This window comes from Pistacia vera, unplaced genomic scaffold, assembly GCF_008641045.1.
Source record: "Pistacia vera cultivar Batoury unplaced genomic scaffold, PisVer_v2 Contig503, whole genome shotgun sequence".
NCBI lineage: Eukaryota > Viridiplantae > Streptophyta > Magnoliopsida > Sapindales > Anacardiaceae > Pistacia > Pistacia vera.
The window spans coordinates 1,790,872-1,861,864 of NW_022196339.1; the positions used below are offsets into that span (position 1 = coordinate 1,790,872).

General features: G+C 36.5%; 6 protein-coding genes and 3 pseudogenes across 11 annotated transcripts in view; 6 read left to right on the forward strand and 3 right to left on the reverse strand.

The window, feature by feature from the left end:
• Window positions 1-6,357: 6,357 nt before the first annotated feature.
• Window positions 6,358-9,071, forward strand: LOC116105669 (probable amidase At4g34880). Of its 2 annotated transcripts, XM_031392080.1 has the most exons (6): window positions 6,358-6,931; window positions 7,080-7,294; window positions 7,571-7,810; window positions 7,914-8,100; window positions 8,200-8,517; window positions 8,692-9,071. In XM_031392080.1, exons 1-6 carry the CDS (start codon window positions 6,395-6,397, stop codon window positions 8,737-8,739), a joined length of 1,545 nt encoding a protein of 514 aa, XP_031247940.1. In that variant the 5' UTR covers window positions 6,358-6,394; the 3' UTR covers window positions 8,740-9,071. The 2 variants fall into 2 exon arrangements, with proteins under 2 accessions (XP_031247940.1, XP_031247941.1); XM_031392081.1 differs by lacking the exon at window positions 8,692-9,071 and having other exon boundaries at window positions 8,200-8,660.
• A 730-nt stretch (window positions 9,072-9,801) lies between these two features.
• On the forward strand, window positions 9,802-12,465 carry LOC116105670 (probable amidase At4g34880). Of its 2 annotated transcripts, none has more exons than XM_031392082.1 (5): window positions 9,802-10,600; window positions 10,686-10,900; window positions 11,346-11,585; window positions 11,688-11,886; window positions 11,976-12,465. In XM_031392082.1, exons 1-5 carry the CDS (start codon window positions 10,148-10,150, stop codon window positions 12,330-12,332), a joined length of 1,464 nt encoding a protein of 487 aa, XP_031247942.1. In that variant the 5' UTR covers window positions 9,802-10,147; the 3' UTR covers window positions 12,333-12,465. The 2 variants fall into 2 exon arrangements, with proteins under 2 accessions (XP_031247942.1, XP_031247943.1); XM_031392083.1 differs by having other exon boundaries at window positions 12,021-12,465.
• A 617-nt stretch (window positions 12,466-13,082) lies between these two features.
• LOC116105668 (probable amidase At4g34880) lies at window positions 13,083-15,302 on the forward strand. The gene is given in 5 exon segments (XM_031392078.1): window positions 13,083-13,640; window positions 13,722-13,936; window positions 14,101-14,340; window positions 14,448-14,646; window positions 14,755-15,302. Coding segments are annotated over 5 exon segments (1,551 nt in total). The 5' UTR covers window positions 13,083-13,100; the 3' UTR covers window positions 15,112-15,302.
• A 10,881-nt stretch (window positions 15,303-26,183) lies between these two features.
• On the reverse strand, window positions 26,184-33,188 carry LOC116105671 (serine/threonine-protein kinase Nek6-like). Of its 3 annotated transcripts, none has more exons than XM_031392085.1 (14): window positions 33,133-33,188; window positions 32,711-32,835; window positions 32,288-32,354; window positions 29,816-29,881; window positions 29,623-29,669; window positions 29,007-29,052; window positions 28,831-28,911; window positions 28,704-28,746; window positions 28,564-28,613; window positions 28,180-28,261; window positions 28,045-28,094; window positions 27,854-27,927; window positions 27,639-27,690; window positions 26,184-27,554 (listed from the first exon to the last, which is right to left on the reverse strand). In XM_031392085.1, the coding sequence occupies exons 2-14, from the start codon at window positions 32,827-32,829 to the stop codon at window positions 26,379-26,381; spliced, it is 1,953 nt and encodes a 650-aa protein (XP_031247945.1). In that variant the 5' UTR covers window positions 32,830-32,835; window positions 33,133-33,188; the 3' UTR covers window positions 26,184-26,378. The 3 variants fall into 3 exon arrangements, with proteins under 3 accessions (XP_031247945.1, XP_031247944.1, XP_031247946.1); XM_031392084.1 differs by lacking the exon at window positions 33,133-33,188 and adding an exon at window positions 32,943-33,087; XM_031392086.1 differs by lacking the exons at window positions 32,288-32,354; window positions 32,711-32,835; window positions 33,133-33,188 and adding an exon at window positions 30,424-30,459.
• Window positions 33,189-37,069: 3,881 nt separating this feature from the next.
• LOC116105756 (chaperone protein dnaJ 6-like) lies at window positions 37,070-40,565 on the reverse strand. The gene is made up of 8 exons (XM_031392177.1): window positions 40,431-40,565; window positions 38,964-39,062; window positions 38,763-38,864; window positions 38,333-38,392; window positions 38,148-38,254; window positions 37,992-38,074; window positions 37,681-37,771; window positions 37,070-37,583 (listed from the first exon to the last, which is right to left on the reverse strand). Exons 1-8 carry the CDS (start codon window positions 40,548-40,550, stop codon window positions 37,376-37,378), a joined length of 870 nt encoding a protein of 289 aa, XP_031248037.1. The 5' UTR covers window positions 40,551-40,565; the 3' UTR covers window positions 37,070-37,375.
• Window positions 40,566-45,738: 5,173 nt separating this feature from the next.
• LOC116105760 lies at window positions 45,739-47,741 on the forward strand (annotated as a pseudogene).
• Window positions 47,742-51,753: 4,012 nt separating this feature from the next.
• On the forward strand, window positions 51,754-55,184 carry LOC116105706 (annotated as a pseudogene).
• Window positions 55,185-58,844: 3,660 nt separating this feature from the next.
• Window positions 58,845-60,567, forward strand: LOC116105707 (annotated as a pseudogene).
• A 10,385-nt stretch (window positions 60,568-70,952) lies between these two features.
• Window positions 70,953-70,993, reverse strand: part of LOC116105720 (uncharacterized protein At3g06530-like) — a 4,483-nt gene continuing 4,442 nt past the window's right edge. For both annotated transcript variants that reach the window (XM_031392129.1, XM_031392127.1), the window contains exon 7: window positions 70,953-70,993. This exon is cut by the window's right edge and continues 53 nt beyond it. In XM_031392129.1, coding sequence (XP_031247989.1) covers window positions 70,973-70,993 — 21 coding nt within the window. In that variant the 3' untranslated portion in view covers window positions 70,953-70,972.

Here is a 70,993-nt window from a genome sequence, read left to right on the forward strand (position 1 = left end):
CAAAAGGAGGTCAGGAAAGGAGCCGGTGGAGGGGACTCTACCTGCTACGAGCAGAGACACCCTTGTGTTGGAGTCAATGGGTCAGCTATTGGACCATCTACAGCCAGTAGTCTTCGTTTTGCTTGAATACAAGCTCGCGGACGCCTTTGAGCAGTTCGTGGCTTCCGGCACCATCGACCTGATGACCACATCCTTCCACCACCTGAGCTAGGTAAACGAGCTACCCTCGACAAGGACATTTGCTTTTGTAATATAAAGGACTAACTTTGTTCTCTTCGTTATGTAGGCTCTGCTTTCCATGCACTTGTCCCTATAGAAGGTCCAGCTAGGGGCTGCTGAGGGATTGGTCGAAATGAGGGAAGAGAATGTGTGGCTTAAGCGGGAGCTAGAGGACGCACGAACAGACAGAGACCTGTCCATCGCTTAGGCAGAGCAGCATTTGTCCAAAAGGGATACTACACTTCGAGTAATGGACTTTCAGAAGTCCGAGCTGGAGAAGCGCAGCGAGGAGGTGAAGGACCTCCAGAGGAGCATAGCTAGACTCACTAGGGAGGCTGGCGAGAAAGACCAGGCTCTGTAAATGACCTCTGAGCAGATCTTGCGAGCAGAGAGGGAAAGGGGTGAGCTATGGGAGAATACTAAGAAGCAGTGATCAACGCTTGAGGCCAAGCTCCACTTTACCCGAGGTCGCATCACTTCGCTAACTGCGGAGATGTAGCAACAAGAAGCGGAGGTCGAGAGTAGGGCTACAGAATGGACGATTCAGTACATCTTTGCCCTTCTATCGAAGAACCCTGAGATAGATCTATCCGACCTCCCTGACGAGTACCAGAACGAGCTTGCTTCCATGGCGCAGGCCGAAGCTAAGGAAGCGGCTAAGGGACCTGACTTGGAAGAGGAACATCCTGAGTTTGTTCCAGAGGAGCCCGCACCCGAACAGGAGACCAGCGACCTGCCTAAGGGTGAGGATCAGTGATCCGCTTCTCTTGTTTTCTCCCTTNGGGATCCGAGTAGGTCCTCTTTTCTTCTGAGTTCGATAGTTTTTTTTCATTCTTTGCTAATGAACTCTTTGTTTCTTCGCAGTTAACAAAACGAACAGGTTAAAGCTTCTCGGGGATCCGGACAGGATCGCTACCTTTCGCTTTCTGCCCAAAAAGAGTCGCGATGCAAGATTGCTCGTGACAATGGCAAATTTGCGGAAGTAAGGTTTCTTTAACTCAGAAGTGACCCTAGAGATCACACCAAGTAAGCCTCTTGACCTTAGCCTTTTTAACTTCGCATGCAGCAAATTGTTTTGCTAGCGACGTTCACGTGCAGCGACCATGCCTCCTAGGGTGCCCAAGTCACTACAACCACGATAATTTGCCTTCCCTCGAAAAGGTGACACCAGACCAACTGGAGTGGCTCCCAGCGGTCCCCTTGTCGGAAAGACATCGGCAGCTAGTCCAGCCCGACCTGCAAGCACTTCCCAGCCTTCAGCTACTCGCCCGAAGTAGAAAACCACTGCCTAGAGGCCTAAAAAGAGAAGGCAAATTCAGACCAAGGAGTCAGAGTCTAAATCAGAGGACTTGGGCGTCCAGCCCAAGAGGTCGCAGCCTTACCAAGCATTCCGCTCAAGAGCGCCAGCTAGGGGCGTGACCGGTATCTCTATCGCTCCTGGGGGTCAGCAGGCAAGACAACAGGTGACCGCAGTCCCCAAGAGGAGGTCGGGAAAGGAGCCGGTGGAGGGGACTCTACCTGCTGCGAGCAGAGACACCCCTGTGTTGGAGTCAATGGGTCAGCTATCGGACCATTTACAGCCAGTAGTCTTCGTTTTGCTTGAATACAAGCTCGCAGACGCCTTTGAGCAGTTCGTGGCTTCCGGCACCATCGACCTGATGACCACATCCTTCCACCACCTGAGCTAGGTAAACGAGCTACCCTCGGCGAGGACATTTGCTTTTGTAATATAAAGGACTAACTTTGTTCTCTTCGTTATGTAGGCTCTGCTCTCCATGCACATGTCCCTATAGAAGGTCCAGCTAGGGGCTGCTGAGGGATTGGTCGAAATGAGGGAAGAGAATGTGTGGCTTAAGCGGGAGCTAGAGGACGCACGAACAGACAGAGACCTGTCCATCGCTTAGGCAGAGCAGCATTTGTCCAAAAGGGATGCTGCACTTCGAGTAGTGGACTTTCAGAAGTCCGAGCTGGAGAAGCACAGTGAGGAGGTGAAGGACCTCCAGAGGAGCATAGCTAGACTCACTAGGGAGGCTGGCGAGAAAGACCAGGCTCTGTAAATGACCTCTGAGCAGATCTTGCGAGCAGAGAGGGAAAGGGGTGAGCTATGGGAGAATACTAAGAAGCAGTGATCAACACTTGAGGCCAAGCTCCACTTTACCCAAGGTCGCATCACTTCGCTAACTGCGGAGATGTAGCAACAAGAAGCGGGGGTCGAGAGTAGGGCTACAGAATGGACGATTCAGTACATCTTTGCCCCTCTATCGAAGAACCCTGAGATGGATCTATCCGACCTCCCTGACGAGTACCAGAACGAGTACCAGAACGAGCTTGCTTCCATGGCGCAGGCCGAAGCTGAGGAAGCGGCTAAGGGACCTGACTTGGAAGAGGAACATCCTGAGTTCGTTCCAGAGGAGCCCGCACCCGAACAGGAGACCAGCGACCTGCCTAAGGGTGAGGATCAGTGATCCGCTTCTCTTGTTTTCTCCCTTTATGCCTATGTACTTTCCCTTCTTATAAATAAAGACATTGCTTTTTTTTTTTTTACAATCTTTCATGAGTATTTACAATTTTCGCATTCTTACATATGAGATCGCATTATAACTGTTTACAGTAACATTAGTACAAGTTTATGCGAACAGAATTGTATACATGGGAAAATGATTACAAATGAACAGAATTGTACACTCGCTATTTGCAAAGATTGCAAAAATTAAGAAAAGTAAAATCTTTATAAGGAAACAATTGAGTTCAGAATTACTGATAATATGGTCGGAGATGTTCAGCNGATTACTTCCTGAAATTATTTTCAATTCATTTACCTCAAATTTTGCACTGAAAGGTTCTATGTCTAGAATCTTTCTGACTTCTAAAATTACATCTAATCTACAGTGAAATATGATATAAACGGGAAGAAAAAAAAAAGGGAAATTCGGAGAACTTTATTTCTGAAAATCAGAAAATTACAAAGCTAGATCGATGATGATTGTTACTTACTGACCTCTCTTAAATACACGAATAGAGCTACATCACTCCAGCCATTCAAATCTCTCAATTTATTCCCTAAATACATTAGTTTGATTCCCGAACATCTCCCCTGATTTTCTCTGCTTAATTGCAGGGAGGTGTGTGACAAAATAGATCTGGAATTAAGATTTGGCTATTGATCATGAACATGCCAGACATGAAAAGTAAATGAGTTATTGGCTATTGTGAACACTGCAATCAGTTCCAGAGGGAATGGGTAAACTAGGGATGGGCACGGGGCGGTGGCGGGGACCCCTCTCTTCGGCCCCGGCCCAAAAGCTCAAGGGGATTCTCTAGTCCCGGCTTGTAGCCCAAACGGGAAATTCGGGGAATCCGTTTACGGTTTTGCATTATAAGATTTTTTTAATTTTTAATGATTGAAAAAAATTATAATAAATCAAAATATCAAAATTATAATTATGATACATTATACATGTATGTAAATATATTATATATTAATGGTATAATATTATGTATTATTGTATTAAATAACAAGTATTAACATATGAATATATGATATTATTATGGATAATAGCATATTGTGTATAATGTATAATATATAATATATTACAATAAATTCTAAATAAATTATACCATATATATTATAATGTCTCATTAATATTCTATATAATACGTAACATTATACATTATGTATTACATATGATACATTATACATATGCATTATAATAAATTCTAAATAAATAACTTCCATAACATAACAAGGGCAATTAGGTAATGGAATTGAAATAATGATTCAATAAGGGACAAAAAAAAATTATATTGATTTATTATAATCAATCAAAATATCAAATAATACATTATACATAAATAACATATATATTATATATATCAAAATATACATTATACATAAATAACATAATTTTTAGCTAGTCGTTTCTCTTTAAAGGATCTTGGTTTGTTGACATATTTTCTTGGTGTGGAGGTTGTGCCAAACAACCATGGTATTTTACTCTCTCAACGTCATTATCTAATGGATATTCTTGCAAGAACTCACATGACTGATGCTAAACCGATGGCAACTCCTCTTCCAACGAGTTCCTCTTCTCTTACATTGCATTGTGGGTCTACTCTTTCTGATCCAACAAAGTTTCAGGCAGTACTGGGAAGTCTTCAATATCTTCTTCTTACTCGCCTTGATATTGCTTTTGCGGGTAACAAGCTTCCACAATTCATGCATAGACCTACAACTAAGCACTAGGCTCTTGTTAAACGATTACTTCGTTATCTTTGTGGCACTACAAATGATGGCCTTCAGCTGTTTAAGGACTCTTCTTTATCCTTACATGCTTTCTCTGATGCTGATTGGGTTGGCAATCTGGAAGACTTTTCCTCCACCAATGTCTATATTGTTTATCTAGCTGAAATGCTATCTCTTGGAGTTCAAAGAAGCAGAGGACGATAGCTCGTTCCTCCACCGAAGTTGAATACCAATCAATTGCTACCACAACAGCAAAACTTAATTAGGTTTCATTTTTGTTACATGATCTGCATGTTCATCTCTCTACAAGTCTTGTTGCGTATTGTGATAATGTTGGGGCTACTCAACTATGCTTTAATCATGTTTTCCACTCACGAATGAAACATGTAGCTATTGATTTTCATTTCATTGATGATCAAGTTCAAGGTGGTTCTCTTCGGATTGCACATGTTTTCTCTGCTGATCAACTTGTTGATGCTCTAACCAAACCACTTCCCGGAGCCAAATTTCTTCTTCTCAAAGACAAGATTGGACTTTACTCCCGAGCTCCACCTTGAGGGGGCATAAAAGAGCCAATCCCATATTTGCTGATTTAGTTGTAACTAGGTTTTGAATCTTTTTGAATATTTCTTTATCTAACTTTGTATAAGTTGTTTCTACTGTTACCTACAATCAAGGAGTTAGTTTTACTGATTTAGTTTACACCTTTAAACACTTTTGTATTCTATAAATACTCAATTACATTAACGGAACAGAGATATCATTATTCCTCCCAATCTCCTTCTCTGTTATAAAGCAAAGAAATCACATTGAAAGTTGTGAAATTGGTAATGGTAAATCTGAAAATATATATAGTGAAGAGGAGAACTTCACTAAATATATAAGATTATAAAATTACTACTTATAATAAATTTTAAGGTTCTTGCCTTTGCTTTTCTCTCGTGTAAAACATTGGTTAGAAAATGATAGAATATTGCAGCAAGATGTTGAGGCCCACTGAGATGTAGCGAGACCAGCGAGCGAGCTGCACGCGCTTACAAATTATGGAGACAGGGCCCCATGATGCATATTTTCCCCTTTCTCGAATTTCCTTTAAATCTAGAAGAGCAAACGACATGTTCCCACCCAAAGATAAGTGAAATAGCAAGTTTCCACCCCTTGTTCCATTTATTCAACATTTTCACCCTTAACAGTGACTCTGTTAGTGACTGTGGAGCTCCAACAAGTGCTATTATGAAACTACCCTTGTACCATCCCATTCCAAACCACCCCATTCCCATTCCCATTCCCGTTTGGGTTTTGTGTTTTTTGCCCAACTTCCCAACCTTTTTCCGGCCACCCTCTCCACCGGAAATCATCCCCCACCCAGCCATTCAACTCACCAAACCACCTTCTCCAAAACCCCCATATTTCTCGACCTTGTTCACCCTATTTTCACCGTTGATTGAAGGTCATTTCCTTGGGGTTTGGTTGAGTTAAATGATGATTGGGGTTATGGTGCTTGTGTTGGGGTTATGATGTGGGCGGCGAGGTTTGTCGACAGGTTGGCACCGAATGCTAGCCAGAAAGTCCTGCAGCCATGGAAGATGAAAAGTCTCTTAGATGGGTTTTGCGGTAGCTGGGAGATGTTTTGCGGAGGCTGGGAGATGGTGTTTGAGGCGGCAAAGGGATAGTGGTAGGTTGTTGGCGGTGGAGTTGAGGATGGATTGGGTTGTTAGAAAATTTTGGTAAAAAGACATAAATACCCTTTAACTGTTATATTAAATGATTTTTGGTTAATTTAAGGGTGAGAATGTGGAATTTATTAAACTAGGGGTGGGAACTTGTCTTTTCAATAAACCTTGGGTGGTAACAGTCGTTGACTGAAATCTACAAAGGCCACGACCATCTATCTATAGGAGGACAAACTCAGTCTGCTGAGGGAGCTAAATTATGGCTACCAATTCACCATATCTGAGCATTTCTCTGGTATTTCTAGCACTATTAACATCTGGATCACTCATAATTGTCAGTCATGCATTCTCAATAAAAGAAGCAACCATAAGAGACATCCACCTAGCTTTCAAGCTAAACAAACTCACATCAAGGCAATTAGTTGAGCTCTACCTTGGAGAAATCCACAAGCTCAACCCCAAACTTAGAGGGGTCATAGAGGTGAACCCAGATGCATTGAAGTTAGCTGAAAAGGCTGACCAAGAGCGTGAGGCTGGAGCTGCCAGGTCGAAGCTTGGTTTGCATGGCATTCCCATTTTGCTCAAGGACAACATAGCAACAAAAGATAAGATGAACACAACAGCTGGCTCATTTGCACTGGTTGGCTCCGTCGTGCCACGGGATGCATTTGTGGTCACCAAGTTGATTAAAGCTGGGGCTATTATTTTGGGAAAGGCTAGCATGAGCGAGTGGGCTGCTTTTAGATCATTTGGTGGACCTCCCAATGGCTGGTGTGCAAGAAGTGGGCAAGGAAAGGTGAGTGGATCAAATGTTATTAACTTAATGATTGTGCTTTTCCTGCTGGTATAAATCATTTATAGCAATAATCAAATTTTATTTAGAGTAAGGCACTTACAGGAGGATGCTCTAAAATTTTAACTTATCAATGTTAACTAATACGCAGAATCCTTATCTTCTTTCGGCAACACCTTGTGGGTCAAGTAGCGGATCAGCAATATCAGTGGCAGCAAATATGGTAGCAGTGTCGCTAGGAACTGAGACTGATGGATCCATTTTATACCCATCTAGTGCTAACTCACTTGTGGGAATCAAACCAACAGTTGGTCTCACCAGCAGAGATGGTGTCATCCCAATCTCTCCAAGACAGGACACTGTTGGGTAGGTGATATTGAAACCACTGCAATCTTGAAGTTGTCATATAAGAATTGAAAATTTACAATTCTACAATAATTTTGATATTCAATGTGTCAGAATCCATTTGACTAATAATCCCCCACTTCGGTGAAAAGGAGGATATTGTTCAACCACCTTATATAATTTTGTGGATAATTGAATTCCCTTGGTTTTTTGAGTTAATTGATTAATATTCCTCTGTTTAGTGGAATTGTTATGGATTATGATACAAAATACTCTTGCTCTGTTGAATTCACACAGGCCTATTTGCCGAACAGTGGCAGATGCAGTTTATGTCCTTGATGCCATTGTAGGCTTTGATCACAATGATAAAGCAACCAGAGAAGCATCAAAGTACATCCCTCATGGTGGGTACAAACAGTTTCTTAAGCCTTATGGACTGAAAGGCAAACGATTGGGGATAGTGAGGAATACATTAGGTAGCATTGCAAACGAAACCCAAGTTGCAAAAGCTTTTGAAAACCATATCCAGACACTAAGGTAGCAACACAACCAATTTTAATTAACTTTATTATTATTTTTCACAATCTGGGTAGTCTTAAACTAAGTATAACAAAATGTGATTATTTTTATGGAAGTTAAGACAACAAGGTGCAGTTTTATTGGACAACCTGAAAATAGACAGCATCGATGGTGATGCAAGTGGTGAAACATTAGCATTAGCAGCCGAGTTCAAGCAGGCCTTGAATGCATACCTCAAGGGATTAGTTGCTTCCCCAGTTCGGTCCCTGGCAGATGTTATAGAATTCAACAAGAAATTCTCAAAATTGGTAACTAAATGCATAGATTCCCTCCATCTATACACTGTTTTAGTTTACTTGATACGTATGAATTTTATATTTGATAGTGAGCTAATAATGGATATGCAGGAAAAGACAAAGGAATATGGGCAATCTCTTTTTGAATTTGCACAGACCAGAAACGGTATTGACCATAAAGTGAAAGCAGCATTGTTAAACTTGACAAAACTCTCCAGAGATGGTTTTGTGAAGTTGATTAAGGAGAATAAGCTAGATGCAGTGGTAACTCCTGGTCTATATATTACTAGCAATCTTGCAATTGGTGGATTCCCTGGAATCACTGTCCCAGCTGGATATGGTAGTAAGGGTTTTCCTTTTGGAATTTACTTTGCGGGATTAAAGGGCTCAGAGCCGAAGCTTATAGAGATTGCATATGGTTTTGAGCAGGCTACTAAGATTAGGAAGCCTCCTTCATTTAAGCCTTGAAGCTTTATAAGAATGATAGTGTCTGACATTGAACTCCTTGATCCATGTTAGCAAAAGATGATAAACATAGCCTATTACCAATAAAGAGACAGTTATTGTTTCTACTTCTGTTTCAAATCAATNGGTTTTGAGCAGGCTACTAAGATTAGGAAGCCTCCTTCATTTAAGCTTGAAGCTTTATAAGAATGATTAGTATCTGACATTGAACTCCTTGATCCATGTTAGCAAAAGATGATGAACATAGCCTATTGCCAATAAAAAGACAGTTATTGTTTCTACTTCTGTTTCAAATCAATTTTATCTAATAAATTCACAAGTCCACTCGGTTGAAATATAGTTCACCCCAAGAGGATCTTAGTTTACTTACATCAAATTGCAGATCTGAACCTATATTCAACCTCTGCATACTGCTCTAGAAAGTTTTTTTCTGTAATACTTACATATATAGTATAATCCTTTTTAATAAAACTCGAAGCTAGGAGGAAATTTTGTATATGGAAAAGTGATACAACTGTAATGGATAATCTATAACTAACAGATGTTGATTTCTATATCCTAGTAGATATGGGAACTGATGTGAGGTAGTGATGGCAATGGGCCTGGCCGGGACCGGGTACCCCTTGGGTCAGGCCCAAGCTCGACCTCATGACAAAGGCCCAAGTCTGGTATGGGCCCGTCACAAGTATGACAGGTAAAGTTCAAGCCCAGCCTGATGGGTTTTTTGTAACCTCAGACCCGACCTAAGCCTGACCATTTTTTATTTCAATTTTTTTTTTATATTTTTAATTCTAGAAACAATTTTCAAATATTAATTTATTTTTTAATACTCACCCGATATATAAATAACTTTTCACAAAGTGCATTCATCCATCCATGTAGGGTTTGGGAAAGATAAGTGTGTGTATATATATATATATAATCTTGTAATTAAATATATAATATAAGGGTAATTTAGTATAATTAATACTAAAATTGTCGGGCTAGGCTGGGTCGGGCCTAAAGACATACCCAAGCTCGGCCTGTACCCGAGGTCGGGCCTTAAAATCAAGTCCAAACTCAAGCCTGCGAACATCGGGTAAAGCCCAACCTTTTCGGAACGGGCCAAGCCGGGTATTCAAAAATATCGGGCCAGTGCCATCTCTAATGTGAGGTAGCTAGCCGTTGCTGACATTGTTTTCAATCAAAATAATGTTGTTCTGGTAAGCGTGTCATGTGATTCTCTAAGAATGTCATATGACATGTATTACTTATAACAAAATTAACTGGAGGCTGGAGCTAAATTGAAACAGTCACGAACTTGCACTGTATGTTCATAGAACAATGCTTAATTATGCAGCCTGCCTGCTTCTCCAATATGGCAAAGATGAATGTGATGATGGTTTTACGTAAGGTTCTACCTTGGACAAAACTAACGGGGAAGTAAGTTGAATGTTTGCAAATATTTGGAGGCAAAGTTAATTTTTAAAAAAAATGGGGTGTGTATGGTATTTGTCCAGTTCGGAATCTGAAAGGGCGTTGTCGACTGTTAACTGCAAGGGTCAACCTTCCTTGCATAATAGTAATGTGATCTGGGTCACTTACCAGTGTGAAGATGACTTTCTCAATCAAAGAAGCAACCATAGACGATCTCCAACTCGCTTTCAAGCAAAACCAACTCACATCGAGGCAATTAGTTGAATTCTACCTTGGAGAAATCCGCAGACTCAACCCGATCCTTAATGGGGTCATAGAGGAGAACCCAGATGCGTTACACTTTGCCGAAGTAGCTGACCAAGAGCGACAGGCTGGAGCACCAAACTCAAAGCTGCTTTTGCATGGAATTCCCATTTTGGTGAAGGACAATATAGCAACCAAGGATAAGATGAACACCACAGCCGGCTCATTGGCGCTCCTAGGCTCTGTCGTGCCTCGCCATGCATTTGTGGTCACCAAGTTGATTCAAGCTGGGGCTATTATTTTGGGAAAAGCTAGTATGACCGAGTGGGCTGCTTTCAGGTCAATTGATGTTCCCAATGGCTGGTGTGCTAGAACCGGCCAAGGAAAGGTAAGTGGAGGATCATTTCCAGACAATTATTATATTATCTTGACTCATCACCTCTAAATAAGAATTGACTAAATTTTGGGCGCAGAATCCTTATGTTCTGTCGGCAGAAACTAGTGGGTCAAGTAGTGGATCAGCAATATCAGTAACAGCAAATATGGCAGCAGTGTCACTCGGGACTGAGACTTACGGCTCCATTCTATGCCCATCCAGCGCTTGTTCGGTTGTAGGAATCAAACCAACGGTTGGCCTCACCAGTCGGGATGGCGTCATCCCAATCTCCCCTAGACAGGACACTGTTGGGTATGTATAACATCACTCAATCTTAAGTACTAAGAAGTTCCGTCGTGTAAAAATATTTGGTTGGTTTCAAAAAGAAGAAGAAACGATCTATGGGGAAAGCTTAATACACAAATTATGAAACTTTAAAGGAAGTTTCGAGTACATTTTAGAAGGGTTGATGACAATCTTAGAATTTCAGAGGACTTTGTAACCTGTATTGTAGCCGAACTTTAAGAAAGGTCACTAAAATTAACTTAGAGAAGGAAAGTTCTTGGTTACCAAGAATTAAGATTATTACATTCAAAATTTTTTTTTTTTTAGTTGTCTCTAATCTAAACAGTATATAAGCATAATCTATGCAAACAACTTTCTAGACATAGCTATTCCTCTGTTTAATTGAAATTTATGATGACTTGGACTATATACATTGATTAATAAAGGTCCATGCCTTGTTGAATTCACACAGGCCTATTTGCAGAACTGTGGCAGATGCAGTTTATGTCCTTGACGCCATTGTAGGCTTTGATCCTAATGATAAAGCAACTGTAGAAGCATCTAAGTACATCCCACATGGTGGCTACAAACAATTTCTTAAGCCTGATGGACTCAAAGAAAAGAGATTGGGGATATTGAGGAATTCGTTCTTCAATTTGGCAAACAAGTCTGAAGTCACTGAAGCTTTTGAGCACCATATCCAGATTCTAAGGTACAAAACAGCCACTTTTTAACTAACTGTAATTTGGGAAAAGATGAATAAACTTAATAATCATAGAGGAAAAAATTGTCCTGATTTTTTATGCAAGTTAAGACAGCAAGGTGCAATTCTGGTGGACAATCTGAAAATAACCGAGGTTGATGATATCTTGAATGTCATTGCAAAATTTCAAACATTGGCATTGGCAGCCGAGTTCAAACCTGCCTTGAATACATACCTCAAGGGACTTGTGGATTCTCCAGTACGATCGTTGGAAGATGTTATAACAATCAACAAAAATTTCTCAAAACAGGTAACTAGTTGATCAGTATAGATTACCTCCATTTTTAAATTACTCTAGATTTGTTGTAAAGTTCATTGATGCTACTAAAGGTTACACAGGAAATGGTTGATGAATACGGCCAATCTCTTTTTGAATTGGCGCAGGCCACAAATGAAACTGACCATGAAGTGGAAGTGGCATTGTTAAATTTGAAGAACCTTTCAAGAGATGGTCTCGAGAAGTTGATTGAGATGAACAAGCTAGATGCAGTGGTGACTACGGGTCGGGAAATTATTTACGATCTTGCAATTGGTCAATTCCCAGGAATCACTGTCCCAGCTGGATATGATAGTAACGGTAGGCCTTTTGGCATTTACTTTGGTGGATTAAAGGGCTCAGAGCCAAAGCTTATAGAGATTGCCTATGGCTTTGAACAGGCCACCAAGATTAGGAAACCTCCTTCATTCAAGCCTTAAAGCTTTATAAGAAGAATGAAAAACAAAACCTATTGCCTTAATAAGGCAGTTATTGTTTCTTGCTTCTGTTTCAAGTCAATTTAGTATAATAAAGTCAAATCATTTACATCCAATTCTGCACTTGAAGTGATTCTATGCACTAAAAACATGTGTGTGATGACAGCTAAATCAGAGTTAAAGCATATATATAAGGGACAGAAATTATGTTCATTTCTCCTGCTAATTTACCTGATGCGTTTACATTTGGCTGCATGCTGAGCCTTTGCATACCATATAATGAAGAGGAATGCATAATACATTGACCCAAAAGAATCTGCTGGAACTAGAAAAACCCATTTCAACAAAATTACTGGAAATGGACGGCAAAAGCCTTGAACTGATCATACAGCTTATGCATCCAAAGCATCTACTTTGTAAATATTCCTCCAATAAACAGTAAGTTGGAGAACTGATTATGACATTCCCAGGCTCTAGTTTTTGCTTTTTCAAGGGAGCCTTATTATTGGATCATGACAGAATACTTGTTTGTAGCGAACATCTACACAGGAAAATACAAGTTCTTTCAACAAGTTGCCACAACTTTAACCAGCCTACAAATAGACCATCCCAATAATATACAACACTTAAAAACTATATCTCAAATAACATAAACTATCATGACTATAAATATACATAGCCTGAACACTTCTCATCTCAGCCAAGCCAGTCAAAACCTGAAAACTTGGCTTGTGGACTCACTGAGTTCATTTGCTCCTTTACATATCGACTATGACTACCAATACCTCATTGAACTTTTCTATCTACTCGACACTGCTTATGATTCTTCTATCAATATCAACTAACACCATCTCCAGTTATGCATTCTCAATAAGAGAAGCAACCATAAGCGATCTCCAACTGGCTTTCAAGCAACACCAACTCACATCAAGGCAACTAGTTGAATTTTACCTTGGAGAAATCAGCAGACTCAACCCGGTCCTTAACGGGATCATAGAGGTGAACCCAGATACGTTACACCAAGCTGATAAGGCTGACTATGAACGTAAGGTTAAGACACCAGGTTCACTTTCTGGTTTGCATGGCATTCCTATTCTTCTGAAGGATAATATTGCAACCAAGGACAAGCTGAACACCACAGCTGGTTCTTTGGCACTGCTTGGCTCCATCGTGCCTCGCGATGCCGGTGTGGTAACGAAGTTGAGGAAAACTGGAGCCATTATCTTTGGAAAGGCTAGCTTGAGTGAATGGGCTGCTTTTAGATCCTTAAGTGCACCTAATGGTTTCAGTGCTAGAGGTGGCCAAGGAAAGGTGAGCTGAAAGTAGGCCCTTGCAATTAATTATTTCCTTTATCGCAGTTATAGCTTAAAAGATATGTGATATTGTGTGCAGAATCCTTATGTTCTTTCAGCTGATCCGTGTGGGTCAAGTAGTGGATCAGCAATCTCAGTAGCAGCAAACATGGTTGCAGTGTCACTAGGGACTGAGACTGACGGCTCAATCTTGTGCCCGTCTAGCTCTAACTCAGTTGTGGGAATCAAACCAACTGTTGATCTCACCAGCCGAGCTGGGGTCATTCCAATATCTCCTAGACAAGACACTGTTGGGTAGCCATCTTAACTTATGTCTATGAAATGATTTTAAGATCACTTTGCTTTTAGAAGCACAGAAATCATCAATGCAGTATCATGTTATCTCTGCAATAATTTGTTTCAGAATCTTGTGTATTGCAATTATTTGATGTAACGTTAACAAAGGACTGCTGTACCAGGCCTATTTGCAGGACAGTTGCCGATGCTGTTCATGTTCTTGATGCCATTGCAGGCTTTGATTACAATGATCCAGCAACCAAAGAAGCATCAAAATAAATTCCATATGGTGGCTACAAACAATTCCTTAAGCCTTATGGCCTAAAAGGGAAGAGATTGGGAATAGTGAGGAACCCTTTTTTTTACTTTGACAAGGGATCTCCTCTGACTCAAGCTTTTGAGTACCATTTGCAGACACTAAGGTACTACAGCATACTTTATTATACCAATTTGAATTAACTATAGATTGACTCAGGCTTAATTATCTTATATCTTAATCAATTATTCAACTCAATTTTCTCCAATCTAGACAAGGAGGTGCAGTTTTAGTGGATCATCTGGAAATAGCCAACATTGAAGTTATATTAAATTCGACTGTAAGTGGTGAAGCAGTAGCGTTGCTGGCTGAGTTCAAACTGGCCCTTAATACATACCTCAAGGAGCTAGTGGCTTCCCCAGTGAGATCTTTGGCAGAAGTTATAGCCTTCAATGAGAAACTCTCTGGTTTGGTACGTATATATATGTTTTGCCAACTCAACTCAATTAATCTTTCATTCCAAAATAGTTGGGGATTACTGTATTTCCAACACTCATTAATTTCTTGAATAATCATATAGGAAAAGCTCGAAGAATTCGGCCAAGATATCTTCCTGTTAGCCCAAGCCACAAATGGAATTGGCAATACAGAGAAGGCAGCGTTGTTGAACTTAGCAAAACTTTCAGGATATGGATTTGAAAAGTTGATGAGAGAAAACAAACTAGATGCTTTGGTGACTCCTGGTTCAGCTGTGGCTCCTGTTCTTGCAATTGGTGGATTCCCTGGCATTAGTGTCCCTGCTGGATTTGATGGTGATGGTGCTCCCTTAGGAATTTGTTTTGGTGGGCTAAAGGGTACAGAGCAGAAGCTTATTCAGATTGCATATGGCTTTGAACAAGCTACTAAGATTAGGAGGCCTCCTTCATTCCAGCCCTAAGCTTTAATTAAAGACCATGTCTATTGAAGTTCTTCTAAAAGAACAATATATGATTACCATATGTCCATTAGTACTTGTGATCAAGTCTTGTTTCTGTTGTGGGATTTAATCAAATGCTAGCAAATCTTAAATTCCTATAAAAGCGAAAAAAAAAAAAAAATCTAACAAATGACAAATAATCATTTACACACAAACACAAGATTTATGTTAATTCACTCTTTGTATGAGAACTACGTCTACTTTGCCGTTATGAAATTTTATTATAAAGAAGAAAAATCACAAGAGTCTCTCACAAACCTCAAAAAATGGCTCTCTTACTAAATCTTTCTTTGGTGGCTCTCACTCTCTTATTTTGGTATTGTCTTCTATCGTATTCAATTACCTAACTCCAAAATTGGACCATTTTTTATAGGTAATACATGGGATCATATTTGTAATAAGCCTCAAATCTCTTATCCTAATAGGACTTGTATTTTAATTTCTAATAGAATTATATTCTAATTCTTAATTGTATTCTTAAAAAAAACAATTGTAAATAGAAACATATTAGGAAAACTCATATCCTAATGCAATACTAATTTGAATTGAATCATTATATATTTTTTTTTATTATTATTATTAAATTTTAACCTCCGATATATGTTTATTAGATCAAAAAAGTGAATGAATTAACTTGAAAATTACATGCAATTTTGAGTGTTGTTAAACCAGCTTAAAAATGAAACTCAGTGACATATTGTACTCAATAATGGCATCACCACTAGAAGTATCCAAGTGAACAGGTTTAAGCTCTGCAAACCCAATAGCCATCCTGAACTTACCTCTCTCTCTCCAACCACGGCCACCTCGTCGCGGACAGGATACATCACAGGATTCCAAAAAAAAAAAAAAAAGGGCCAACGAGCTTTCATTATTGAACTCACCAGTTGTGAAAGCAAAATCAACATACATTATTAAGCATCACGACTTGATGATACGTGTAAAGGACTTTTGCGTTGCCAATGATCTCTGAGGTTGGTTCGCTACCCGCTCTGAGGGGATCATCGATGGAAAAAACGCTGTCGAATGGCCTTTGGTGATGATGGCTTGTCGTTATTAGTGAGATTAACAATTAGGAGCATGGCCATAAATGCATGCAGTAGGGTTTTTGCCACTGATAATATCATGGAGGAAGAAATGGAGATCGGTTACTTTCTACTCCGTGTTGGAAGCTGGCACGCTTTTAGAATAGTATTTGCAGTGTGCTGATGAGACAGCCATGCAAAGGAGCATAGTCAAGCCAAAAATTACTTTACGTTCCATGTTTTCTAAAGAAGAAATTGACTTTTGCATGTATAGAAATTGTAACAAAATCAGATTAAGAAGTAATCAATCTGTTGTCATCCAGATCGCTTATCATTCCATAAAAGTGTTGCTTCATTTATAAATTTATTAAGAATTATTTAACTGGTAAGTCTTAAGGTTATATTGTCAGTTAGATTGCGTGTCACTCTATAAGAGGATTATTTCATGTATAAGTTCACTAATGTAACAGTATATATACTGATCTCTCACCCTAATTGGGGGATCTTTTGACCCTTTTTTCCTACCATTGGAAACCGTCTCATTTGCGCTACAAGCTAAGCTTTCTTGTATGTAAAAAACACACAATAAAAACAATAATATAACAATGAACATATGATCTGTGCCTTACATCTGAACCATTTTAAAGATTATTTGTTCTTTATATTTGCCTGTTCTTTTCATATTACTTGTGTATTAAAATACCGATTTACTACGAACCATCACGTAGATTTCATTAGAAAATTTACGTACTTCTTGTTGGTGTAAAAACTGCATCAACACAAAGCATGGTAAGTAAGAAATGGAAATGATAGAAAGTGGCTCACATGAATAAAATATATAGTCAAGACTATAAGAATACATATAACTATATTACAACTTGACTCGATCGGCTATGAAGCCATGCATCTTCCCTCAATTCTCATGAGTATACACATTGTTTATATATTACTTAATCCCAAAAATCAGTAATGAACCACAGTTACCTTATACTCAACAACGACATCACCAGTGTTTTCATTTACAAAATAGGTTTTAAGCAGAGCAAACCCTCTAGCCATCCTGAGCTTCCCTCGAATGCCAACCGCCGCAAGTTCACGTTCCCTCTCCAACACTGGGTTTCTCGAGAACACACTAATGGAGCCCCAAGTAAAACCAAAATCTAGGTACGCCACCAGAGTCACTTTATCTTGACTTGCAGAAATATACACCCCAAAAAGGCATGCTTCCATTCTATTCAATCTTCTTGAAAATTATACTCCCTCCGTTTCTATATAATTGTCGTTTTAAGCCTTTGCACAGTTTTTAATGAATTAATTTTATCTCTCATCAAATTGACTTTTTCCTCTAATATTGCAGGTAAGAAAATTTTGTTTTTCTCGCTGCACACATATGTGAAATATTGAATAATTTTATATATATATTGTCATTTTCTCTCTCCTATTGACTTTCTTTCATTTCTTTTATTCTGTTCGTCACTTACTTTTCTTTTACTCTGTTAGTCACTCATTTCTATTTCTCTTATTCTATTCGTCCCTCACCATGACCATCTCTTTTTACTGACTTTCATCTCTCCGATTCTATTTGTCACTCACCATAGCCAAACAATGTAATAGTAGAGGTGTGCTTAAGGAAATTGATTTGAATGTTCTTCCAACATTAGGAGCTACGAATGAAGTTGATGACATAACTGAGGAAGTTAATACACATGTGAGCCAAATAAACCTCACAAATAAATAAATACAAGCCATTTTTGAATCTCTGTTGAAGCAAAGTGTCAATGGACAATTGAAGAAAAACACTACATTTGAGGTGGCTCAATCATTTTCAATTAGTATGCGTACAGTCCAACACATTTGGCAACGAGGAAAAGGAAATGAAGTATTGGATTCTAACACTAATGTGTCTAGCAGAAAGGCACTCAATTGCGGGCGCAAGCATCTTCAAATTGACGTCAATCAATTTCGACATATTCCACTGCGAAGAAGGACGACACTGAGGTCTTTATCTGCTGCCACAAATTTGTCAATGACAACATTGTTTAGGCAGTTAAATGAGGGCTCCATACGTCGTCATTCAAATGCTATAAAACCTTTATTAAACGTGGAAAACATGAAAGCTAGAATACGCTTTTGTTTATCGATAATTTAACAAGGCAACAACCCCAGTTGTTTGAGGTTTGTAACCATAGAAAATATTATTCATGTTGAGGAGAAGTGGTTCTACATGACAAAGTAGTCAGAGAAGTGTTACCTCCTTCCTGACGAAGATAGGCCTTTACGCTCATGTAAGAGTAAAACTTTTATTACTAAAGTCATGTTTATGGCTGCAGTGACATGCCCAAGGTTTGATGAATTAGGGAATGAATTATTTTCTGGAAAAATCGGGATATTTCCTTTCATAAATAAAGAACCTACAAGGAGGAGCAGTAAAAACGATTATGTCGGAACCATGGAGACTAAAACAATCAATTCTATTAATAAAGAAATTTATCGATCTTACATAGTTGAGAAACTCTTGCTGGCTATCCGAGATAAGTGGCCAAGAATTGATGCAGGAAGTCCAATATTTATCCAACAAGACAATGCGAAACCTCATATTGGTTTGAATGATAAGTATTTTCAAAGTAATGCTACTAAGGATGGCTTCGACATGCGTTTGATCTGTCAACCTCCGAATTCTCCAGATATGAATGTTCTAGACCTTGGTTTTTTTTAATGCGATACGGGGACTACAATACCAACAAGCGCCCAACTCTGTAGATGCACTCATAAAGGCTGTTCAAAAGTAATTTAATGAATACTCGCCAACAAAATTGAATCATACGTTTTTAACTTTACAATCATGTATGATTTCAATTTTGAAAGCCAAAGGTTCGAACAAATCTAATGTTTCACACATGAAAAAACATAGGTTGGAGGGACAAAATTGCCTTCCTAGGCAGTTAGATGTTGACCCCGTGCTAATTGAAGAAGCAATTGCTCAATGTCAATAAGTGTTACAATTGACCTATCTAGTATTGTAGACTATTTTTGTTTTGTATGATGTTCATATGGGTTCTGATAAGATATTGTCTTTTAGGAGTAGTTTGTGTTTCATTTTGATTTTTGTGTTTTTTTGCTATAAAGAAATTCTACTCCAACATACAAGAAAATAACTTGTTCTATTTTATAATATAAGCTTTTGTTATGGTAATATATAAGAATGAGTCCCAACCAAAGGACCTTACAAAGTCACGGTCCTTGGACAAGCCCAAGAAACCAAAGCAAAAAAAAAAGGGATTAAAGTCCTAACAAAACATGTAGTTAGTCTAAGAAATACTAGACAAAAAAGGCCAGCAGTAAAAAAAGCAAGCCATCTAGGCACAAAGCAAACTGCACAGTCTATACATAAAGGTCCATAGCCAAAAAGTCTCAAAACTCCAGCCACCCTCAAGGAAATCCAGCAAAAGCTTCAATCCCTAACTAATAGAAAAACCAAGACTCACCACAGCAAAACTCCTGCAAAGCACACACCCAAGGACAGGAGAAAACAAGCAGCACCTCTTGGCAAGAATGGAAACTCCAACAAAGAAGGTTTTGTAACCAAATCCATGACCTGCAGCTTGGGGTAGCCACATGCCCTTCTCAACACCAAAGGCCCCATAGCATAGGCTAAAACAAAACATAGGCAAAAGTCACAAAAATTGATTCAAAACCCAAATAAAAAGTAGCAACCGACTGAGAAAAACTAAAACACCCAACAATCACTCTCACCAAGGAGTAAAAGGCCTGATCATCTCCTGGTGGCCATGCAAGCCATAACATCAGCGAACATAGCCACAGTAATAGGCACTTTATAGACTTCGGCATATGTAAAGTAATCAAGCAAATCACCCAATACACATTTTTGTTCATCATTCATATTAAGGTTGTCAATTAGTTCTTGAGAGTAAGACAAACATTGGACTTCTTTAACACCATTTTCACGAGCAACACACAGTCCATGATATAAGGCAAGATATTCTGTATGTAGTGTGTTAGAAGCTAACACATACTGTTGCAGTAAAGTCAAATTTCCACAACATGTATCACGCATTACAATGCCCACTGTTGATTTTTCCTGGTTATTCTAAACTCCAGAAATTTCAATTTTGACAATCGGTCTTGATGCACCTTCTACATTGTTTTTTGCAACATGTACTATATAAGAGAAAATATTGTAACTAATTAACTGAATTGATGAAAGCAAAAAAAAAAAGTGTATTAACATCAACCAGAGAAAAAATCAAATAAAACCTCCACTATTGACATCCACCATTCCAGATTGAGTTCAATGCTCGTACTGCCTTCAGTGTCAATTAATTTGGCCTCATTGTTGAAGTTATGATTATCTTCAAAACCTAATCATTCATAAAGTAAAGAGTCAAGTGAATCATGCAACAATGTACCATTATCACTATTAAGAATAAATAACCTTAAGAAAACAAAAAAAAAAGCCACTTACATGATAAAGGCACCCATATCCTCATTTGTTCTAATTCTTCATTTGAAAGTTTACGACTCATAATCTCCGCTGTGTTTACAGCCTGATGTATTTACAGAACCTCAATTTGCAGAACACAATAACGCAACAACATCAACCATGGTCAGCCATAACATTTTTTTTCTTTGTCGCACACATTTTACTTTATAAACAAACAAAACACAAAATAGTGGTGGCAAGACAATTAAATGCTACTAAAGCAAGGAAGAAATAGCTGCCACTCAACCGTCTTCCGGACTACTAGATTGAGTAATGTCGGAGTCGTAGCATCAAGGTCTGACCAAATTGAGCAAGGCCAACCACTTCGCGTTTGAAAATCTCAATAACCTAAACAAAAATGCAACTTTATCTTTAAAAAATAAAAAAAATAAAAAGGCTATAGAGTACACAAGAGATCATAGCATACATGCTTTTAATTGAAAGAGTGCTTCATTCCCTTTTGCAGGTTCTACAACCTTAGTAGAGAAAGAGAGAAAGGAGATGAGGGGTGGAATAGAGAAAGAGAGAAAGGTGACGTCGGTGATAGAAAACGTGGAAGAGAGGAGATAGGGAAGAGATAGAGAAAGAAGGAGAGGAGATGTGGGCCATAGAATAAAGTGGAGAGAGGAGATGAGGGGCAAAGTAGAGAAAGGAGATGTAGGCGATGGAAAATGTGGAAGAGAGGAGATGAGGGGAAGAGATAGATAAAGAGAGAGAGAGGAGATGTGAGCCATAGAAAAAAGTGGGGAGAGAAGATGAGGGGCAAAGTAGAGAATGGAGATGTGGGTCAGAGAAACATTGAAAAAGAAAAGATAGCGTCATTTATTTTTAAAAAAGTTAATACCCTCAAAATGACATTTATAAAGAAACGGAGGGAGTAGATTTTTGGTTCTTTTGGTTCGTCTTTGTTTCATGCTTTATGGTTACACCAAATTAAATCTTTATTTAGTAATACAATGTATATATAAACCGTGGTTAGTTTAAGAGGTCTGATAGTTAGTTTTCGAATCACTTAATGGTAGCGATACACTACTTATGGGGTGTTAATGTAATCTTTTGAAAGTTTAGTTTGTTTGCATTATAGGGTGTTAATGTAATCTTTTGAAAGTTTAGTTTGTTTGCATTATGGGGTGTTAAAAACTAAAGAGTAAACGACATGTTCCCATCCCACCCAAGGTTTCGCAAAATAACAAGTTCCCACCCCTGATTTCATAAATTCTAGATTCTCACCCTTAAAGTAATACGATTTTAAGATTGACACAGATGCAAAAGGTGTTATTATCATACTGCCCTTGACAAATAAATTAATAAGTTACTTTTTAACCCCCAAATTAGTAGAATTAGAAATAACCATCTTACTTTCAAATTTATTTCAATAATACCCTCTTCTTCAACCTTCACATCATCCACATCTCCAACCACCTAGCCAGTGCCACACCACCCAGCCACATGTGCGCGTTGGGTGTGTTGTGTGCAATCTGCTCGCACGCATAAGGATGTCTGGGTGCTAAGGCAATTGATCGAATAGGTGGTAGGCGTGCGTAATGGCAAGGTTATCAGCTGACAACAAGGATAATAGCCAGGGAAACAACCACAAATCAAACAAAAAAAACACACTTCAAATCAACCAATCAACACAAACTACAACTCAAGTCCAACAAGTGAAAAAACGACCCCAAACTCTAGGATAGTCGTGCGAAACCACAGACGGCGATTGGCAAGCAATAGTGGTATGGGGTGTTAGAGTGATTCTAATGGTGGTGTCGGGGTGATTTCCAATCGCCACGAGGCCCTCATGCGGCGGCCAAAATCTGGCCATCGCGAGGGCCAAGAAGCAGCCATTTGGCCATTGCTTTTGGCCCATGCAAAGGCCAAATCTAGCTGCTACAAGGCCTTCACGTGGTGCTGAAAGGAGATCAAGGTTTGGTTAAGGGTTAGGGAGGGAGAGAGGGGCGTGGTTGCTGGTTAGGGAGAGAAATGGGAGGTTGTGGTGAGGGAGCGGGAAAGAAGCGACGAAAGAGAAAGAGTTGTAGAAAAAGGGTGCATGTGAGAGAAATTTGAGATGTGGAAGGTTATTTTGAAATTTTCATTTTCTTTTCAAATTTAATACAGTGCAAATGATCACTTTACTCTATAATCGTTACATTAAACAATTTTTAGTTAATTTAAAAGTCGTGGAAATCTGAAATTTATGAAACCAAAGATGAGTGGAAACTTGCCATTTCACGAAACCTTGGGTGGGAACATGTCGTTTACTCAAAATTAAATTGGACGGTGACTCATTCACCAATTAAATTACCCTGCCTAATACGCTGTTAATAATATATATTAAAATGCATGGTGATCGTTGTTGTCGTTGTGGAGAAATAAGATGCAAGTCTTTTGCCAATATTTCCACTTTCTCTGACTAAATAACGTATTGGTCATGTAACTAAAAGCAAAAATATAATATTAATTGTTGGTGGTAACCTATGGAATTATATATTCTCGAGATTTGTAACCATATGGCTAACCAATCAGTTGAATTATTGGTCACTTTTTCGTTCCTAGAGTGGAAAAGGATTTGCAGATCCAAAGGGTTAGGTGAGCTGCATATTACTCGTCATCTGGAAGCCACCAATATCAATATATATATAGAAGCATTCATACAAGAAAATAAGGAAAATTATAAGCAGCACCGACAACTTTTGGTTGAGGTAAGTTTATTTTTATTAATCATTTGGTGGTCTGATGATAAAAGAGTAAAAGAAGATTTCATTAATTCTTGAATTTGATCTCCCCAAATATTAATAGAAGTGGTCACTAGGGCTCTTATCCGACCGATGGTTTTAGGATTTCAAAAAACTAATTGNCAGTGTTGCTAGACGTGCTTTCAAGCATTGGTAGTCAATTCTTGTAAATTACTTTTCAAATTTTATTTATTTTGATTATTTTTCCCTAAGTTATTAATTTAATTGAAAAAATTTATAAAAAAAAATATATAGAATTTAGGTTTGTAATTTATAGTACCAAAAGCATGTTTAAAATTATGAAAGATATAAACACTTACTTTTGAATCTATTATTGACAATTAATTTAATCCAATCAATCTCCTTAAAACTTCCAAACTTAACAATAAAAAAATAATGTGAAATTAATTATTGTTAAAAATTTAGTTTATAATAGGTTTAACTCGTAAGTAATTTTGATTTAAGTTTAGAAAAAATATCACTTTCTCTTGTTAGAAACCAAAAATGCAACCCTTATACGGCGTTTTTAAGATTTTTAATTTATTGATGTCCTCTTTTGTTCTATTTTTTATTTTCTTGCTCAGCTATTTTAAGAATATTATTTGTGACAAGATTTCAATATGAAACGCAAAGACAATTAACTCTTAATTAACTAATAATAAGTGTGAAATTTATTTATTAATAGTATTTAATCACTCCAGTCAATACATCATCAAATTAAAAAAAACAACTATCAAAAATCCCAAAACAACAACCAAATCATCATCATACACAAATCTCTCTCTCTATATGTATATAAAGCAAGAAATTTGAATATCACAATCTCATAAATTAAATCAATCCTTGAGAAAAAGAAGAGCAAGAACAGATCCCAATATAGAAGAAACTACCATCGCCCATGAAACTTCCAAACCAAACCCGGCTCCAGTATCCATTGCCGGTGTTGGAGGGATTACCTGAGCCACACTTGCAGGCAAAACGCTCAACAATGCCACCACCATCGCCATTAAAATCCCACCAAGCTCTGCCATTTTCACTTATTTCTAATTGACTCAGAGCTTCAGAGAATTTATTTTGGAAGATTTCATGAAACTTGAGAATATATAAAGAGATTCTAATTAGGTAATGTGTAACATGATGTACAAGTTTCTGGACCACGGTGTTATGACAAAAACTTTGCGTTTTGATCACGGCTTAGAGGTAAGGTACAACAGAGTGTGACTTGAGATATGTGATTCTAAACTTTACATGTCATTTTTAATTAAGCAAATTATTTAAGTCAATAAATAAATAAGTGCCACGTTATTTGCAACGAGATGAGATTGGATGGAATATTTAGTTAAAGTGATCTGAAGTGCATTGGATTTACTCTCTTTTACTTGCCGTTGGGAACTCGCTTTTGCCAGCTTAAAATGGTTACAGTTTAATTAGAGAAGGCAATGAGAAGATTTATAGGTGGGGATGATTATCAGAAGCTGGAATCGGGTAAGGGAGGAAAATAATTAAGGTGAAGTGTCTGTGGCTAGAGTATGTGAGTGTGAATAAATTTAAGTGAAAATAAGTGGGCACCAAAACGAAAGGTAGGCTGCCGTTTTAGAGGGCAACGGTTCTTTACTAAATTTGTCTTTCAAGTCACACAATGAATCCACTCGTCTCTTTTGTGGGCCAAATATCCTGATTCAGCCAACACCATACAAAAATTATACATATAAAAGAAGAAAATAATTCATCAATTCAATTTACTATCATGAAAAATCATTTCGAATATAAAATTGATAAATTTAGTTTTGTTGGATACTAAATTCTATATTACTATATATAGTGAGAAAAACAAAAAAATTATACCGCAAATCCAATAAAAGCATTTCCCCAAAATTGAGTTTTACAACATTCCATTTCCTGCATGCATGCAAAATCCAACACGTAAAAAAACTTCCTCGATCAACAATACCAATTTCTGCCTAAATATGACCCATTCCTCCTACATACATTCCTCACACCTACATATATAGACCTAAACAGCAACCCAAAATATATAAATACATTAATCAACTTAAAAGAATCAACACAAAACAAAAACATTGTCTTCTTTTCCTCAGGCCAAGTATATATATTCATAATCCTCTAATATCCGTCATGGACATGAAGAAGATCTGTTGCGCTGTCCTGGTGGCCGCTGCCACCATCAGCTGCGTCTTGGCCACCACCCCAGTCACAGATGGGGTGGCCACCGGTGGAGTGGCAACAAGCTCCCCATCTATGGCCCCAGGCCCAGCTGCCACTACTGGGGCGGCATCAGGCCCAGCCAGCAGTGGGGCAGCCCAAACATTGCAGGTTCTTGGATCCTTTGTTGGGACATCCCTTTTGTCTTTCTTGACTTTCTTCTTGCGGTATTAATTAAACTCTACCAATATGAAGATGGAACAAAGAATTAAATTGCCGTTGCAATAGAAGCCACAGGAGAAAGATGGATAGATTGCTGATTGACATTAGAGAGGATGCAGGTCTCTGTGTCTTCCAACTTTGTTTCATTATTAGTTTGGCATATATATTGGATTTTATAATTCCTTCGTTATAGTTGCAATAAGATTCTAATATTTTTATTCCTTAAATCATTATCTAGATCTGCACATCCCTTCTGATGATCCTCTAATTATTTAAACAAATAAATATGAAATTATTTATTTAATTTAATTACAAGGATTTTAATTGTTGGGTACAATCATGCATATGAATTGAATAGTGAGAGAGCTTCACCAGTGGAAATAAACAAGGTAATAGTGATAAATAACCAAAATCAAGTTTATTTCCCATGAAAGCCTCAACGATCTGCAAATTTTGTTTGTTTTTGTTCTTTTACTTCAATCTTCTAATATACAATCAAACACCACTCAGGAAGAAATGCATTTACGTCAAAACATTTAACTTCTTTCTCACAAAAATGAATAAATTAATGGCAATACTTCTTGAAAATTAGGTTCCACCATTAAACTTTTGAGCAGACATGAGGCTTTTTGTCAACCAAATTGCTGTTTCTCTTGATGAGACAGCTTCTTCACCAAATGGTTTTAGCACACCAGCAAGCTCTTCAAGTTTTTCCTGCTTAAGTAGCCTTGCGCATAGTTCTAGAAGAGATTCTAAAGCATCAGCTCTTTGTTGCCCTGGATTCTCCCATTCACTCCTGCTTTCATCGCCGCATATCCCCGTAAGAGTACTTAGTAATGAGATGTCGCTTGGTGTCAGATTAACGCCATTGCCACCATCTTCTGCTGCTTGTATGAAGGAACTAATTTTATCTGCTTTTGCTTTAAAATCATCTTTACAAGGAAGTACCTCGTTGCTCTCAGACAAGTAGTCCACATGAGAATCTCCGGTATGTCCATTTTGGCTTTTTATCTTTGGTAAACAGCTTTCACGTGGTACATCAGGTTCATATACTGCCGATGATGAGCTTTTATCATCAGGGGATTCAGTGTTGTCATTGCAGCCTTGGCTGGGCATCATCAACTTCTCGCTATCCTCTGTCGCAGAATGCACTGCCTCTATTTCAGGTTCTTCTGCTGGAACTTTATTGCAAACTGGTTCTTGATCTTCTGTTCTCACAGTCTTGACACCAACTTCTTGTGAGTGCTGAAAATGTGCAGCAGTAGCAGCAGGTTCTTCCTGTACTGCATGCCTAGAATTTCGAGTGCTCTCTGAAGTTACCTCAATGGCAGTGCTGTCCTTTTGAGGCGTGCCATTAGAGTTAGCTAGCTTGTCTCCATTGCAAACAATTATTTCAGTTTCTGTGGACCTGTCTTTAGAATTAGTGACAGAGCTAGATATTTCCAATTCCAATGTATAGCTAGTAGGATCAACTTTCTTGGTTTCAAGGTTGTCTTCCGTACTAGTTGTGGAAGTTGGGTTGTTGTGTGGTAAACTGTTTGGCTGTCCATGAATAGTTTTCTCAAAAGTCTTTTCCAACTGGTTTGGTGCTATCGCCTCTCTGTCCACCTTGTCTCTGCCACTACTTTGTTTGCTAGATGGCGATTTTCTTGGTGTTTTCTCCCTCACATTGTTTGTGGGCTTTATTGGAAGATAAACAGAAGCTGGGTTTCGGCACCTAAGGAGATACGGCTGCAAATGTGGATGCCTTAACAGTTCTGAAGACTAAAATTTCAAAATGTGTAGGTATTAGTATTGATCATAGCATTTACATTAACCATAGATGAGCTTGGGGTCACTAAAACTCACTGTTGGTCTGTGTTCTGGGTTCTTCCTTAGCATGCTTTTAATAATTTGTTTCCTGTGACAATAAATCATCCTCCCATTAGATACATTTATTTAGATTGAAAATGATTTATTTAACAGAGGTATGAGAACCAAACATATTATACATGCATTAAATGCATTTAAGTGGTCATTGAGAAACGGCTAATATATGCTATAGGGCTGGAGAAGATACTTACAGTGTGGAGGAATACACAATTGGGAGCGGAGAAATGGAGGATCTGTTTATTTTGTTGATGAGTCCAGCCATATCCTGTTGACTCAAGACAAAAGTATTTTATTACAAAATCTTAAAAAATCAACTTATAGACATTTTTACCGATAGCTGAATGACATTGATGTTTTACATATATCGCAAGCTAAAACTTACAGGCGCTCTAAATGCTGGTTGGTGTGCAGCAATTTCAAACATACAGCAACCTGTAACAACATATAGATACTAATTTTAGTAAAGACCATATATATGATTTTGGTATTTTCAAAACAAAATTTCTGGATTTCTTACCAAGCGACCATATATCAGACTTATAGCCATAAGGTATATCTGCTAGGAGCTCAGGGCACATGTAGTTGGGAGTGCCAACAACCTATGCATGATACAAAAAGACAATGAACATAAACAATCTGAATAACCAAAAGTTAGTAATATACTTAAACAAACTCTTTAAAAAATTATAACCAAAATCTATTCAGGTCTGCATAATATGTACTAGTATTCAGTGTTATTTTACAAAGAGCAGCTGTTCAGAGAATTTCTACCACATTATCCTGTTGTGACTAAAAGCATGATTAACTAGGAAAAATCAGAGTGCTAGAGCATTTAACGATGGTTACATCAAGGTCTCGAAAAAAGTGATATTATTGCATTAGAGAAAAGTATGGATCATACTGAGGAAGCAAGGTCTTCTGTGTTGAGTAGTTTTGCAAGTCCGAAATCACCTGTATAGTTCATACAAGACATACAATTATTAGAACCTGGAAGCCGAATCTGATGCAGAAACAAAATCTTTACTCTGTATTCCTTCATACCTAGACGGATGTCATTCTCCTTTGTAAGGAATATGTTGGAACACTGAAATTGAACAAGGTTACATCAAAAATATTAAATATGTTATTCATAAATTCTTTTAAATTCAAAGGATGGATAAAGTTATACCTTAAGATCTCTGTGGAGGACACGGTTGGAGTGTAGGTAGTCTACAGCTAGCAACAATTGGGTTAGCCATTTACAGATTTTCTGGGAAGCAAAAGCAAAAATAATTCACTGTGAGTGAACGTCAACTCATCTATGTGCAGATATGTGACCGGTTTTAATTGAATCTTAAGGATTACCTCCTCTGAGAAGAATGTTCCTCTGGCCTTCTTTATTATCTCAGCCCTAAGTTAGAAGAAAAAATGTTCTTTCTCATTCAATCATCTAAAGAAATAAATAAATACACTACACTTTGCATCTTATTACGGTAAAATCTCTAGCTAAAATATTTTTCTTGGTAACAGTATGGGAAGAGAAACTTGTGTTCTTATCTAATGTTGTTTGATAGAATGTAAAATTGAAGATAAGTAGGTATAATTGCTGTGAGGTGTACAGGTGAAATAATCATGTCGCCAGTAGATATCCACTGTTAAGAAGGTTCCCACTTCATACAAAAAGAGGATGATGAATTTAGATATATTCCTTGAGCACTCTCCTATCACTGGGTCAGGGCTCATGTGACAAATAAAAGGGAGGTGAGCGATAAGCAAGATGTTTAATGCTATGCCACGTCATGTTTAGTGTTAACGCAAAGATTGACATTCCATTCAAATTCCCTGTACAAAATGACTAATATACTCATGGCAGAAACTGTCTTTTTATCAGTAAGATTGATTCCAAGGATCCATATCGACTCCAGCATAACACATTTTTAAAATGAACTAATGACAAAATGGTATAAAGGTAGTAACTTACATGTCTCCTCCTTCGCAGTAGCCAGTCACAATACAGACACAGTTTCCCTACGAAACATTGGAGAGACACAAAACATTTTAGTATAAAGTTAACAATAGTTTTTATAGAATCAACTTTTTTCTTTTTTAATTTATTGTAAAGCCATTTTGAAATGCTTGAATTCTTTGTTGATCTGAATATACAACATATTTACCTTGTCTACCCATGCATCTTTGTAGTCCACAATATATGGGTTATCCAATTTGGAAATCAAATCCATCTGCAGGACACAAGGACATGAACAATCTCCGACATGAGTTAAGACATATTTTGAGGGAATAATACTTCTGCTAGAAACTTGAACATTAGAAACCATTTATCCTTCCATGCCAGGAAGGTCCTCCACAGAACATATCTTCTTTAAAAATTAAATTGAAAAAAAAAAAAAAAAANGTCCACAATATATGGGTTATCCAATTTGGAAATCAAATCCATCTGCAGGACACAAGGACATGAACAATCTCCGACATGAGTTAAGACATATTTTGAGGGAATAATACTTCTGCTAGAAACTTGAACATTAGAAACCATTTATCCTTCCATGCCAGGAAGGTCCTCCACAGAACATATCTTCTTTAAAAATTAAATTGAAAAAAAAAAAAAAAAAAATTGAATAAAATCATATCAGTACCGTGATATTTTTAGAGTAGTAGGAGCAAAGATGTTTAGATTATCCGACACTTTTTCCTTTTCCCAGAAGGTTAATAAGTCAAATAAAAAGATGGAAAGGATTTAAAAGTATTTAATAACTATAAGTTTTACCATGAACCAGTTGCAGTTCATTTCATTTTGCATAGAACATCATGCCTTTTTTTGGTGTTCTACACAGATCACAAGTAAAACAAAAAGCATAATGCAAGATGCAATTCTAGTAAGAACTTAAAAGACAATAGCTATCAATTGGCATAAGAAGAAATAACAGCAGAAGCAGTGAGGAATTAATGAAATAATAAATACAGTAACCATTTTGCAAGATAGAGATAAGCAACCTGGGGTTGTCAGGTGACCAGATGTGTGTTTTTCGAACATCATGTAGGACAACCAGGACTTTTAACTTTATCAGATCTCTTTAAGCCTAGATGAGGATTTTCTAAGAAATACACTTCAAAACCTGTTTGGAAACTTTTTGCATAACAGTTTTTACAATGGAAATGAGAAAAATACTTTTTATTTTCAAAATCTAAGAATTAGTTTGGTATTTGAAAAAAATCTTTTGAGTCAAATAAGTTGTCTACTAAACCACATATTCTGGAATTGCTCCATGTATCATCTGAATAAGCTCCAAGTGAACAATTCAAAATTTTAGAGAGATTTTCAGAAATGCAGACTATTGAGTAAAAATGGTAACTGGATAAACTGATTCAGTATTTTACAAATACTCTGAAAATATCCCTAGGATGTTTCAAATTTTACATTGATTTCAAAAAGTTGTATTCTATGTGTTTTAAAAATTGTTTCTCATATATAACAATAAAAGAGAATAACAGTATTGTAAAAGGATACTGATTACTGAAAACACCATGCCTATAATAATCTAAAATAGAAAATAAAGAGAAGATCTTCCTACTTTTCCAGAAGCTTCAAAATATACTCCACTTTTATGGAAAGTTTTTTCAAACAACCGCTTCTCTCTCTCTCTCTCTACTTAATCCATAATTAACTTTTAGATATGATTATAAAGAAAAGCTAAGTGGAATGGACATACCACGTTATAATACTTAAGTGGTAAATCCATTTTCAAAAAGCACTCTTTCAATTGTCTGATACCACTGGTATACTTGATAATTTCTAAAAACAGATATAGAACTAAAAATGATTCATTATGCAAGCATACCGCCTAAGCATGAAGCCGTATACTTGCCCCCTGCAGACTTTTTTCACATTCTCAAGAGTAGCTTTTAGAATTTGATAAAAACGTAGCAATGTTTCATCATGCAGATATACCATCTAAGCATAAGAACATGGTATGTTTGTTCCCTGAAAAAAGTCTCTCGGATTCTGGATTCTCAACTACTACAACTTCTACTCTCTCTCCTTTCTCTGCATCTAATTTTTCTACATAATCAACCCTTTCTTACTCTCTTGCCACTTAACCAGTCATGAACTTCTTAGATATGAATCATCAGGAAAGTGTTCGATAGGAGACCATAACATATTATTATAATTAAATGGCATGTCCATCCAATAAAACAGAGTTAAGGTAAATTAATTTTCAAAACCACACTTTTTTATCATACTTAGAAATAGATATAGACCTAGCTTGTTTCATTAGACCGGAGTACAACTTAAGCGTAATGACATTGTATGCACATTCTATTGGAAACATTTCCAACTCTCAACTATCACAAATTATAATCTCTCTTTTTCTCCACTTCTATTTATATTTATTTTTGGTTTGGCCTTTTCTTTCCACTTCACATACTAGTTTTGAAGGTAATTATCACCTTATTTAAATTGAACATATTTGATAAAAGGACTCACAATATATGAAAAGAAAGACAAAAGCAACATGGGTAAACACTAAACTCTTTAATATAGCTTAATATGAATGGAAATTGCTTCAACAGTCAACAAAAACATTAAAATAAAGTAACAAAATTGAATGAAAGAATTCAAAGAAAGTGACCTCTTGATGTGCTGTACGCTTGAATTTCTCAGTCTGCTTGGCCAAGCGAATTTTCTTCAGTACATACCTAACATAATAAGAAAATTAACAACCACACACTTCGTAAACTAAAGTCAATCATCACTACCAGACAGCCAATCGTGCCGACACTAACTTCAATCAACATCAACTCATGTTTTTCATAAAACACTTCTGTTTCGATTGGAAAAATGTTGCACAAAACAAACGCCTTCAGTCTTGCCTTTATCTTCTAATGATAGATACCATATGCATAAAATTACAAGTAAAATTAAATTATTTTTACACCAACCCACTAATTTTTGTCCTTCAAAATGTAATCTCCCAAGAATTTTATTTCACTATTCATTTGAATTCTTCAATGATTTTGATGATAAGAAGATCAAAATAAAGAAAATTACTTACTTTTTTCTCTCAATTTTGTGCAGAATAAGAAAAGCTGCCCCAAATGCTCCTCTTCCAATCTGTTCAATCACTTCATAATCTTCAAGCTTGGACTTCATATCGCCATTTTCAGTTTCCATGAGGACCTTCAAAAGCCAAAACACATAAAAATACTATAAACCCACTTGCAGAAGTCGATAAAATTAGTAATACAAACTGAATTTAAAGAAATAGAAGTGAGAGAAATAAGTACTAATATCTGGCTCTTGAGAATGTTGAAGTTGCAAAAAACTAAGAAAATGTTATAGTTACAGAGACATAAAGTAGAGTAAAGTGAGAGAAATAAGTACTAATTATGGCTTTAGAAATTTAGAGAACAAGTTGAGAGAGAAAGATAAAGGCAATATAGCACTAATAAGATAATTAGGAAGATGATGACTTACCAAAAAGAATAAGAGAGAGAAGGACAAGTGAAGTAAAGCAACAAAAGCACAGCATATATATATATATATATATATATAATACGTAATTGGTAAGTTGATTATCCAACAAAACCAAAAACAAAGAGAAAGTGAATATGGTGACAGGCATTGAAGACCAAAGAGAGAAAAAGATTAAAACTTCGCTTGCATTTACAGATTCATAAGAAAACAACATTCATTCCATAACCAAGATTTTAATTGAATGGAATGTAGTTGTGAAGTCAGCTTCTTTACAAAACTTAAAAAGCAATGAATAAAAATCTCATCTTGGAATTGGCCTATTAGCAAGCTAGAATCTTCCTTAGTTAACATCACACAAAGTTTGAAGCTTTTTTTTATTAAATTTAAATTTATTTTTTGAGTTGTGGTTGGCCAGCAATGGGTGGTTGTTGGCTTAAGGATCATGATTAATAGCTTAAACTTTTCTTTTATTACCAAAAAGAAATCCATTGTATGCAGCTTTGGGAATAATTATGGTTTTGTTAATATAAAGTGGGTTGGAATTAATTTGTGCACTCATTGCAATTAAAGGTTGTTGAGTAGAAAAAGAGAATGTACAGTACCACCTTATAACAATTTAATTAATTAAATTGCCACATTTTAAAATCATTAATTTATAAAACTATAAAAAAAATTGTATCTATAATGTATAAGATTTATTATTAGAGTTTATATACTATTTATTCGATTTGATCAGTTTATTTAAATAAGAGTAATCGATATATTCTCACCCAAGGTTTGACGAAATCCCAAGTTGGTATTCCAGGTTACATTTATTCCAGATTCCTACTCTTAAAATAACAGTATTAGCAATTTTTAGGGTTTATAGGGTGCAATTACCATAATGCCCTTAACCCTAAATTAGTAGAATTATAACTTATCATTTTATTTTCAAATTATGTCAAAAACACCCTCGGTTACTATACACCCTCGTCAGAAACAGCCCAATCTGGATTGTTTCCGATGGCGTCGAACCCCTTGGTCACCTCTATCACCTTCCCCGTAGTCTGTCATCCAAAACCAATGTTTTAAAACCCGACCCGACCTAGCCCAGTCGGTTCAACCGGGACCCAGAAGCTTCAACGGGCCGGGTTTAATTTTTTCCTATTCATCCAATACCCTAGGATTTCCGATGATGATCAGTGAACAATTAACTGTCGGCATGTTGGGGCTTTTGAAGAGCAATTTCCGGTGAATATATTGGTAGTGAAAGAGTTGATTTCCGGTGAGTAAATCGACCGGAAATCGAACAAAACTGGTAGCGGCAACGATTAGATTTTTCCGGCGATTGACAAGGCTAATGGCGGTGGGGTGAGGTGGGTTTTGGTCGGAAGGAAAAGAGGAGTAATTCTGGGGTGATGGGGAGGGTTGTTGTTGCCGGAATCAATGGGATCTGGCTTGGAATGCCGACGTCGACGTTGGTGAGATCTGGCCAAAATCAAACCAATTTCAGCCAGATCTTGGGTATATTTTGATGGAAATTGACTCAAGGGACGATTGGGGTTGCATCTGGGGTGTCGCTGCCGCTATTCAGTCACCGGTCGATTTGCAGTTGGGTGTGTTTGATAAATTTCAAACCTATAAGGACTTCGCTGTAATTTTTAGGGGTATATTTGCTTAATTTTAAAAGTTTTTATCAACCAGTTTGACCAGTGGTCAAACCAGTTAAACCGGTCAACCTGAGACCCGGAAGGTTTGCTGGGTTTCACCCCAGGTTAGGTTTTAAAACATTGTCCAAAACCCCTTTAGTTCTAGACTCATTGGCTCCTCCAATCATCGGCGTCGTTAGGCTTAGGGTTTCGATGTTCTTTGCTGGATTTCGGTTGATTCCGATGGTGAAAATCCAATTGGACACCACCATTGCAACTACCATCTCCAAATCTATAAAACCCCTATGTCCCTAGTAACAGTTTCGTCGCCGTTCACCGGCCGAGAGTTCGTGTTCATCGGTCATTTTTTGGTAAAGTGGTGGATGGCAAACGGTGAGCCGTCGTGGCTAAGAAGGTTAGGGGTTTTGTAGGGGAGGATGCAAGGAGTCAAATGGTAGTGGTGGTTAGGGTTGTTGCCGTTCAAAACAACCGAAAACCGACAAAAACCAGTCGCATGTCTCGGTTTCTATGGCTAGCAATCGGCGAGTGATGAGGGATTGTGAAGGGTATGGTTTTGTAGAGGGGAGGATGGGGGTTCAAATGGTGGTGACAAGGGTATTTTTGGTGGAAGAATCATCGGAAAAAGGGCGAAAAATGTCAGGGATGTCATCTGCTAACGTGCGTCAGAGACGCTCATGTAAAATGACCAATTTACCCCTTTACCGTTATATCAAACATTTTTCCGTCACTTTAAGGGTGAGAATTTGGAATAAATGTAACTTGGGGCACCAATTTAGGATTTCATCAAACCTTGGGTGGAAATATATCGTTTACTCTTCAAATAATTAATTAACAAGGATCATCATGGAATAAAATACAAAAGGTTTGTTGAATGCACATTTGTTATATGTTTTGGAGGTTACACAAAAGCTATTAAATTGTTGCTTAATTAATGAGCATATGGGTATATATATAATTTTCTTTTTTAAAAACCATGTTTGCTTTTGAGTCAAATCATGAGGTATAATGTCATTACAGTTTATGATGGATGTTTTTTGGGATCTTAAATGAAGAATTTTATTTAATTTTATCTTTAATAGAATGAGATACTTCTACAAAGGGTCAGCAAATCTTCGGTGAGAAGAGTAACTTTACATATGATAATCACTAAATTAACTCTAATTAATAACGCCATTTAATTTAAACCCATTTGATTGATAGTATAGATGTTAGCTACGGACGCATGACATAATAAATATCATTAGATAAAGAATACACGACTTTTTCCCACCCAAGGTTTGCCTTATTGGTACTTTTTCACCCAAAAAGTTTCAAAGTACCATTTTCTTATCCAAAGTTAATATTTTATTCTCTTTGTCACCACCATTTAAACATTTGGTCTCCTCTCTACAAAACCTCTCTTACTCTAGTATTTGATTTCTTATCGATTGTTAATCATCGCAAACCTAAGATTTCTTATTCTTAGCTGATTCTGACGATGAATATTCAATTAATTACTATTATTCGATTCACTGGCCTTTATTATACAGAATCTCTCTTATTGGACTCTTGGTAACTTGTCGAATACCAATTAGAAAAGTAAAGTATATTTTAATTATTAATAAAATATAAATTTTAAATAAAAAATAATATTTTGAAATTTTTTGCGTGAAAAAGAGTTATTTTAAAACTTTTTGCGTGAAAAAGGGTAAGTAAGGCAGACCTTCGTTTTCTCATAAATAAACATAAATGCAAAATTTTGACACAGCAGTTGTGCAGCATAGGGTACCACCGAACTGGTAAATTAACCACAGTATAAGGAAAGAGATCAATTGGTCCACTGGACTCAACTTTCAATGAATCCTTTTCAACGGACCAACTTTCCCAAACACACACGCATTACCCTTTGTTTAAGTTTGTCTGATTATGTATCCATAACCATACCTATCACAAATTGCCAGCATCAATGCTAACAAGAATCCAATTCATTGTTAGGTAAGAAATTCTGCTACTTTTCTCCTTGAAGTTAGCCAGTTGGACCAACCAACAAAAAGACAAAAGCCAAGTTTAATTTATTGAACCTGGCTTGGCCTAGATTTCAAGGAGATAGCATAGACTTAGCATATTCAAAGACAGGAAAATCTCCTTGGTACATAGCAGAAAGCCTCATAACCACAAGAGAAATGTAGTACATTGGAACTCATCAATTGTTATCATATCAACAATCATTACAACTTACAATCTTCATAAGTTTTACCCTATATAGCTCCAAGAATTCATTTTTTTGCTTTTGCAGGTATTGCCCAGAGTCACCTTAAAGATATTCTTAACTGTAATGCAGAAATTCATCCCTAGATATGACTGAACTTTAAGTCCCTAAAATGTTCTATGACGCAAAGCTTAAAAATAGACAACTGAAATTTTTCATATGTTTACTTGGGGAACAATTTTTTTTTTTTTTTTTTGGGATATATAATTAAATAAACAAGATATGGCAGTCTAGCTTGAATTCAGTTAGAAGCCAGGCTTACAGAATAGAACAAAGAAATATGCCGAATGCTGCAGAATCAAAATTTGTACATAATCAACCATAAGCAAATGTTGTTGAAGCAAAGTTACTTCCGCTTTGATTTTTTGGAGGCCCTTCGATTATCGAGTTTCTTCTGTGCAGCCTCAAATTCTTCATCAGTGGGTTCTGAATTTGCACTAACACCACCATACTTAGACACCAATGATGAGAACATGGAATCAAACCGGTCTTTCCTCTCAGTTCGGCGTTGAGATATAATTGCAACTAGATCTGACTCAGATTGCTTGTTTGCTCTGTTAAAAATAAAAAAGGCCAAGTCACATAAACAGTTGAGACATAAAGAATATACAAAAAGCATTCAGTAAAAAGACCCTAATGCAGAAAACTCACTTCCCCCTCCTTTTCAGAGGACTGGTTGGTGGTTTAGTTTCAGATACTTTTGTAGCCCATTTTTGGTAAGCTTTAGTAGCTTTCAGTTCTCCTACACAAGAAAAAGAAGATTTAGTATCACAATCACATTGGAAGTGCGAGAAAATAATGAATGTTTATAATTTACAAAATTTTAATTTTCTTAGATGGGACTCTATGGTGGAAGGGAAACTGACAATCCATGCCCACTCAGGTTGCAGGTGGGGTTAAAGTTCAGATGCAAAAATTTATTGAAAACACATTCAACAGCTCAATATCGTATGAAGCTTTACCTGCACCTAGTGCCTCATCAAGAATATCCTTGAAACGATGTGAATCAAGTTTAGGATCCGAACAGAGCATTGAACAGAAGAGCCTGTAACCAGAATTTCAAACCATCAAACCAGCAAAGTCAAAAGGAAAAAAGGAGAAACACATTGTTCTTTTACCTGTTCATATGCCCCTTGTACTTCTTATACAGATCAATCAAATCCTTCTTTTCTGAATCGGATCCCCTATAGTTTGCTTCAAACTCTTCAATATCAGCCTCAGTAACCTGAAATATTTGCAAACACTGTCAACAAATGGGAATGGAAAGCAATAAAGTACACCTGTACAATGCATCGCTAACAACCTTTTTGTAAATAGCTCCGAAAAATTCTTTCAAATTTTGAACAACATCACCTGCAAGATCCTGCTCAACCAAAAAAGACAGAATATAAGATACACAATGCCTTGGTAGTTAAGGAATTTCTCAGATTCCAGGACAGAATCTTTCATTTGATTGGCAAATAAATGAAAAAAAATTCATTTGTTTCTCGAAGTCTGAAATAGTGAAACAATTCTTCTTCATATTAGGAAGGCAAATTTTCCAAATGTCTGACATGGTTTAAGTTTTTTTTCCACTACAAATAAATTTGTCTCATAACAAAGGAATTCTGGAGGATAGACTCCTTCAGGTGGCAGAAAGCAGATAAACAATTTTCTATCACCATCGATATCAATTAGCCCAAACTAAATTCAGTAAAACAAAGTTATGCAAACAAAAAGTTGCTGGTACTCACAGCGTCATCAACACAACCAGTCTGATCATAAAGCGCCCTTTTCTCGTCATCGCCAAGAATTGATATGACCTTTTGCAATTGTTGAAATTTCTCCTTTGCTTCCTGTGGAAAGAAAATATGACAGAATACAAATACAGAGAAAAAAAAAGGGTTAATAAAATGCTTCAGATGAAATTTGACAGCAATACAGACCAATTTTACCTCATCCCCAGGATTTTTATCAGGATGGAGTTGCAAGGCTAACTTATAATATGCTTTCTTTATTTCCTTTTCAGATGCTGACCTTTCAACACCAAGAACCTAAAAGCAGAGAACCATCAGTTGATATATCTTGCTTGCTTCACTACAATTAATAAGACAAATTGAACATAATAGCAAACCAATGAAGGATGGATGTGACCATGCATAAGCCTAAATGTCCGAGTGCAATAAATAAAATATTTGAAGTAGCATTCACCTACTAAAACAAAGAACTACTTCAAAGCTAGCTGAAGTAATTGGTTAAGAAGATTAAACTTTACTGCACCTGATATGGAATAAACATGCTGCTTCTTCGCATTCAAATCGTTCATAAAAAAGGTTGAAACCTCAAAATAAACAACAATGTGTGAAGAAAAATGCACAGGATGGAATAAGATAAATATCTGGTTATTCAAAGCCAAACACACTATATTGTGAATACAGTTAGTCAAAAAACCGCTTACCCGAAAGTATTGAAACTAGAATCTAAATATATGTGAGCATGCAATCCATGGTATATGATCATCGAGTTTAAGAATGAAACCATTTATGTGTAAAGCAAAAGAAAAATACACACATGAAAGTTTTCCAGTAAGAAAACAAAAATATTAACATTTCATGCCCATTGGCTATTTAAGTATCTAAAGAATCGCAGAGATAGCATAATCTAGACAAACAATCTTCAAGAAGATCATTTTGAGATCAAAAGTTTCTTTCTGAACTTAAACCCACGTAGAACCTCAACAGAAATTAAATGAAGCATATCTTCTTAAGAAGTTTCCAGAGAAACTATAATATGTCTATTTACGTATTCCCACCCATCTGTCTCCACTAAAAGATTAGTCGAGTGTAAACATTAAGGTTCCACTCATGAGTTTAACATTTTTCTTAATTGATACTCACAGACACATTAATACCAATAGGGTGCTTTTTAAGTGGTTATCATTCAAGAACAGAACACTTCAAAACCAATCAAGGAACAAATCCAAACAAGCAACAAAGAGCCATCCACTGGGATCTTCAACCGAAGCGTCTTCATAATCATTTGTTTTCTCCTACGCAAAACCTAACCACCGGGATAGTATCTAAGCTTCTACATCATCCAAAAATTTAGAACATTTCTCATATTTTTAAAATATCATTGCAAATAAACAATAGCAAACTTCTCTTCATGATTCCAATTATCCGAACTATGTTTCTATTAATGGTTTACGTTTGCTGTCTCTTCCATTACGACTTCAAGTAATAGCAAGATAATAAACTGATCATTGATAAATTACAGATATATCAAATATAATAGTGACAACACTGCAACAAATAAAATAAACCCAGGTTCTAATTTCTAATCATTTCAAAAACAAAGCATTGCGTTCAAAACAGAAATTAAAAGTTCGAGATAAAAATGAAAATAAAAATTGGGAATGATACCTCGTAAAGGCTCTTCTCATTGGTCGAAGATTCATTCAGATTCTCGTGATTTATTTCTTCTTCTTCTTCTTCTTCATGAGAAACCCTAGTTTTCTTTCCCTTTCCCTTTCCCTTTCCCATTTTAGCCTCCAAACACACTTTGAACTTTGATTTCGCTTTTAGAGCTTTCTGAAACAAGGTGAAATGAGTGGAAATAGGCTTTTAAATTAGTTTTGTTAATTACTAATGTTTTGGTCCCCGATTTATTCCCGCCACTTAGGTTTTTTTCCCGCCGGGATGATCTGGTGTGTGCCTTTGTGATAGGCGCGTTAACTTATTGCATCATTACCGTCAGCTGATGGGCCCGCGCAAAGATTATATTCATCTTAGGCCGTAGATCTTTCTAGACATGCTGACGTGTCAAGACACTTTCTGAGTTAAAGACTTAAAGTCAGTTTGATTTTATCAAAATTAAATAAATTAATTTTTAAGAATTAATCAAGTTATTTATTATTATTTTTAAAAAATTGATATGATATGATATTTTAAAAAATTTAAGCTATCAATTTAAATTTAAAAAAAAAACGATTTTTCTTTTAATTTTTACTGTTGTTATTATATTTGAAAATTATTTTAGAAGATACTTAAAAAAACAAATCTCCACAAAATTCTTTGAATTCTTTGTTTTCGAAACAAAATCTTTTTTAAAATTTTATATAAAAGCAGATTTGTAATTATATTATAATTATATTTATTTAGTACTATTAAAAATTATAAACAAGAATGCTATAAATATTATCCCATCCTAAAATTACAACTTTATTATGTTCTTTTTACATCCAAATTTTACTTCAAATCAGATTTGTAATTTATATTAAAATTTCATTTGTTTAATGTTATGGAAAAACTATAAATAATTTTGTTCTTATGTTATAAATATATTCAACCCTAAAATTTGGATATTGTAATATTATATATGTCTATACATATATAAGGAGATTATCAATTTGGTACCATGTATTTTAATAACAAAAAAAAAAAAAAAAAAAAAAAAAAGTTCACTAAACGATTTGAATATTGTTGAAATGATTAAGCTTAAAGTGTCCAGTAGATCACTTTTGAAGGTAATTAAGTTTCAAGTTAATTATAAGTTAATTCATTTTATAAATGAATTTGAAAAGCTCTCTTGTAACACTTTTGAAAAATCAAGGCCGTGTTTGGTTCATTATTCCTGCCCATATTCTCAATCCTATTCTCCAAATAATCTTTGGCACATTATTCCAGAAATATTACCTAAATTTTTGTAATTACTTTTAGACCCCATAAGGTTATTAATTTCATTAAATGCCCCCTGAAAAAAGTTTAAAAAATAACAAAAATACCCCCGTGACCCATACTTGGCAGATTTACCAACCAGAACTGACCGGTAATTCACCGATCTGGCCTTTTCCAGCCAAATCCACAGTGGATCTGGCCGTCAACGACTGCCATATCTTTGGCCGTCGCTGATGGTCAAAGATGGCCATCGTTTTGGCCTTTTCTGGCCGTCGACTGCCATAGCAGGCCGTAGATCTGACCTTTTCTGGCTAGATCCGTGGTGGATCTGATCGGAAAATGCTATAACGACGCATTACGACACAGATTCGACCGGCATGTGTCGTAACGCGATTTTCTGGCTAGATTCCGACGGTGGTGGTCGGAATCTAGCACTACAGGTGGTAGGGGTATTTTTGTCATTTTATATGTTAGGGTGTTTAATTAAATTAGTAAACTTAGGGGCTTTTTTATAATTTTTTAAATTTTACCTCGTAATACTCCCCTATTCAACTACCCAATATTATTCCCAAAATCCTATCTAAAATAATGAACCAAACGCATCCAAAATTATTTTTAAGTTGATTTTACATATGAGAAATGACAAGTATATCATATAAATTCTTTAAAGTACAAAATGAACTAAAATAAATAACATAATTTATTGGGATAATTACGAAAACCCCCATTTATTTTATTATTTTTATTTTTGTAAGCATCCGGTGATTTGGAAAAAAAGATATTAACCCTCTTTCATTAATTTTTTCAATTATATTTAACAGATATTTAGGTATTTTTAACATTCTCTAGTTTAGTTATTTTGACTTTTCAATTTTACATAAATACTAACTAATTTTCTTTCTCTCTCTTTTTTTATTTATTTATTTTTCTTCCTCGACCTTCTTCTTCCTCCCCATCCTTCCACTTTCCTTCTCCCATTTCCTCCTCCTCCTTATCTTTCTTCCTTTTAAGTACCAACCGTGGGGTTTGTATAACCTCAAGGGGTTAGCCTAACGATCAAGAAGGTTTGCTCCATTTCTTGAGTTTTTGAATTTAAACCTTGAAACTACCTACCACAATAACATTGTGACTTATTTAGTTTTTTGGGCTTGTAAAGTGTTCAATGAACCCAAAAGATTAGTTGAACTGCACACAAGCTGACTCGGACAACTCGATTAACAAAAACAAAACTGACCCGAACAACTCAATTAACAAAAAAAAAAACCGTGGGGTCTATCAATGATAGATTGCATTGACCGGATTTGGACCTTCACGATTTGGCCATTGCTTGGCCAACTTCGGTGTTGGGATTGCAATGTCGGTTTTTTGGGCATAAAATGCATGGTTATGGTACTTAAGTTAAAGCAGTTGAGTTTTTTTTTTTTTTTTTCAAAATGAAAACCTCGTGATTTGGGAGAGGAAAAAAAAATTGGATAGAATTTTGTTTGGTCAGAGAGACAAAAAAATGATAGATTTTTTGTTAAAAATTGATAAGAGTTTTAATTTGTATTTGCTGAAAAAAAAAAAAAAAAAACAAAATACAATTTGTTTGCAAAGAAGAGAGTAAATGGTAAAAAAAAAATTTGTGTGTGTGTGTGGGTGTTATATTTAAATTGGAGGGTAAAAATATCAATTTAATAATGTAAAATGTGTTGAATGGTGTGAGTCACAGGACATATAAACCGATACAAGATTTCAGTGTAAAAACCCCGATGTCTGTAACATTGTTGAATAATATGATCCATCATCTTCTAAAGCGGCATTTGATCATAAAAGACGATGGATTTTTCGCTGATTCCATTAGAATATTAGATTTTCATATTTTGACAAATTTGCTCGCGTTGGTCCTGGTGGTAACAGCTGCTGGCCATCATTTTCATCAACTTACATAAGTTTTGTTTTGTTTTTTTATTTTTCATTAATAATAATATGAAAAATAATTTATAATTTTGAAACTTTTAACAATTTTAAAAATAGAATTTATCAAACGTAATTCAAAATAATTATATTTTTATTATTTTCATACTAATTATTTATGTCTACAAAATTGAGATTTCAATTTCGTATACCTAACTTATGTGACAATTAATTTGGTAAATTATTTTATTCATTCTATGTTTTTATAACAAATAATTTACATATACAAAATAATATGACAGGATATAATTGGATAAATTAATATAAAAATTATTAGAATTTGAGATGAGTTTGACTCTTCACCTAATAAGGCTTTATTGAATAGAAGGATTACCCCCTCTTATAAACTAGTAGGCTTGAGTGTGCCTAGTCGGTATGAGATTTCAACACTCCCTCTCACAGTCAAGCCCATATATTGGGTCATGCCTATTGATGGAAGTAGTTGCTGGCTCTAACTCCTCACCCGCTGGTCAAGCGTTCAGCTCAACTGAACCTGAGCTCTGATACCATGTTAGAATTTGAGGTGGGCCTGACTCCTCACCCAATAAGGTCTTGTTGAATGGAAGAATTACCCCCTCTTATAAACCAGTAGGCTTAAGTGTACCTAGTCGGTGTGAGATTTCAAGATTCTTGGTTTAGTCAAAGATTTGGGAGTGAAAACAGGAAAACCAGTCACTTTATACTGCGATAACAAAGCTGCAAATGATATCGCGACAAACCCAGTTTTCCATGAAACAACCAAACATATAGAAATTGACTGTCATTTCGTCAGAGAAAAAATTCAGGAAGAAATTATCAAGATTAGGCACATACGAACATCGGAACAACCAGTAGACATATTCACGAAGACTTCATGTAGTCGTCAACATTCTTATTTATTACACAAGCTTAGGGTTTTTGACATCTTCAAACCACCAACTTGAGGGGGAGTGATGAAATATGGAATGCTGGAGATATTTATGCTGGAATCAAGCAATTGTTGATTTACAATTATTTGATTGATCAGTGTAATATTTTGTAATTAAGAGCTTATTGCATTTCCTTTACTGTATTATTTCATTGCCTTTATTGTATTCAAAGCTACTGTATAAATTGGCTCATATACTCGTTACAATACACAACATACAATTACAATTCTCTCTTGCTTGGTATTCTTTGGTCTTAATTTCTGCCCCTTTATCAAGCTTCCTTGGTAGGCATTCTTCGCATTAGAATTTGAGATGTGTCTGACTCCTCACCTAAAATGCTTTATTGAATTGGAGGATTACCCCCTCTTATAACCCAATAGGCTTAAGCGTGCCTAGTTGATATGTGACTCTAATACTTCCCCTCACGGTCAAACCCATATGTTGGGTCATGTCTGTTATTGGAGGTAGTTGCTGGTTCTAATTTCTCACCTGCTGGTCAAACGCTCAGCTCAATTAAACCTGGGCTCTGATACCATGTTAGAATTCGAGGTGGGCGTGACTCCTTACGCAAAATGTCTTATTGAATGAGAGAATTACCCTCTCTTATAATCTAATAGGTTTGAATGTGTCTAGTCGATGTGAGACTCTAAGAAAGTTAATAAAAATCATATTAAATGATTGTAAATGACATGACAAGACAAAAGTAATATTACGTTTATTTGATGTACAAGACTATATAAACTCTATGTATGTGTGATGCAATTATTTTATAATTAAGAAAATATCACTAAATTAATTATCAGCAAGTAAATTTGTATGTGATATTAGCCTTTTCAAAATTGAGTAAAACAATCTAATTATCATTTTAAAGAGTATATCTTATATAATTTTCTTATTAAGTAAATACGGTATAATCTTTATAAGCTCTTTTGATATTTATCGGAGAAGAAGAAAAGCATATTTGAGACGTAACGTAACTGAGCCAATCTACATTCATCCTAATCCTAAACCTTAATGATTAAACAAATACAAGTTGAATTAGGCCCAGCCCAACGCTATCTGTACCGTAACAGCAAGGTTGGTAACAGTAACCCACCCAACCGAAAGCCGCCATGTAATGGACCATACTGGCAAAACAGTAAATAGAAAGTTTATTGAGGGCAGCGAGTTTAACTTCACCGACTCAGTGGAAGCGTTGGTTGGCAGATTAAAGTGAAGTCTTAAATAGAGAACAACTCTAAAACAAACAAAATCGAGGAAAAAAAAAAAAAAAAAAATCAAACGATATCTAATAAAATCTTTCTCTCCTCTTGTTCGGTTTCGATTTCTTTTGTATTATATTTACCATTATATCTTCGATTTAGGTATGGATTCGTTTCTTGTCTCTTTCAATTCGACATCGTCTTTTACTTTTCTTATGTTGTTTGAACGAAACCTTAATATTTGTTACTGATTTTTGGTTCATCGTGCAGGGAATAAGCCAGTTCTCTTTGTAAATCAAGATCCGACGAAATTAAACCGGTGAGGGTTTTTATTTTTTATTTTTAGGTTTATTATGGGATTTATTTGTTTTGTTTTTTATGTAATTCACTTATTATTGTTGATTATTTGATGCGTGAGTTTTGGATGCAAAATTGGAACTATGATGAGATTTATTTTAGATGGAATTGATAGAAATGAAGCTAGGGTGTTTGTTCATGATGTGAATTAGTGTTGAGGTTTGAATATAAAACAGAATATTTGTATTGTTTCGAGTGTTCTGTATTTTATTTTGAGTTATTGAATTTCTGTATGGATTTGGTTTGTTAATATGATGAATAATTAATTGTTTAGGTTAATACTTGTGTTATATTGTCTTTGGTCTGAAAAGTGTGGTTTGATTCTTTTTAGAGACTATATAAGGCTGTCAATCATCTGCAAGCTTGCAAATCGGTAACAAATGTTTTTCCCAATAATGAAATTGTCTTTCTATGAAATTAAGTCATGAACATGGATATTTATGAACATAATTTCAGTTATTCACGTAGGTTCAAACTAACTCCGGTGTTGAGGATGATATTCCCTTTAATTGTCACACTGAAGGACCTTTGTGCTATTCTTTTATGATTCCTTGACCTCCTGCTTGACATTTTCTACTTTACTGATTCGTGTGAGCTGTATATGTGTAGTATATCTATATTGTTGACATTCTTAAGGCTTTCTTGCTCCCAAGTTTTAGCAAGTTCACTCTGTTAAGCTATCTCGTTTATTCTGGTTGATATCAGCTAAGTCAGGTGCTGTATAGAGCACTCTTAACCTGAGGGCACTTGGTCAGTCTTGTTCTGTGTAGATCACCCACGCTCCTAGGTAAAAACAATCATGATGTATTGTGATAAATTGCTAATTAAATTGGTTTATGCGGATTACTCTCATTTCTTTTCGTTTTACTTTTATTATTTTCTTCTTCTGGGAACACTTGAGAGCATCAGTTTTTATACTTTGTTGCCTGTATGCATGTCTTAATAGTATTTGTATGCATGCCACATGGATTATATTTGTTAAGTGGTACATTATTTGTGTGATTTAGTTGTATATTTAATGTAGATGGTAAGTTGATTTTCGTGCAGGAGAAAAGAAAAGATGGACTCACATGATGAGATAGGATGCCAAGCTCCAGAAGGTCCCATTCTATGCATTAACAACTGTGGCTTCTTTGAAGTGCTGCTACCATGAATATGTGCTCCAGTGCCACAAGGAAATGATCCTGAAGCAGGAACAAGCCCAACTGGCAGCATCATCCATTGGGAGCATTGTGAATGGCAGCTCCGGTGGACTGAAAAGGATCCTGTTGTTGCTGGTAATGTGGCGTACAAGCTGGACCTGTGGAGACTAATATCTTATCAACAAAACCATCCAGTGATCCATCCTTTGCCAGAATATGGAGATGAAGCCAAAGGAGGGTCCTAACAGGTGTGCTTCTTGTAGAAAGCGGGTTGGTTTAACAGGGTTCAATTGCAGGTGTGGGATCTCTTCTGTGCTGTTCACCGATACTCTGACAAGCATGAATGTCCTTTGATTATCGAACTGCTGCAAGGGAAGCAATTGCTAAAGCCAACCCTGTGGTCAAGACAGAGAAGCTTGATAAGATCTAGTAGCCATGATCTGAAGTTAAGGTTTATGTAATGAATTACAATGCTTCTCTTCCTAGCATGCGTCTCCATATAAGTTGGCTGCTGTCTTGTTAGGTGTCCTTTGTTGCTATAATTGTTTAGATAATGATTTTTAGGACATCATTGCAGTTAATCTTCTTGTTAATTGGCAAGGAGAATTCCGTGTTGGCTCCAGCGTGTAAGTCTCGATTTGTGCTGTTTGATGGATATCTTTGTGGTTACTTTATGATAGTGATTTCTGGTTGGTATGCATTCTTCTAGTGGTAATGAAATATTGGTATTTGCAACAATCGCACTTCCTTGTTATCCTGCCATTCTTCATTTCAATTTTCTTCTATAAGTTTGTTGTGTTCACACTTGCATTGTGTTGCCTCTTGGTCGATTTGTTGGATTAGTTTCCAGTTGTATATATGGATAAGGGGTTAGTCATCTGTCCATGGTCTGCTTTTATGTGGTTTGTGCACTTATCGTAAACTGACTAATATGTTAGTTTATTAATGCAGTTTCCAAAATATGAAGAAGTTGCTAATGTTCACAATTTATTGCAATACAAACCATAGTGTGGTGAGGTTGATACTTAAACGATAGAGGGAAGTTGGTATTATGGGTCACAAGACAAGGTGACCTATAACACCTAGTATGGCATGGCTTGAACTCCTCTGATAATCTGAGCCACAAGCATAGGAGTTCAATCTTTCTCTCTTTAACCTTGGGTCTTCAATTGATGCAGAAGGGAGAATGAACTAGTGTTTGACTTTAAGGAGTAGATGGTGGTGAGTAACTGTAGTTTCAGGGTGTGAAATTTTCACCTAGATTCATTGAGCTGCAGTAGTACAATACTGACAATGGTGAGCCTAGTTGAACAACTTGGTGTTTTGGCCGAGTGGTTTTATCTTTTCTCCCAAGTTGGCGAAATTATATCTAACGATCAATCCATTGCCTGATTATGCTGATAATTCAAAATTAGTCTAAACTTTTTCAAGTAAGTTTAAAATTGGAAAACAATGAGAGACGTTGATTCTGTAATTATTGGCAGAATATTTGATTCAATTTCAGTATAATAAATTATCATACACTGGGTTATTGCCAGTAATGAAATATGCAGTAATGTCTAGCTGGCAATGGGATATGAAATCGAAAACATGTTTTTATTGTGGTAATTTTTCAAGCGAATGGGTGGAGACTTTTGTCCATTGCATTGTTGTCTGTAAGTCATCACATTCACAGCTCATCTGTTTCTGATGGGAGTGATTTTGTGGTGATATTTTCCCTAACTAACGACACATGAAGCAAAAGAATGATTATTGAAACTTGTTGAGGAATGGGTAGCAAAATCAATAAATGAGCGTCCCCACCTAGCACCGCTCCAGAAAGCAATGGTTGTTTACGTTGAAAGTAAGTGAACGAATAATTATATATATACTCATCTAGCTTTCTTCACGCAATAAGTGAAACTTGATATGCCATTGCTTATGTCTTGTATTTTCATCATCGAAGACAAAAGGGCTACCTAAAATTCTTTGTTGGGACTCGCTTACTTCTTTCTTTTATCTAGGGAATTATGCTAACAAATTATAGCGCAAACACCCATGACTATCTCTTCTCTACACATGTTACAATTACGTCATTATCTATTCAATGGAATAAAAAAATATTCCACGAATATGCCAAAGGGAAAAGAACAATTCCCTTGGATGCTCCAAACTTGTTTATTTTCTCTTTGATCTAAAAAGTTACTCTTGAACGAGTACAAAAACTTTCGGAAAGTGACATTTTAATTGTAAAATATTCATTAAACGATAAAAGGGTTGAAAACTTCTTTCAAGTGGTTGACATGTTCAATTTCTGAGTTCCTTAACTATCAACTAAACGAGCTTGTGATTAATATTTGCTATATATATATATATATACTCTTAGAGGTCACATACTTTTTTAAGTTTGATAATTATGTTTGATCCAATAATATTATTCACTCAATAACAACCGTTAGATTTATCAGGATTAATTGCTATTTTGCCTTGGTAACATCACCAGGGTCGTAGCATGGTGTTGCCTAAAATTGTAGCTAGTAAAGGATCTTTTATGTTGCTCCAACCCAGGAGAATAATACCCTTGGATCAATAATTTAATGGCTCGCCATGTTTGCTTGAATTATGATTCAGTAATGTTAATAGAATATGTGATAACATGTAGTCTGGATGAATACCCATAAGGGAAGGGAGTCCAGGGTTAAATAAACTACCCTCATGTTTAATGGATGTAAGATCCGCTGATGCCTATGGTGATCCATATTTTCTTAACTAGATCTCAAGTGTGGCAGCTTGTAGCTCTCCAAGGTCCCACTTACGGGTGACTTACTATTCTCCTCAGGTCACTCCGTCCGGCTCTAATACATATCGTACAAACTACTCACTACCAACTAATCCCGGTATTTAGTGGATATGAGAATCCCAAAATTGTACAGGATGAACTAGAGAGAAAATGAGTAACCATGACCATAAGCAGAGGTAAAATATTTGATGGTAGAAGTTAGCAATGATGGTTCCCTTTACTTTCCCGCTTTGGCTGTAAAAGTCAAAACATTTAAAGGTAAAGTCAACTGGCATAAAAGTATCAAAAATCAAAATTGACATTTTCACCCCAACCCCATGACTTTGTGCGGATCCAGTGGACTACAGCCTCACATGTCATGTCACTCTAATCTGAACCCATTCTGATAAAAGCCAATCTTTAACCATTTCGGTATATATTTTTAATAACTGGGACTGTTCACATCTTTGTAATTTGAATTGATTTCTATATAAAGTAATAGAGAGAATTTGAATAGTTTTAAGGTAAATGTTGGGTATTTAGCAGTAAAAATGAAATGATTGCTGGGTTAGTAGAGATAAAATAATAGTTAAAACTAATTATAGTATGTTAATGATGGGTTATTATATTTATAGGTTGTATCCCATTACTTTTAACTAATTAAAATATGTGAAATTGTTGTGTATTATTTGAGATAACAAATACAATTTAAATTGGTTGATTTTTTATGATTGCTCTCTCTCATGCAATCTGATTGGAATTGAAATAGTCCACCTCTTTACTGGATTTGTTTGCAATGATGACGTCGTCGTTTTTAGACCACCTAATTAAATTTAGTTATTACCCACAAAAAAACACATCTAAAGAAATGGCAGTTGGGATGAGATTTGAGATGACAAGATCCCACCGTTAGAATGAGGGGAGTGGTCCCGTGACCAATCAAGTGTAGACCTCACTCTGTGGAACATCAGCGGTAAAAGCGGGTGACCTCAACTTAAACTATAGGATAATTCTCTTTGTTTTAGAAATAGTGTATTTATTTAATAAATAAAATGGAATAATAAATGCATGATCAATAACAGTACGCTGAGTTCAATAAGTCGTTTTCCTTTCTGAAGCTCGGCTCAGCTCAGGCTCGGGCTTTGTCTTGTCTTTCGCAGTATCTTTTGTCATCACTTAGCTCACGAGATCTTTTTGAGTTCTGCATTATTCTTTCAAAATATGTTCTTGATCTCTTATTTCGAAAAACAAGATATATTTCTGTTTAATTAATAAATAAAAAAAAGTTGAAGAGTAGAGACTTTATTTGGTCGGTGATTTGTCAAATCATTTTGTATTCACTGAGAAATAAATGAATATCGTCTTCAGGCCTGAAGCAAGGAATCTGGTAATTAATGAACACAAATTATTAGGAAAATGAATTAGTTGATGGACAAATTAATCTATATAAGATACACTGATTTCTATACAGTATATGTGCTTACTTTATTTTCTGCAGTTGGGTGATAAAACCACTTCTCTTCATCATGTAACTTTGCTATCTATTATATTATATTGTAGAATAAATTATCTAAAAATCAACAAAAGTCATGATGAATCTTCTGTAACTTTGTATAGATGCCTTTTAAGTCACACTCCACAGTCTCACAGGCTCACTTCACTGGTATATAGAAAAGATTGAAAAGAACAGACCTCAAGCCTCTCTCAGTCTCCTCCAATGGCTAAACTCTGCCCATTTTCATTTCTTTTGCCTCTGTTGTGCTTTACATTCTACTACTATCTCGTTTCAACGATGAAGCTGATATTCTTCTCTCCTTCAAGCCTCCATTGTTGATTCCAAGAACTCTCTCTCAAGCTGGTCTAATACCTCAAGTATTCACCACTGTAACTGGACTGGTGTCACTTGCATTTCTGCTTCTTCACTCACGTAACCTCTATCAACCTTCAAAGTTTGAATCTTTCTGGTGAAATCTCATCTTCAGTGTGTAAACTTTCTGGTCTTACTATTTGAACCTTGCTGACAATCTCTTTAACCAACCTATACCACTTCACCTGTCTCAGTGTACTTCTTTGGAGAATTTGAATCTAAGTAACAATCTCATTTGGGGTACCATCCCAGATCAGATTTTCCAGTTTGGTTCTATGAAATTTCTCGATTTAAGCAGAAACCATATTGAAGGAAAGATCCCGACAGCATTGGCTCATTAGTGAATCTGCAAATTTTCAACTTGGGAAGCAACTTACTTTCAGGTAGTGTTCCTTCTGTTTTTGGAAATTTTAGTGAGCTTGTTGTTCTTGATTTGTCCCAAATGTATATGGTGAGTGAGATACCTACTGATATTGCAAGCTTGAGAAGCTGAGCAGCTTTTTTGCAAGGCTCTGGTTTCATGGTCAAATTCCTGATTCTTTTGTGGGGTTGCAAAGTTTGTCCCTTTTGGACCTTCACCAGAACAATCTAACTGGTGAGGTTCCTCAGACACTTGGTTCTTCTCTCAAGAAATTAGTGTCTTTTGATGTTTCACTGAATAAGCTTTCAGGTTCATTCCCAGATGGTATTTGCAATGCAAAAGGCCTTACAAACCTTAGTCTCCATAAAAATTTCTTCAATGGTTCTATTCCACCTCTATAGTAACTGCTTGAATCTTGAGAGGTTTCAGGTAAGACATGGCTTTTCCGGTGATTTTCCTGATAAATTATGGTCATCCCCAAATTAAGCTCATTAGGCTGAAAACAATAGATTTTCTGGAGACTACCAGATTCATATCAATGGCGGCTCAGTTGGAGCAAGTTCAGATAGATACAACAGCTTCACTAGTAAAATTCCACAGGGTTCTTGGTTTGGTAAAGAGCTTATATAGGTTCTCTGCTTCTGTAATGGTTTCTTGGTGCACTTCCTCCCAATTTTTGTGATTCACCGTTTTGAGTATCTAAATCTCTCCCAAAATCACTTTCGGGTCACATTCCAGAGCTAAAAAGTGTAGGAAGCTGGTCTCATTGTCACTGGCAGACAATAGTCTTACTGGAGAAATCCCCCCATCCCTAGCTGAATTGCCGGTGTTAACTTACCTTGATCTATCGGATATAATCTAACCGGTCCAATCCCGAGGGCTTCAAAACTTGAAGCTTGCCCTCTTCAATGTTTCCTTCACCAATTATCCGGTGAGTTCCTATTCCCTCATCTCAGGTCTCCCTGCCTCGTTTCTGCAAGGGAATCCAGGGCTTGTGGCCCGGGTTGCCAAATTCTTGTCATGATGACCACCAAAACACCATAGTGCTGGCCTTACTACATTGAATGTGCCATGATTTCTATAGCATTTGCTCTTGGAACGTTAATGGTTGCAGCTGGCTTTTTTGTGTTTCGTCGATATTCCAAGCAGAAATCTCAGGCAGGTGTTGGCGTTCGGTGTTCTTTTATCCGCTTAGAGTCACTGAACATGATTTGGTTTCTGGAATGGATGAGAAAGTGCTGTAGGAAATGGTGGCCTTTTGGTAGAGTTTACATTTTAAGCCTACCAAGTGGTGAACTAATTGCTGTTAAGAAGCTGGTAAATTTGGGTCCAATCTTCAAAAACCTTGAAGACTGAGGTCAAACATTAGCCAATCAGGCATAAGACATCATTAAAATTCGGGGTTTTTCCATTCAGATGAGTCAATCTTTCTGAATATGAATTTCTACAAAAGGGAGCTTAGGGGTATTAATTTGCAGACAGGATTTTCAGTTGCCATGGTGTTAGATTGAGGATTGCCATTGGGATTGCTCAGGATTGGCATACTTCACAAGGTTATGTTCCACTTTACTTCACAGAAATACAGTCAAAGAACATTCTCCGGATGCAGATTTTGAACCAAGCTCTCAGATTTTGCTCTGGACCGAATTGGGGAGAAACTGCATTTCTATCAACCATGGCTTCAGAATCTGCACAATCCTGTTACAACCCACCGGTATATGATCTGATTGAACTCATGAAATCATTACATATTTTTTTCTAGCTGCGTGCCTGCATAGTTGTGTACTACTTACAACATGTCCACTCAGGTTTTCTCAATTACTGCAAATTTTCTGTATTTTATATGTTTGTATGTAGAGGAGTGGAGTTCTATACCTTTGACAAACTTCTCAAGAAGAATTTGACTTAAATTGAGTTTTCTTTTTTACTTCTAATTTGAAATCCGTTTGCTGTTTTGAATTCTGGACTCACTGGTGTTACAGATGACTTAAATGGGTTCTTGTTGCATAGGCTATGCTTCCTAGTTTCTTCTTGGAGATTCTTTCAGTAGCCAAACTAGTTTCACATGTTAATGTTATTGATTGCTGTTCGAAGTTGGAACTTTAATCGAAGTCATCAATAATTTTTACTGCAAACTTACATAATTTTATTACTTCCAAGTGCCTTTAAACTCAGCCACTCTCACAATGCCATCACTTGTCATGATTTTGGTAAATGAGACATGGCTACATCCTGAACCATATACAGTCGCGATAATGTTCTGTGATTTATTTCTTGAAATACTTACAAGCTTTTCTGTTTGATTGCAGAATATGGATACAGTAAGAGCTACTGAACAGATGATGTTTACAGCTTTGTGTTGTGCTATTAGAGCTCATAACTGGTCGACAAGCTGAGAAAGCAGAACCAAAGAGTCTCTTGATATTGTGAAGTGGGTTCGAAGGAAAATCAACATTACGAAGGGGGTATTTCAAGTTCTAGACCCGAGAATACCGAATCTTTCCAACAAGAATGCTAGGAGCTTTAGAAATTGCTCTGCGTTGCACTTCTGTGATGCCAGAAAAACGACCATCGATGTTTGAAGTTGTGAAGGCACTTCAGTCCCTCAGCTCAAGGACTGGCTTTTCAAATATGGAGCTCTCTACTTTGGAGGAGCACTCACTTCCTCTGAAAAATGAACCAAAGATTACCCAGTTTTTGTTTTGTTCTGTATGTAAATCTACATCTCTTGTTTTGACCACTTCAGATTGGAAGAAAAATTACTTGGCCATGGACTTCAGTGTTATTTACCAGAATTGTTGGGATTTTGATCAAAGTATGCAAGAAAATATAATTTATTACTATTCATTTCTGTGTCATCTCAATCAATATTCTATCAAATACTTTCTTAAGGGTATATTAAATATTCCAATGAATATTCAAACTCCTGGGCTGCTTAAAGCATCATGAGTACATGAACCTTATTTGAGCGTTGCCTTAATGGTATCCAAAGCTAACGCTGTTACTTGCAAATATATTAAAGATAGAAATGGTAAACTAATTTAAGCATCAATAACAAATCATCTTCTCCTAAAAAGTTGTGAATCTCAGGTTCAAGTTCAAAGAGCTGCTTCAAGTTAAGAGCGATGTAACTTAGTGCTTCTTCCACTCATAACAGTTCAGAAAAACTGAGAGTAGGATGGCAGCACTCATTAGGATCATGCATAATTCATATCTCCCAACACTCCACAGTCACTTCCATGATCATTGTTGTGTGATCTTGCTAATGCTGATTTTACTTTTTCACATTGGATGCTGGTAAGATTGTAATTTTGTCTCACTTCTAGCAAGCAACCCAAGGGTGCAAGATTTTGAAATGCAAATCTCCTTCCTCCTTCCTCCAATTTTTATATATTTCCTAGGTAGACTGAGTTCATTAGTATTTTCGCCTCAAGTTGTTGTTTGAACAAACTTGAATAAACTAAGCTGTATTCCAAGGTTAAGCTGAAAATCTATAGTTCAAGCACGGTACCAATTGCTACGGAAAAATGTGATACACTAAATTATATAATCACGTATAATTTGCTTCAATTAGACTTAATCTGATTTAAACAACTTGCGTACCGTTCCTGGATCAGTATCAGCACTTGCAAAATTGGCTCCATGAAGGAATCGATGTTTTCCAGGTTGTATATATTTCCAAGTGGAATGGTAGACCTGACTCGTTCATATTGTAATACATCACAACCTTAATTTTATTGGACCTAAAGAAAAATGCCACAAAATGCATCACCTGGCTGTACATATATTATATGCATGAGTGCACTATTCAGCCACTCGCTGCCAAGAATTTAATCTAAGAGGAATCAATGACCATAATGTTTCCAAAATGAGTACAAAACCAAAAACTGAAACAGAGTATTGGACATTGTTCAGTTTAACTGCAATAATTTGAAATAATAACATTACAAATGCACCATTATAGAATTCAAGTGTTGTATATTTCTCTTCTTCGGGGCTTTTCACCCAAAATAAAAAAAAAAAAAAAAAAAAAAAATCGAATTCATTGTAATACAGTAAGCAATCAACAACTTTGAACGAATCATCAACTTGATCACTTTATCGTAAAACCATTGAATAGAGAGCTTATAATGAAGTGTTTCTTAGTATGTGCCTTCCATTTTACTTTCTCAATGGACCAGATGCTACAGTATCTAACGGGTGAACATGAAATTCCCAGAACATTATAGCTTCTTTGCCTGTCCAGTGAACCCTCAAATGTCAAATAATATATCAAGACCTTTTTGGACAGTAGCAAATAATTTACTGGTGTTTCCTTTTTTTTTTTTTTTTTTTTTTTTTTTTTAAATACTCTATCTGATCCAAATCCAACCAATTTGCAACAACAAACAACAAAAAAAAAAAGAAAAAAAAAATGCCCTAAACTCAGCTCAATTCGGCCACAAATGGAACAAATGCACACTTACTTGCAATTTTAGGTTAAGGCAAGAATGAACTTCAAGCATAAAAGAATTCTCCACCAACTTGAATCGATTCACCACCAAATCTCCTTGCCAAGACTTGGATAAAAAAATCTCATAGAACACAAAGTTCTCTCAAGTGTTAAACCAAGTTTTGATATTTCATGAACTAACTTTTACAAGGAGAATAGTTGCCTTTATATAGACAATTACAAGGTAAAAGTGTAATCAACAATTACAATACAAGAAAATGAAAATACATAATATTACACAAATTACAAGCCTTCCATTCAAAATTAAGGCCATACCCATTTAATGCAAAAAAGGGACATGATTCCCTAATTCTAGGGTTCATGTCTTTAACCACTCCATTGTTGAAAAAACTCACTTTATTAGCCCAAAACTTGATCAATGATCCTAATCAAGTCTACTAATAAGGGTGTAAGAGATTAGGCCTTGAAGATCTTGCAATTGGATCCAATAAGGGTTCAAGTGGACTTTCCCCCTTGGAATGAGAATTCGGCCGAATGGGCTCACTTCAACACTTGGGCTTCTCTCTTGGTGGACTTGAGCTTCCTTTGTTGGGCTTGGACTTGGGATGGTTTGGGCCGAAGTGCTTGGGCTCTCTCTCCCCTTGGAACTTGCTTGGACCGAATCTCCTCTAATGCTTTACACACTCCACAATCCAAGTGTTTTAGGACTTGGAATGAAACTCTTTGATTCAACCCAATTAGCAAGTGTTTTAGGACTTGTAATTCCTTGTCCACTCATGTTTACAAGTGTTTTAGGACTTGTAAACGTATCACTATCCCTATCATTAAAAAAATGCATGTTTATTTTCCTATTCTCAAAATCATATCTTATAATATTCAACTATTTAAACCCCCATGAGTTTGTTAATTTAACTAAACACCTCAAACAAAAAAGTTTTATAAATTGATAAAAACACTCCCACCCACTCACATTTGTCAGTTTCCGACAACCACCGTCGGAAGGTAGCTAAAATCTGACGTAATGGAGCACTACTGGCTAGATCTAGCCAATAGTGCACCAATCTGGTCTTTTTTGGCCAAATCCATAGCCAAAGATCTGGTCGTCAATGACGGTTAATATGTGACCGTCGTTGATCGTCAACAACAACCATATCTTTGGCTGTCATTGACAACCAGATGTGGTCAACTGACCGTTAATGGACAGATCTAATCATAGATTTGACATTTTCTAGTTAAATCTGTGATAAATCTGATCAAAAAAAGTCATAGTGGTGCACAACCGATCGAATCTGACCAATTATGCTCAATGACACCAAATTTTGGCCAGATTCTGAAGATGGTAGTCAGAATCTAGTAATTATGGGTGAATGAGAGTATTTTTATCAATTTATAAATTTTTATTAATGGGTAAATTAGGTTTATTAATTTAGCTAAACAAGCACATCCAATTTGAAATTACCAGTGCCCACCGGAAAACTATAGAAGTGTTAAATTCTAAGCGCTCACAACTTTTTTTTCTTTTTTTTCTGTTACTCTTCCCACAACAACCACGGTCATCCACTTCATTAAACCCCACGCGCTCACAGCGGTACATCAATCAAATTCACGCGCTCCACCCTAGACTGTAGACACATGGCCGGAAGGCCCCATGAAACGGAAATATTTTTCTGTCTGCTCACGTGCGCTACAAGCGCACCCAAATCAGTTTTGTTTTGATTCTGTTTTACGTGCAGCCGCATGAGCACTTTTAAACATAATTATTATTATGCGATTTGGTTTTATTCTCTGCACTCTTTTTCTCAATTTTCATTTTTATTCATTAATTCATATTTATCGTTTTGTAGGAGGCAGCAAAATCATGTTATTTAAACGACGCCGCAAAATGATGCATTTGGGCAGACAAGCACTTTATCTATATCATAATATTATATTTATATCATTCTTTTACATTATTTTTATTATATTATATACTATTTTTATTATATTATAATATAATATATATCATAATTACATAAATTTTATTATAATTAAAAATTTATATAACTGTAACATATATCATATTATAATATAATAAATATAATATAAAAGAGTGAGAAATATAATATTACAATATCTACTGACACAAAACAATCAAATCACATTTATCTACCGGACTAGCACTCTAACAGTAACCTTGAAGAAGAGCTGAAGACGAATATGGCTTCACTGAACGAAAAGGAAGCCGGTCATGAACTTTCATCATCACCTGTTGGGATTATTGCAAACAAGAACGTCTCATCGGAACCTTCCAAGAACGGCCACTGCTTGACTGAGCTTAAGAGTAGCGGGATGCTCAACTGGGGTAATAGGAAGAAAGTTCCGTTCCTCAGAAATGATGAGACGGAGAAACCAGACGGTGAAGAAGAAGATGTGAAGTTAGATCGGTCACCTGAGGAGATGAAGGAGAATCGGAAGAGAAAGAGCGCGACGCACGTGTTTATTACTAGCTGTGAGAAGAAGAGGAAGAAGAAGAAGAAGAAGAAAGGGCCAATCAACTTAAGTTCTAGATGGTCGAAAGAGAGGTATCAAATAGCTGAAGTGAACATGTTTAAGATAATGAAGGAGAAAGAAGCGGTTTTTGGGAAGCCGATATTGAGGCCGGCGTTGAGAATGGAGGCGAGGAAACTGATCGGTGATACCGGTCTGTTGGATCATTTGTTGAAACACATGGTGGGGAAGGTGGCGCCAGGGGGACAGGAGAGGTTTCAAAGGAGGCATAACGCCGACGGAGCCATGGAGTACTGGTTGGAGAGGGCTGATTTGGTTAATATTCGCAAAGAGGCCGGAGTTGAGGATCCTTATTGGATTCCACTGCCTGGTTGGAGCCTTGGTGATAACCCGATTCAGGATCCTATATGTGCCACGGAGTTCAAGCTGCTCAAGGAAGCCATGGCCAAAATGGAAAGGTTACTACGTGCCTGAGGCTTGTTAATTTCCTTATAACAAATTGATGTTGAATAATACTGATATATATCTGTGTTTGTTTGGAAATCTACAGGAACATGCAGGGACTCTTGTTAAAGAAGCAAGAGGATGATGTGGCTGTTGTGAACACTCCAAGTTCTTGTAATACGAGTCAGAACTTTGATCATGACAACTTCTTGCTTCCATTGAAGGTAAATGATTAACTAGTGAACAGGGGACTTGATCCCCAGAGTGTTGTTAATCTAACTCTTTCGGTATTTGTTGGATTGTTTTGGAAGGAGATGTATACAGATTTGGTGAATAAGAAAGCTAAGATTGAAGGACAAATAATGGAAGTTTCACGTTCTCTTTGTGGAATTGAGGTATTCAATTATTAAACCTTCAATTACTGAGTTTCCTTTTATTTCTAGTATGTTTATCTGCTTTTGAATCTTTGTCCGATAATTTTAAACATGTGGTGATTACTGATTAATGCTGCACTAATGAATACGACATCATTAGTAAACATTTGTTAGTATTAATTAGTCAATATTTTAGCGATGATCGGTTATTTACGGTGCCTTTGTTTAAAGATTTAACTAATTTCATACATTGACTTAAATTAATGGTAATCATGCAGGTTTTAATGGATAAGCTAAAATCATCCATGGAGGAAACAAACAAAACAAAATCAACCCCAGCATCGTTACTACAAATGGGGTCAACAATATCACCTGCGGTTACAACAAAAATAATAATACCAGAAGACAAAGCCGCTAAAATAAAAAGGCTGAAGAGCGGCTTCAGGATATGCAAGGCCCAGGGGAGTTTTATGTGGCCAGACATGACAATATCGGTTAAGGATGTAGTCCCTCTTGACGATCTCATTATGGTCCCAACACCTCCCTCAGTTCCTCTTCCTCCACGTTACCACCACACCTCCTCTCTCCCGACTTTTCCCAAATGGGAAACCATTCAGTATCCCTAGTCAAGCCACGGCCTGAGAGGCACCCCATTGCTGTGGTTCCCAACAACCAAAATGAGACGACTACCATTGCTGTTTCATTTGTATGTATAAATCAATTTCATTTTTATCATCAGTCTTTTTGCTATGTATTGAAGATGATAAATATTAAAGTTGGCATGCTTTTTGTTACAGTTGCAACCTGAAAAGCAAGAGGATGCTATGAGGCAAACCGTGGGAGGTGAAAGAAAGGAAATATTAATGGATTGTGAGCAGGAGAGAAGGGGATGCTCCTCAACTTCATCATCATCTTCTTGGCTGGCTCTAGCCACCTTTGCATAAACGGGGTTGAACATTTATTATTATCATCGTCATCATGACCACCCAATTTATATTTATATTTGTTGTTTTAACAAGGAAAGAATGATAATTTGGCTGTTATATTATATTTAGAGGTAACATGCATGCAAGATGGTTTTTCAATTTAAGAACTTTGATCTTACTCTTGAAAAAGTTGAAAGCATATAGTTTGTCTTTTAGGATTTACTCATATAAGACAAGAACCAAAGGAACAAATTGAAATTATTTGAAGAATCTGAATGCACTTCTTTTTTGGAAGATACTTTTTCAAGTAATTAGTGACTATTTCATTGTTTTTACTGCATGCTATTTTAAATTATTATCATCTTAAAAATGATTTCTGGTCGTTATTGGTAATTAGAAGCAAGTGATGCAATACCCAAATTATATTATATTAATTTAGGAGTAGATAATAAGGGAAGAATTAAAACCAGATTAATATTTCCGAAATAAATGGTCACATTAATTATTAAACATGAAAGATGGTTTTGCTCAAATGCACAACAAAACAAGGAAAAATTTTACTCATTTGGTATTTACTTATCCCAACCATATAAATCCTTACAACAATACATATAAATACGTAAAAACCCCGGGCCTGTTTCACACCGGAACCAACTGAGCTTGAAGCACAGTTGGTTTTGCCTGGAACTACAAACTTATAACAACTGACTATTAATTTACAGTTTCCCCTCAAAAACTTGGAAGATAAATACATTGCCTCTGCTATCGCATTTGGATGACAAAATTGAATATCTAAAAGACAAACTACATCAGAGGCATTGTCGAAGGATTTCGCCGCTCATTGACTCCTTTTCCTTTATAATATCTTGAGCTAGAGATTTGACAGGTAACTCAACATCCTCTAGCAATTCACCAAGGAAGGGTATTGTTTCAGCCAACAAAACCAGATATTCTTCCTTCAAGTTATCAACAAAGTACTTCACAATTCTCAGTCCCAGAATACGAGACCACGCCTATTCACTACGAGTTTGCATTAATACCTGCAATGATTCAAATTTTCAATTTCAATAGTTACATAAAGTGGCAATTTTAAAAATAAATTAAACAAAGCAAATCTTATAATCATCCAAGTAGAAATAGTAGTGCTAAATATAAAAGTCACATTTTTGGGAACTAAGAAGCAAGAGGTCTCTCTCCAAGATATTCAAGAAAACACTTTAAAATGTGAGAATGAATATGGACAATCACATGCACAGCTTGACACGATAATTGACAAAAGTAGGAGAGGTCTGCTGCAATTTTCTCTCTTGCAATTATCATTGATACAGAATACGTTTATATACAAAAGAGGTCCTTAAATCAAGGATACAATAAAAGGAATATAAATATTTGACAGAATAAATTAAGGCTAGGTTAAAGATACAAATATTTGACCAGCTAAAATAGGAAGACAAATATACAGATGGAGATCTTCGTCCAATACACCCCCTCAAGTTGGAGCATGGAGATTTCGAATGCCAAACTTGCCAACAAGAAAATGAAATTGCTGATGATCGAGAGCTTTAGTAAAGAGATCAGCAAGTTGAAGATGGGATGGAACATGTGACGTAGTGATGGAGGCAGATTTAATGCAATCCCGAATGAAATGACAGTCAATTTCAATATGCTTCGTGCGCTCATGATAAACAGGATTGGCGACAATATGAATGGTAGCACGATTGTTATAATGGAGGTGGGCTGGCAAAGAATGAGTGATTTGTAGATCATGAAGTAAGGAATGAAGCCAAATAAGTTCACATGCAGTAGTAGCCATAGAGCGATATTCAGCTTCGGCGGAAGAACAAGAAACAGTAGTTTGTTTCTTGGTTTCCCAGGTGATGGGAGAGTGACCAAGGAAAATAAGATAACCAGTAATAGAACGGCCTGTAAGAGGACAGCCAGCCCAGTCGGAATCACAATAGGCATTAAGTCGTAAATCAGACTTAGAGGAAAGAAAAATGCCTTGACCTGGAGCAGACTTGAGGTAGCGTAAGATGCGAAAAGCAGCTACCCAATGTCGATGGCGAGGTTGATGCATGAATTGAGACAAAATAGATAGTGAATAGCAAAGTTCTGGTGAGGTGATAGTCAAGTACATGAGCCTGCCAACCAAGCGACGATAAGGACCAGGATAAACAAGAAGATCACTAGTATCCATTCCCATTGTGTGATTTTGCTCCATTGGAAACGTGGCTAGTTTGGAACCAAGCATGTCTGATTCTTGTAGAATATCCAATGTATATTTTCGTTGGGACAAACCTATGCCATCAGGGGATCGAGCTACCTCCAAACCAAGAAAGTACTTGAGAGCACCAAGATCTTTAAAGTGCAAACAGACATCCAAGTATGCTTTGAGAGCAGTAGTATGATGACTATCATTGCTAGCAATAATAACATCATCCACATACACAAGTAATGCCGTGAAGGAACTGCCCTTGTGGTATAGAAAAAGAGATGTGTCTGCCTTAGATTGAGTACAGCCAAAGCGAAGAAGCGAAGTAGAAAATTTAGCATACCATTGGCGCGATGCCTGTTTTAGACCATAAAGAGATTTTTGAAGCCGACATACTCGATCATCACCCGGGGATAAGTAACCAGGAGGTGGTGTCATGTATACTACCTCATCAAGATCACCATGCAAAAAGGCGTTGTGAACATCAAGTTGATGCAATTCCCATGATTTTGCGACTGCCATTGCTAATAGTGTTCGAACCATTGTAAGTTTGGCTACGGGTGCAGAGGTTTCAGTGTAATCAAGTCCTTCAATTTGTGTATAGCCCTTAGCAACCAAACGAGCCTTGTAGCACTCGATTGTCCCATCAGAATGATACTTGATCTTGTAGACCCATTTTGATCCAATGGCCTTCTTTCCAATGGGTAGTGGCTCTAAAGTCCATGTACAATTTTGTTCAAATGCTTGTAATTCCTTCTTCATTGCTTCTTGCCAGCAAGTGTCCTTAATGGCCTGTTTATAAGATCTCGGCTCATCATCTTGGGTGATGGCCATAAGAAAATGAGTATGTGAAGTATTGAACTTGGAATATGAGAGGAAAAAGGTTAAAGGATAAGACGTACCTGAGGAAGCATGATTGGAAGAGGTGGGAGAAGAACCATTATTTCTAGGCAAATCAACATGGTAATTTCCTTGTTTGAGGAGGAAGTTGTTGTGGGTGCACGGGGTTTGGGTCAGGTATAAGAGATGAAGGAGAGTTGTCAATGTCTGTAGAAGGATTCGGTTTAGGGGTTTCTATAGGAGGGGATGTGATGGGTGGCAGAGATGATTCAAGGGATGCCTGTTCAGGATCAAGAACAGGTAAAGGGACATGTGTGGTTAAAGGAGCATTATGTTTTGGAGAGGGTGAAAATGATTTGTGAAAAGGGAAAATATGCTCATAGAAGGTCAAATTCCTAGAAGTGAAGATTTTATGAATGGCTAAGTTGTATACCTTATACGCCTTTTGGCCATGAGGGTATCCAATAAATATGCAAGCAGTGGCACGTTCATGGAACTTATCCTTTGATCGAGGAAGGACAGAAGCGTAGCAAAGGCATCCAAAAACATGAAGATGAGAATAATTGGGCTTTTTAGAAAATAAAAGTTCATAAGGACTTCGGCCAGATAAAAGAGGTGTGGGCGTGTAATTTATTAAGTATGTTGTTGTTAAAATACACTCACCCCAGAATTTAATAGGCAAATTGGCTTGAAACCGCAAGGCTCTAGCAACCTCAAGTATGTGTCTATGCTTACGTTCCACTACTCCATTTTGTTGAGGGTTGGAAACGCAAGAAAACTGAGTTAAAATCCCATTTTGTTGACAAAAGAGTTGGAAATTATGATTCGTAAATTCGATGCCGTTATCACTACGAATTTGTTTAACTACCTTTCCAAATTGTCTAGTTACCATAGTCATGAAGGAAAGCAATCTAAGAAAAACTTCAGATTTGGTTCTAAGCAGATAAACCCAAGTGACTCCGGTGTAATCATCCACAATGCTTAAGAAATAATATGCACCAGACAAAGAAGCAGTATGATATGGACCCCAAACATCACAATGGATTAATTCAAAAGATTCATGAGTTTTAATTGAACTAACTGGAAAAGGGCTTCGAGACTGTTTTGCTCGATGACAGGAGTCACAACACTTATTAAAAGACTTAAAAAAAAACTGACCCAAATCTATAATAAGAGATAATCTATCAAAGGATAAATGCCCAAGATGTTGATGCCATAAATTTAGCTTAGAATCATGAGTGATGCTGGTTGCTGCAATAGGAATTTTGATTGCCCGAAAATAATAGAGTCCATCTTGCAATTCACCCATTCCAATCAGCTTCCTCGTGGCTAAGTCCTGTAAAGCATAGAAGGAAGGGAAAAAATGAGCAGCACAGTGTAAGGCTTTGGTTAATTTGCTGATAGATATAAGATTACATGCCAATGAAGCCGTAAGGGTGTGCAAATCCGGATATCTGATCCGAATATGGCATTTCCTGATCCGATCCGAATTTTCAGATCAGACTATACCCTAATCCGAATCCGATCCGAATTATGCGGATATCTGGATTTACGGATATCCGATTATTCAGATCAGATAACCGGATATCCGAATGTGATCCGAATTTTACAATTTTCTTTTTAAAATCAAATAATTCTAGAAATAAAATTGAAATTATAATTCCCTTACAATTACATGATAAAAGTATCTAAAAAAATTAACATGAAGCACAAAACATTTAACTTATGTTGTCCAAACACTGTCACAACCTAAATGACTATGCTATCTTCAATTCTTCATTGCCAAATCCTACTCGCCTCACACATGGTTTCTTGTTACCAGATTGACCATTGTATCTTAATTGACCACCTGCCTAAATTGCTATGCTTATCTTCATATCAGATGGCTTTGTCTCCCTTAACTACTCGTCATCATCCTCCTGTACAAAACAAAACAAAACAAATAAACCATTTCAATAAACAACTTTTAAGATTAACAACAAAATCAATATACTGAAAATGAAAATATTCTCAATAAACCGATTAAAGCAACATGCATTTGGAATGCTCCCTAACTTTGACTTCCAATCATATACTAAACAAAAATATTTGACACAGAGTCTCTAATTAAGACAGGCCGTGCAAGACATGATAAGCAAAAGCATGGCATAGAGTCTCTAACAATCAATTTGATTTCAATTTTTACATGCCCAATTCCCATTCAAAAGCTTAACTTAGACTCAGCTGGATGTTTTATTTTCTGGGTATGGTTTTACTTTTACATTAAACATGAATAAATTAAATGAAGAAATATAGAGAGCAATAATCATATACCCTTCAATTGTACTGCAACAGACTTATTGAAAGTTAAAGCCCTGAATAGAAAGTCCTACTAACAAAAATGAATAATTGCAATTAAAACTATGTCTGGTAATTAATTTATGGGCTCAAAGGATTTTACAGACAGAATTTAGTGAAAATTGAGAAGCTCCCTTAAGCTACATAATTGGTTTTAGGGAAACTACTCTCTTCTAATTTTAGTGCTTTTGAATGTGTAATCTATTGTGCACCATAGAGAAACAACAAAAATATTTATATGATCCTTTTGGGATGAAGTCTCTCGTCCTGTAATTAATCAGGAAGTGCATTTGAAGTTATACAAAACATTTAAAATACACAAAATCTAGTGTACCGAAATAATATGCTGCATTCACTAATTGTTTGAACTTAATTGAAAACTATCTTGACCATCAGAGAATTGAACATAAAGGAAATGGCATCCAAGGCTTTTAGAGGCAATTGCCAACAAATTTAGCTCATTACCACTGAAATACTCTATTACTTACAATCTCACTTCAAATGGTGAAGGATATGGTTGAGTTGTATCCTGACATGATTGGAACACAAAAGAGATGTTATTACTTATTATCACACCATTACTTAATTTAACTTGAGCATAAAGTTAAACACTAAAAGAGATGTTGTTAACTTGTTCCTATCTCAGCACTTCACCTTTCGGTGAAGCAAGCAAGCAATGCATCTCAAACAAACCAAATTAAAAATTTTTCAGTTTCTCATAATATTCCTTTTCCACTTTTCTATCACTAACCATGCTTCCTTCCACAATAAACAAAGCCAGGAAAATTCTCCAGTAGATTAGATTTAGGGGTCAAACTACAATACCCAGATACTTTTTTCGGTGATAAAGATTAAATTATAAAAACAAAGTTTTATTGTAGTCAAATTTGTAGATTCAATATTTATTGTAGCCTCAGGGATATATGACGTGAACAAAATTCAGCAACTCTAAATTCTAAAGAAATTAACTTACGATCGATTTGGGGCTTCAATCGTCAGAGAGACTGAGATCTGATAGAGTTGAGCGAGAGACACTGGCCACTGTGTGTGTTCGAGCGAGAGAGACCGAGAGAGTTGAGCGAGAGAGAGTGACTGAGTGAGAGAGACAGAGAGTGTGTGAGGTCTGTTACTCTGTGCGACTGTGCGTGACTGCGTGTTCCAGCGAGGCAACGAGAGCCGAGAGAGACTGAGAGTGAGAGAGACAGAGAGTGTGTGAGGTCTGTGCTATGCGTGTTGCCGTGTTCCAGCGAGAGAGACTGAGAGTGAGAGAGAGTGAGAGACAGGCTTCCAGCGAGAGCCGAGAGAGACTGAGACGAGTGAGAGAGACAGAGTTGAGTAATTGATTTGAGTTAACTGTGTTAGACTTAGGGTTATTGTTAGTTGTTACACTCAAAACGACGTAGTTTTGTAAAATCCGGATCGGATTCGGATATCCGAATTTTTAACATTCTCGATCCGGTATCCAATCCGAATATTCGGATTTTTTAAAATAACGATCCGTATCCGATCCGAATTTTTGGATATCCATTTTTTTCGGATCGGAGCGGATCTGATATCGGATTTTTTTGCACAGCCCTAAATGAAGGTATATAAAGAACGTTATTCAAGATAACAGATGGACTAAGAAAAACATTTCCATAAGATTTTGCTGGAATTAGTGACCCATTTGGAATGGTAATTGGTGATAAATTGGGTACAGCTTTGGGAGAAGTAATGACACTCGCATGACATGTCATATGATCAGAAGCACCTGAATCCAAAGTCCATTCAATTGTACAGTTGGACAGAGGAGCAGCCTTACCCGCAAAATTGGCCATAGAATTGTGAGTCTTTTCAAGATTAAGCATAGAGATGAGTTGAGCATATTGTTCTGCAGTCAGCCCATTAATTGGTACAGTGTTACCTTCAACAGGTTCCATACGCTGTGAGCTATTTGCTGCTTTGGGACTGGATGATTTCTTTCCTTTGTCCCACCATTCAGGATATCCATTCAGCTCAAAATAAGTCTCTTTGGTGTGTCTTGTCTTTTTGCAATGTTCACAAAATAATTTGGATACGTCACGATTGTTTGTAGACTTGCGATTGTTGTAGATTTTGTTCCCGTTGCTAGAAAAAAATGCTGCTGCCTCAACAGAAGGTAATCGTGATGCTGTCACCAACTGTTGTCGCTCCTCTTGTGCTACAAGTCCATAAAAATAAGACAAAGAGGGTAGTGGTTTAGTGTTCAAAATTTGAGAATGTACCGTATTGTATTTTTCATTCAGGCCCATTAGAAACTGATGCACTTTTTCTTTCTTCCTTTCTGCAGTAAAAGCCTGTGCAGACCCACAAGTACACGTTGGAATTTGCGAGTATGTGTTCAACTCATCCCAAATTCCCTTTAATTTTGTGTAATATGCTAAAACAGACATGCCTTGTTGCAAGGTATTCACCATCTCAGTCTTCAACTGATGAATGCGAGGAGCGTTGCTTGAAAGAATCTTTCTTCAAGGTCATTCCACATCTCTTGTGCCGTAATAAAGTATGTGACACTACCATGTAGGGTAGGATGAAGAGAATTAAAAATCCAAGAAATTACCATAGAGTTGCATTTAATCCATGCAGGTTCTTCTGTGGAACCAGGTGATGGGCGTTTGACAGATCCATCTACAAAGCCAAATTTATTTTTGGCTTGGAGTGCATTTGTCATGGCACGACACCATGTGGGGTAATTATCTTCTTTGAGGAGGCATGTTACTAAAGTTGTGCCTGGATTGTTAGAGGCATGAAGAGCATAGGGTGATGAGACATCAAAATTGGTTTGAGTCATGTTTGATTGGCTAGTTTTTGATGTACTAGAATTCAAAGGGCTTTCTTCAGTCATGATGAGAAGGTGAAGAAATATTCTAGGATTTCAACCGCTCTAATACCATGACAAAAGTAGGAGAGGTCTACTGCAATTTTCTCTCTTGCAATTATCATTGATACAGAATATGTTTATATACAAAGGAGGTCCTTAAATCAAGGATACAATAAAAGGAATATAAATATTTAACAGAATAAATTAAGGCTAGGTGAAAGATACAAATATTTGACCAGCTAAAATAGGAAGACAAATATACAGCTGGAGATCTTCGTCCAATAATAATCAAACTGGGTTTTGAATGCAAATAAAAGCTATATTAAGCAAAATATGTACGTCAAGTAAAGAAATTGATTCCAAAAGTATTGAAGGCTGAGCCGTCAAGGGAAAACCGCCCCAATACTTATGCTTCAAATGACAGTGATGGCTGGTTGTATCTTCCTAGTTCCTGAACTATCAGGATCACATTTAGATACTTAAAGTTAATGTCCCAAAGTCTTATTGCAGAGTATCAAATCAGGGCATTTAAAATTCATGAGGGATTAACCTTCCTACAGGAGCACAGACGAATCAGATATCAAAAACTCACCTCAAGGTTCAGGGGTTTCCATAGAAGGTCAGTTCCTGCAGTAACAGCCATCTGACCAACAAGTCAATCAACTTCCTCCACAGATGGTACATTCACATGCTCTTCCAGATCAGCTGCCGGTCCTGGAATGAGCTGCAAAACAATAGGTTTCAATAGAACCTGCAAAAACAAACAAAGCACTTTCAATATTCAATAAAAACAAAACAAGGAACAAAAGGCGAAAGAATCAAGAAGAGGGACTGCACTAAGTTTCCACTATGATTAAGAGGTCCGGTATGAAATCGTCACTGTTAATAGTAGAAAGTTTTTAGAGACAAATCAGAAAAAACTCTCTCCAACTATACCATAGTTAAACCAAGACGGCCCACAAAAGAAACATTTAAATTTTTAAATTTTACAGCGGAAACATATTCTGTAACAAAGGAAAAAGATCCTCCTTTAGTAAGCATAATTAAGATTTAACTTCCCTGGAGCTCAGTATTTAGAATACTCCCTAAACAATATATATAACCAATACGATTGTAACTCCCAAGGTAACTATAGAATATTAGGTTCTACAATATGAAATCAGCTGGCCAAATTGTTATAAGGATTTAGGAATTTGAGTACAGATTTTCAGAATCAACTGCATGATTAATCTTGGTGGATATCTTGGTAGATAAACCAGGGTTAGGAGTTAATAAACCTTAATTGTGTAAAACGATTAGGAAAATTATGAACCCAAATCTTAATGCAAGGTTACTAGCCGTCCTTGATTAAGATTTGTAGAAGTAGGCAATTTAAAAATTAAGATTGCCAACTGAAGGATCAGGCCGCAATTCACCAAGGTACCACTGGTAAAATATATAGCACATCAAGGGAATATCTAATATTGAGATAACAGAAAGTTTGGCCGCAAATCCAACTTCAAAGTTAGCTGCTCCAAAAACAATTAAAATCTGACACAAAAAGCTTGAGGACTGAGATTTTTAGTTGTCAGTTAGAGCCAGTTGCCATACCCTAATTAATAATGAATTCCATGTAGCAGATTAGGTAGAGATTGACTTGCCTGAAAATTTGGGGAATCAAGAAACTTCAGGCTCCCAGTGTCATAGAGAAAACATTTATGTAATGACGATATGACCAAAGCCCTGAGCTGCCAGTTATTAATTGATAATGAACTGTTCTGCTCTTTCACAGTGCCTGCTTCCAGAGTCCTAGCCTTCTTTTTTTAACGAGTCAAATTAGCAGTGTTTACATCTCCAGTGTCAGTAA

Coding starts and splice junctions, on each gene's coding strand:
- LOC116105669 (XM_031392080.1), top strand. CDS start 6,395: ATGGCTACCAATTCACCATATCTGAGCATTTCTCTGGTATTTCTAGCA. Junction 6,932..7,079: donor CAAGAAGTGGGCAAGGAAAG/GTGAGTGGATCA, acceptor ACTAATACGCAG/AATCCTTATCTTCTTTCGGC. Junction 8,101..8,199: donor ACAAGAAATTCTCAAAATTG/GTAACTAAATGC, acceptor ATGGATATGCAG/GAAAAGACAAAGGAATATGG.
- LOC116105670 (XM_031392082.1), top strand. CDS start 10,148: ATGACTTTCTCAATCAAAGAAGCAACCATAGACGATCTCCAACTCGCT. Junction 10,601..10,685: donor CTAGAACCGGCCAAGGAAAG/GTAAGTGGAGGA, acceptor TTTTGGGCGCAG/AATCCTTATGTTCTGTCGGC. Junction 11,586..11,687: donor CACCATATCCAGATTCTAAG/GTACAAAACAGC, acceptor ATGCAAGTTAAG/ACAGCAAGGTGCAATTCTGG.
- LOC116105671 (XM_031392085.1), bottom strand. CDS start 32,829: ATGGAAACTGAAAATGGCGATATGAAGTCCAAGCTTGAAGATTATGAA. Junction 28,912..29,006: donor GAACATTCTTCTCAGAGGAG/GTAATCCTTAAG, acceptor TTTGCTTCCCAG/AAAATCTGTAAATGGCTAAC. Junction 28,614..28,703: donor GGAGAATGACATCCGTCTAG/GTATGAAGGAAT, acceptor TGAACTATACAG/GTGATTTCGGACTTGCAAAA.
- LOC116105756 (XM_031392177.1), bottom strand. CDS start 40,550: ATGGGAAAGGGAAAGGGAAAGGGAAAGAAAACTAGGGTTTCTCATGAA. Junction 39,063..40,430: donor ATGAGAAGAGCCTTTACGAG/GTATCATTCCCA, acceptor CTCTGCTTTTAG/GTTCTTGGTGTTGAAAGGTC. Junction 37,772..37,991: donor TGATGAGGCACTAGGTGCAG/GTAAAGCTTCAT, acceptor TTTCTTGTGTAG/GAGAACTGAAAGCTACTAAA.